This window comes from Triticum aestivum, chromosome 3D, assembly GCF_018294505.1.
Source record: "Triticum aestivum cultivar Chinese Spring chromosome 3D, IWGSC CS RefSeq v2.1, whole genome shotgun sequence".
Taxonomy (NCBI): Eukaryota; Viridiplantae; Streptophyta; class Magnoliopsida; order Poales; family Poaceae; genus Triticum; species Triticum aestivum.
The window spans coordinates 36,901,265-36,972,818 of record NC_057802.1 but is presented as its reverse complement, the minus strand read 5'-3'; the positions used below and the strand labels follow the sequence as shown (position 1 = coordinate 36,972,818).

The window sequence follows — 71,554 nt, the reverse complement described above, 5'->3', positions numbered from 1 at the left end:
TCTGCACCACTGTGGATAGTCTTACCACCAAAGCCACATGACACGATTATGATTTAAATCCCAATGACTCCCACACACAAAAAAACACGGCATGCTTGTCACACGAATGCAGGAATGTATAAAAGGTTATTTTCCTCTCGTTGAACATAACGGGAGGGTTGTGTAGCTGGTTAGCCTGTTCGCTCATCAAACTTGAGGTCTCGGGTTCGATAACTACACTTGAGCATAATTCGTGCCAGGAGGATTCTTTGACTGGTCAAAATGGATGGATACGGAGCTATACGATCTCGTAGTGACCGTATAATCACCTCATCACGTATAAGCTGCAGCCTCGGCGCTTGTTTTCTAGGGTTTGCACTCTTCACACTCTCTCCAGTATATATATACACGCTGGAGCCTCAGCGCTTGTAGTTGCTCTCTTCACACTCTCTCACCCTCTCCAGATCTAAACAAGACTTCGTTGGCCTCTCTCTCTCCCCTCACTGCTGGTCTGCTTGTAGTTGCTCTCTTCACACTCTCTCACCCTCTCCAGATCTAAACAAGACTTCGCTGGCCTCTCTCTCTCCCCTCACTGCTGGTCAAAGAGCCGCAGGATCCGTCCGGGAAGGGAAGGAGGCTTAACGCTGTCGCCGTCGGCGAGGGAGGGAATCCACTACCGGCGCAGCTGTTCACTTTCACCCAGCGGCGGCGCGGGAGGGCCTCCGACCCCTTCTTCTTCGCCGCCGTACATAGTGTGGGTCGAACGGCCTCCGGTCGCCCACCGAACCACACCCCAAGAACCTTAAGGTATAATTTACTTATTCCACATGCATTGCTCTAGCTGCATGTGGGCTTTTTCCGCTTCTGCACTCGAATCTAGGTGTTGGATCAAACAGGAAAGTAGTGGGGAAAGTTGTATACCATGAATCTAGGACGTGGTTCAAAGAGGAAAGGAATGGGGGAAAGTAGTGGGAAAAGTTGTATAGCATGAATCTAGGACGTGGTTCAAAAAGGAAAGGAAGGGGGAAAGTAGTGGGGAAAGTTGTATCGCATGAATCTAAGACGTGGTTCAAAGAGGACAGGAATGGGGGAAAGTAGTGGGGAAAGTTGTATAGCATAAATCTAGGACGTGGTTCACAGAGGAAAGGAAGTGGGGAAAGTACTAGTACAGACTGGCTATCCAGCACCTACGTTGGTCGAAAAGGGAAAACAATGACAAACGCAGTACGCACATCTGTAACGAACTGATCTTTTGTTTTGGGGGACAAGGCTGTAGAGTTTGAGCAGGACTAGATTTGCTGCGCTCACATAGGGAAAGGTGTCTAAAGATAACAAAACTGGGACCAACACAAATATGCTCCTTGGTTGTTTGTTCTTTGTTGCAACAGACTGTGCATCACCCCAGTACATCGGTAGATGCACATGGTGCTGGTGCGTCCACTGTCCCGTGCAACTCTTTAGCTGTTGTTAATCTAAGGCCCTGTTTGGTTAAAAACTCCCTAGTCCCTACCTGCTTGGTTCCAGGGACTAAACATGGACTAGAGGTTATTAAATGACATGCTAAAAGACCATGTTACCCCTAGTAGTGAACTAATAGAGACAAGGTGCGATGCGTGGCAGGGGCAACTGTTGGAAAAAGTCCCAAAAAGACTCTCCCTCGGGGTCTTCTTTCTTTAGTCCCAAATGCCCACTTTTAGTCCCTAAAAGTCCCTCCTGTTTGGTTTAGATGGGACTGACACGGAGTTTTTTTAGTCCCTCCACCAAAATGTCCCTGTAAACAAACACCCTCTAATAATGCCGCTGGAAAATTGATGCAATGCCACAGTTAAAAGCAAATTACATGTTTAACGAATTTTATTGTTAATATAATCTCTCTGTTAATATTAATCAATGCCACCGTTTGAGAAATGCTACTGTCTTGCTTTCTTTCCCATTTAGATAAGGTAGATGCTTCTTTTTGTTGGCTTCTGTGTCATCCACCGTTATTGACCACTAGTTGTTTCCTTTGCACCTCTGTGTAAACAGGGTTATCTACTTCACCTCGTTGCCATTGTGACCTTTTGTTGCACTGCACAAAACACTTTTGTTTTAAGAGTGTTTTGTGCAGTTCAACCAAAATGTCACACCGACAACGTTGCTTGATTGCTTGATCTTAGTGGAACTGCACAAGAGGAGATCTTACTTCCTATCCGTGTTGGCAAATTTGGTTCAGATCTTCTTCTTGTGAGTTGTTTGAATTCCGCGTCATGAGAGGTCAGTACTAGCCTTCTTTCACATGATTCTGCAGTGTGCTTTCATATGTTGTGCTACTTGTACGGTAATGTTGCTTGATTTTAGTGAACTGCACAAATGGAGACAAGACTTCCAATCTGTATGTGCACCGTAATATCCCATTGAGGTAAGATAAGGGTATTTCACAACTGTTGGCCTGTATTTTGCCACTTTCATCAGAAAATTAATGTCATTGTTTAGTGCTATACTTGTGCAACCTAATTGACATGCCAAATCTTACATTGAAGGCGAAGCTTGTCTGTTATTGAACCAAGTGATGAAGGGGAAGAACAAGCGGAAGAAAAACAAAAATCAACTCCTGGTGCTGTAATGAAGCACTGGAACTGTGATGACACAAGTAATGATATAGTTTTGCATCTTAATTTATTGCTATGGCTGGAACGAGCAATTGTTTTGCCACTGATTTGATGCCACTCTTAATGTAATACGTAATTATCTCTACTTGTGCAAACAGGGATCTTCTTTGAAGATACCATATATTTTAGTGGAACTGCACAAGAAGATGTTGGAAACATTAATCTAATCGAGGAGTATATAGTAAGCATGGCCACCACAGTAGATAGCAACAGATGGTTCCGGAGAAGTGCTTCATCTGTATGCTCTACACAATAAGCCTCCTGACAAAGGTTGGTACTCGCCCACTGATTTCATCCATATGATTGAGCTTTGTCATCTCTATTGGTGTTGTGCTACTGTTTAGATGCTGTCATCAAAAAGTGGTATTGTCCTTGAGAAGTGCTTCATCTGTGCTGTTTTAAATATTTCCTTTCCTTTTTTTCGAGCAAACAGGGATGCTAGCATTTAGTTATCCTCTTGTCTTTGCACAACAGGATCATCCTCCTCTGAAGAAGAATATGGAGTACGTGAAGTGACTAGTTCCGATTATGCCAGGATGAAGAAGCCCTGTCTATCTTCTCATCAGAAGGAGCAGTTGAAGGATGGTTACATTACCCCCCACAAGACCAAACTAACTTCAGCTCAGAAGGACTGACAAATCTCCATTTTCTTGCTGTGATGCGCGAGTACAATGTTGTTCTAGGATTCTTTCCGGTGAGTTCCATTTTTGTAAAAGTGTGCTCTACATGGACCATGTAGGTGCCTGTTTAAACTGTCAATTCATAGTACAGTTTGCTTTATACTAATCACTTTTTTGTATTTGTGCAAACAGGGGTGCTCAGCTTGATTTCAATGGGAACTGCACAAAATGTTCATGAATACATCGAATCATTCATTTCCACCACAAGAAAGGAGGTGCCGATAAGTTCAAGGCGTTGCAACATATAAGGGCGAAATCATACAAGCTACGCGCGAATTTGGTTGATTTTGGTGGAACTGCACAAAAAGAACAGCTGGTTTATTTAGCACGAGGTGCCATGTCAATGTCCGAACTGATGGCAAACCCTGCCCATTCCACAATCGTAGGCATTTGATATTTTGGAATGGGAAAACCTTGTCAAATTTTGCTCATTGATTTTAGCAAGAAGACATGCGTTTGATATTTTCGAATGGGACGCCCTTTGCTGTCAGCAGCGTCGATCCATTTTTTCTTTATTCTTTAGTTGTGAAGTAAATATTGGCTCTGACATGTGAATCGCTGAGATGCATAATCATCGATTGTTTTGAATGTTCTCTATGACATGTGAATCGCTGTGATTGCAATGTACAGGAACGCTAAAAAGCTGCTCAAACTCTTTGTACTCCTTCTGTTCCTTTTTACTTCGCACATTGTCCGGTAGCATACAACTGAAGTGCTCAAGTTCTCTAGCAAATGACTGTATCTCATGAGCTTGCTCAACCACGGAGCGCTCTTCAATCAGCCTGTAATCATAGAATTGCTCCATGATGTACAGCTCAGTGCCAGCAACCGGAGGGTAGCAGCGGTGGCCTTACTTGGACCCGAGCGGCGGCGACCTACCGTGTTCTACTCTTCCTCGTTTTCTGTGTGGCGCGGCCTCGTTGGCAGCGGGGCGGGGCCTCGGCGGAGCCGGCGATGTCCTCTGTCTCGTTGCCGGCGGGCGGCGCCTCGGCGGAGCGGGGGAAAATCCTCCCCCTCGTTGCCGGCAGGGTGGGGCCTCGGCGGAGCCGGCGGTGTCCTCTGCCTCGTTGTTGGCGCCGCGGGGCCTCGGCGGAGCAGGGCCTCGTCGACGCCAGCGGAGCGGGGACTCGTCGGAGCCGGCATTGTCCTCTGCCTCGTCCTCGGTCTCGCCAAACAGCGCCTCGGCCGCTTCATCGCCCTCTTTGTAGGCGGCCGCAGCCTCCGCCACCCGCATGCGGTACCGCCAGCGCTCGAGGCGGCCCTCGCGGGCGGAGCGGTACGAGTCGAGCAGCGCCTCCTGCTCCGCCCGCTCCGCGGCGATCTGCTCCTCCGCCTGCAGGTGCTCCTGGAGGAGATGGTGGTTGTAGGCGGCGTCGGCCTGCGCCTCCCGGAACTGCTCCTCACGCTTCTGCCTCACCGTGTCCATATATTGGGCACGGGCCTCGCCGATGGTCATGGTGCAATGCACCGGCGAGGATGGCGCGGAGGAGGGGGTTGGCGCCGGATCGTCGACTACCATGTTCTCCATTGGGACGTCGTCGTCCTCCGGCTGCCTGCCGGCCAGCCAGTCGGCAGCAATGGCTGCCATCTCCTTGTGGTCCGTCGTCCGCCCGTCCCGAAGAGCGCTGGAGCGCGAGGAAGCCATGGTGGGCAGTAGTGGTGTGGACAGGAGAATAGGAACGGATGCGGATGACTGCGGCTATGGCCGGCGCAGCAGTTTATATAGCAATGGTGGGCGGCGGAGGGACGGACGTGTGGCGCCGGAGTAGCCGCCTCGGCAACCGCGTATCATTAATGTGGGCGGCAGAAGGACGGACGGACGGCACTTGTGTCGTTTGAAGGCGGAGCAATCGCATGCACCGGGAAGCGGGGCGGGCGGCGCTGACCGTTTCGGGCGGAAAGCGCGCGCGGGCGAGGGAGGCGGTCTGGGTGGGCCAGGGCAGTCAGACTCGTGCTTGGCAGCGGGTCGGTCCAGCAGCCGGACATGCTGGCTCGCCAGCTACCTCGCCGAGCTGAGCGACGACAATCAGACGATGGACGTAGCTTCCGACCAGGAGCCGGCGCCACTGTCCAAGCCGGTTCATGCCGTGTTCACCATAGAGCAGGTGCGGCCGCACTTCGACGCCCTAATGGCGGAAGAGCTACCAGCGCAGGAGGACCTGTGCTGCAACCTCCGTCTCCTCAACGAGCACCGGTGAACAAGCGAACGACAATGCCGTCGCGGACATGTGGCCCTATGATCCTGGCTTCCCGAATGAGCAGCGGGCGCTGTATCAGACCATCCGTAGGGCCCGCGAGGCCCTCTCCGTCGTCCTTCGAGTTGTTGCGCTCGCCGTGGCGCCGCCGTCTCGCGTTGTCAACATGGTCAACGGACATGAGGATGAGGAGATGACTTTACTTGGAGAGGATGACAGCAAGTGCCTCCTTATTAGTATATAAAACTATAATTTTTTTGCTTCCTCCTGGTTTCCTGACATCACGGTCCCACACCATTGTGAACCTATGTAGTCAATAAACGAGAGAATTGCACAAGAAGCGGCCGACAGCTGGGACCAAGCAGCTCGAGCAGTATTTGTGTTTTTGAGGTGTGAGCACTGCAGAGTTTTTCTTGAGCGATGTTTAGCCCAGATATTAATTTTTCTCCTCTGAACAACAACGAAAACATCGCTGCAGCTATTAACTGGGCGGGCTGTGGCCCGTCTAGCCCAGGCCAGATATCCAGCCCAGATATTAATTTTTTTCAAGCTGAAAATGGCTAGCCCAGCTATACTTTTTTTAGGAATACCCAGGCAAGGTCAAGTTGTTATTCTCCGCCCCGCTGGGCTGCAAATCTTTCCTAGGAGGGATGCATTAGGCTTAACAAGAAAATGGGCTTTAAGAAATAATAAATGGGATGTAATTATAAAAACTGGGCAGTAACTATAAAAAATGCACCAAACACGTAATTACTTTATAAAATATTATTTTTGGATATTGAAAATTTTAATTTCATTAATTGTTGCGTGCGCAATGTTTCGTTGGATTTTTACGTAATATAAATTTATATTGAAATTGTATTTAATCTGACTAGAAATTTCGGGATAAAAATATTTCGGATCCCATCAAAATGTGGGAAATTTTATTGAATTCTGTTTTGAACGGTTGGTTGAAATGGGCTGTACTTTTAACAAACTGTAAATGGGCTGTAGTAAATTCCATTAGAATTCAAAAATTGGCTGCACATTCTTACAAATCACAAATGGGCTATAAGTTCTCTGCCACACACTTGTGGCCTTACTAAGTTGACGCGTCCCCTCAAAAAAAAGAGTTGACGCGTATGCAAGGCTTTGTCAACTTATAGTCAACACACGGTTCTAGCAGTAGTGGCCGTTGGATGTCCATCCAATGGATGTTGTGCTTCTTCTTCAATCTCGGATATTCTAGCTTCACCCGCCCAAAAATGATTCCTCCCCCTGACATCTGGGGTGCACCGTTTCGGAAGCTGGCCTGTGGGCCTACTTAGTTGACGCGTACCAAGGGCTTTGTCAACTTAGTCAATATAAACGATTCTAGCTGCAGTGACCGTACGATGTCCATCCAACGGGCGTAGTGCTTCTTCAACCTTTGGTCTTCTTGCTCCAGTCGCCCAAAGCGGCGCCGGTCGTGCCGCATGCTCCTGCCTCCCGTGGCCGGCTGTGCTGCCGCAGAGGCCTCACCGCTCCCTACTATTCCCACCGCTGGCCAGGCCCTGCAGCGATGGCAGCCTCACACCGCAGCCGAACCATGGAACCGTCGTACTCCTCTCCGCGCGGGCTTCCACTGCCGCGTCTTCCCCGGCTCAGCGTCGTCCCCTTCCTAGGCCTCGCCGTCGTCCACCGCCCTGGTGCTCTCGGCGCGGCGTGGTCAACGTGGTCAAGGAACGGCTTCCATCGGACGTGGACTATACGTGGAGAGGCTGACAGCTGGGTCCACGACGGCAGCAAGGAAGTGCCTCCTTATTACGTGGAAAATAATGATTCCTCCACCTGACAGCAGGGACCCACCGGACGGGCCACCGTATTTCGGGAAAAAATGTTTCCCCCCTGACTGCTGGGACCCACCGGACGGGCCACCGTATTGCGCGAAAAAAACGTTCCCCCCGCTGTCAGCTCGGACCCACCGAAAGTGCCTCCTTATTACGCACAAAAAAATGAATACTCCCCCTGCTGGTTGGGACCCACCTTGGTGGGCGGCTGACTTGTGGGCCTACTAAGTTGACGGGGACGGAGTGCTTTGTCAACTTAGTCAATATGAACGATTCTAGCTCCAGTGACCGTACGATTTCCATCCAACGGTCGTAGTGCTTCTTCAACCTCTGGTCTTGTTGCTCCAGCCGCCCAAAGCAGCACCGGTCGTGCCGCATGCTCCTGCCTCCCGTGGCCGGCTGTGCTGCCGCGGAGGCCTCACCGCCCCCTACTATTCCCACCGCTGGCCAGGCCATGCGGCGACGGCAGCCTCACACCGCAGCCGAACCAGTGAACCCTCGTACTCCTCTCCGCGCGGGCTTCCACTGCCGCGTCTTCCCCGGCTCAGCGTCGTCCCCTTCCTAGGCCTCGCCGTCATCCACCGCCCTGGTGCTCTCGGCGTGGCGTGGTCAACGTGGTCAAGGAACGACTTCCATCGAAAGAGTATTGTATGTGGAGAGGCTGACAGCTGGGTCCACGGCGGCCGCAAGGAAGTGCCTCCTTATTACGCGCAAAATAATTATTCCTCCACCTGACAGCAGGGACCCACCGGACGGGAAACTGTATTTCATGAAAAAAATGTTTCCCCCTGACTGCTGGGATCTACCAGCTACATCTTCGCACGCAAGGAAGTGCGTCCGGGCAAAAAAAACGATTCACCCCCCTGACTGCTGGGACCCACCAGCTACATCTTCGCAGGCAAGGAAGTGCCTGACAGTCGGGACCCACCTGGTCGAAGCGTACGTAGCGTTGTCATTCTGGTCGTGAACGTGTACGTACATACTGGTCGATGTAGAGGCGCGCATGTGTCGTAGTAGAGGCGCGCACATAGCATGTACATGTACGTACAGCGGAAAGTGTGCAAGAAAGAAAATACGGCCACGTACGTACATATGGGCATGGTCTCGAACGCCTACTCGCGCATACGTACGGCCAGGGCTCGTGTACATGGCTGGGTCGGAACGGAGAAATGGCGTCGTCGTCGTGTTCATGGGGAGCCAACCGGCTGGGTCGGAACGGAATGCGTCATCGTGTTTATCGGGAGGGCTTGGACGGAACAGCCGATGGAAACTAGGCCTGGCGTACCGCAGAACGGAGGAAACGGCCTTGACTTCGACCGGCCACATTCGAAACAGGATCATGTTCATCGGGAGGGGTCTGGCGTACCGCGAAACGGAGGAAACGGACCTCCTACGGTCGAAACGGGGGTCCTATTGATCGGGAGGGGTGTGGCGTACCGCAAAACGGAGGAAACGGACTTGTGTTGGAGCGCTACGGTCGAAACGGGGGTCCTGTTCATCGGGAGGGGTGTGGCGTACTGCAAAACGGGACTCCACGGGGTACTGTTCATCTCCACCGTCGACCCCCCTCCAGCCTCCACGGGCTACTGTTCATCCACCGTCGACCTCCTCCAGCCTCCACCTGCGACTGTTCATCCACGGGCTCCTGTTCATCCAGCCTCCACCGCGCGCTACTCCACCGGCTACTGTTCAACCAGCCCTCTCCACGGGCTCCTGTTCAACCACCCCTCCACGGGCTACTGTTCATCCAGCCCTCCACCGTCTACTGTTCATCCTGCCCTCCACGGGGTGGTCCTGTTCATCCTGCCCTCCACGGGGTCCTGTTCATCCAGCCCCAACCGGCTCGATCGATCGGGGTCCTGTTCATCCAGAGGCAACACCACGGGGTCCTGTTCATCCACCCCCACCGGGAACTGTTCATCCAAACCCCCCAGCAACGCTCACTGTTCATCCAGAGGCAGCATCGATCGGCTTCAGTTAGCAGCAGTAGCGAAGGAATCGCTCGATCAGGTTCAGTTAACAGCCATCGATTGATCACTCGGGTTCAGTAACGCGTAGCCTGCAGTGCAATCGCTCGGGTTCAGTTAGAGCCCAACGCCTCGCTCGGGTCCAGTTAGAGCCCAACGCCTCGCACCCACGCGCGTGCGTGTACGAGAGAAACGCGCATCGCTCGGCCCCGACCACCCACCGTAACCGGGAACACCCCGATATTTTCCTCGCCCTTGCTTCTACCATGGTTTTTTCTATCATGGACGGCCCAAAGAATGTCATGCAGCTGCATCTCCGGCCCACCCAGGACGAAAAGCCCATTTTCTATCATGATTTTTTGTCGTAGAAGTAGGACCCCACCACATCTATGATGATACCGGGTTTTGTCACAATTATCGTCATAGAAGTGTCATAAGTATGACAGAAAAAAATTCGCTTGGCCCAAAATGTCACGGATGTGTCTTTTTTTTGTAGTGATACAATAAACTGACAACCATATGGCTCCTGCCAGTTGTCGATAACTCGGTTACAAAACATGATCATCTCATACAATAAATATAGCATCATGTCTTGACCATATCACATCACAACATGCCCTGCAAAAACAAGTTAGACGTCCTCTACTTTGTTGTTCCAAGTTTTACGTGGCTGCTACGGGCTGAGCAAGAACCGTTCTTACCTACGCATCAAAACCACAACGATAGTTCGTCAAGTTAGTGATGTTTTAACCTTCTCAAGGACCGGGCGTAGCAACACTCGGTTCAACTAAAGTTGGAGAAACTGACACCAGCCAGACACCTGGGCCGCTTCATCCAATAATACCGCCGAACCAAAGTATGACATGCTGGTAAGCAGTATGACTTGTATCGCCCACAACTCACTTGTGTTCTACTCGTGCAAATAACATCTACGCATAAACCTGGCTCGGATGCCACTGTTGGGGAACGTAGTAATTTCAAAAAAAATCCTACGCACACGCAAGATCATGGTGATGCATAGCAACGAGAGGGGAGAGTGTTGTCCACGTACCCTCGTAGACCGAAAGCGGAAGCGTTAGCACAACGCGGTTGATGTAGTCGTACATCTTCACGATCCGACCGATCCAAGTACCGAACGTACGGCACCTCCGAGTTCAGCACACGTTCAGCTCGATGACGTCCCGCGAGCTCCGATCCAGCAAAGCTTCGCCGGAGAGTTTCGTCAGCACGATGGTGTGATGATGGTGATGATGATGCTACCGACGCAGGGCTTCGCCTAAGCACCGCTACGATATGATCGAGGTGGATTATGGTGGAGGGGGGCACCGCACACGGCTGGGAAAGATCAACAGATCAACTTGTGTGTCTAGAGGTGCCCCCTTGCCCCCGTATATAAAGGAGGAAGGGGGGAGGCCGGCTGTACCCTTGTGGGCGCGCCAGGAGGAGGAGTCCTCCTCCTAGTAGGAGTAGGACTCCCCTCTTTCCTACTCCTACTAGGAGGGGGAAAGGAAGGGAGAGAGGGAGAAGGAAAGGGGGGCGCCGCCCCCCTCTCCTAGTCCAATTCGGACCAGAGGGGGAGGGGCACGCGGCCTGCCCTAGGCCAGCCCTCTCTCTCTCCACTAAGGCCCATAAGGCCCATTATTTCTCCCGGGGGGGTTCCGGTAACCCTCCGGCACTCCGGTTTTCTCCGAAATCACCCGGAACACTTCCGGTGTCCGAATATAGTCGTCCAATATATCGATCTTTGCGTCTCGACCATTTAGAGACTCCTCGTCATGTCTGTGATCATATCCGGGACTCCGAACTATCTTTGGTACATCAAAACACAAAAACTCATAATACCGATCGTCACCGAACTTTAAGCGTGCGGACCCTACGGGTTCGAGAACTATGTAGACATGACCGAGACACGTCTCCGGTCAATAACCAATAGAGGAACTTGGATGCTCATATTGGCTCCCACATATTCTACGCAGATCTTTATCGGTCAAACCGCATAACAACATACGTTGTTCCCTTTGTCATCGGTATGTTACTTGCCCGAGATTCGATCGTCGGTATCTCAATACCTAGTTCAATCTCGTTACCGGCAAGTCTCTTTACTCATTCCGTAATACATCATCCCGCAACTAACTCATTAGTTACAATGCTTGCAAGGCTTATAGTGATGTGTATTACCGAGTGGCCCAGAGATACCTCTCCGACGATCGGAGTGACAAATCCTAATCTCGAAATACGCCAACTCAACAAGTACCTTCGGAGACACCTATAGAGCACCTTTATAATCACCCAGTTACATTGTGGCGTTTGGTAGCACACAAAGTGTTCCTCCGGTAAACGGGAGTTGCATAATCTCATAGTCATAGGAACATGTTTAAGTCATGAAGAAAGCAATAGCAACATACTAAATGATCAAGTGCTAAGCTAATGGAATGGGTCAGGTCAATCACATCATTCTCCTAATGATGTGATCCCGTTAATCAACTGACAACTCATGTAATTGGTTAGGAAACTTAACCATCTTTGATTAACGAGCTAGTCAAGTAGAGGCATACTAGTGACACAATGTTTGTCTATGTATTCACACATGTATTATGTTTCCGGTTAATACAATTCTAGCATGAATAATAAACATTTATCATGATATGAGGAAATAAATAATAACTTTATTATTGCCTCTAGGGCATATTTCCTTCATTCACAACATTCACAGAGGCTATTAAAACAAACATTTAATAGAGGATCTCACATCCCTATAAGCGTTCATCACTTATACATACTAGGGTTCATCCATATCCCCGGTAACTATGGTAATTACTCACACATGGAGATAGCAAGCATCATACGAATGGCGGTGATAAACATGAATGGTAGATCAGAGTAATAAATGTAGAACTCGTGTAGGGTTTGGTATTATAATGGGGTGAAGAAGGGCCGGCGGTGAAGATGATGGAGATGGTTGATACTGTCGTCTCCTTGTATGAGGTGCTGGCGATGGTGATGTCCTCTGTTAGGAACGCAGTAATTTCAAAAAAAATCCTACGATCACGCAAGATCTATCTAGGTGATGCATAGCAACAAGAGGGGAGAGTGTTGTCTACATACCCTCATAGACCGAAAGCGGAAGCGTTATGACAACGCGGTTGATGTAGTCATACGTCTTCACGATCCGACCGATCCTAGCACCGAAGATACGGCACCTCCGCGATCTGCACACGTTCAGCTCGGTGACGTCCCATGAACTCTAGATCCATCTGAGGTCGCGGGAGAGTTTCGTCAGCACGACGGCGTGATGACGGTGATGATGAAGTTACTGACGTAGGGCTTTGCCTAAGCACTACAACGATATGAGTGAGGTGGTAATTTGTGGAGGGGGCACCGCACACGGCTAAAACAATTGTCAACATGTGTGTCCTAGGGGTGCCCCCCTCCCCCGTATATAAAGGAGCAAGGGGAGGGGACCGGCGGCCTCATAGGGTGCGCCCCAAGGGGGGAATCCTACTCCTACTAGGAGTAGATTCCCCCTTTACTAGTCAAACTAGGAGGGGAAGGAAATAGGACGAGGGGAGAGGGAAAGAGGGGGCCGGCCCCCCAAGCCCTAAACCAATTCGGTTTGGGCCTGGGGGGCGCGCCCCACAGCTCCCTTGCTGCCCTCTATTTCCACTAAGGCCCATTGACCCCCCCCCCCCCGGGGTGTTCTGGTAACTCCCCGGTACTCCGGTATTTATCCGGTGACCCCCGGAACCTTTCCGGTGTCCGAATATAACCTTCCAATATATCAATCTTTATGTCTCGACCATTTCGAGACTCCTCGTCATGTCCGTGATCTTATCCGGGACTCCAAACAACCTTCGGTACATCAAAACACATAAACTCATAATACCGATCGTCATCGAACGTTAAGCATGCGGACCCTACGGGTTCAAGAACTATGTAGACATGACCGAGACGCATCTCTGGTCAATAACCAATAGCGGAACATGGATGCTCATATTGGCTCCTACATATTCTACGAAGATCTTTATCGGTCAAACCGCATAACAACATACGTTGTTCCCTTTGTCATCGGTATGTTACTTGCCTGAGATTCGATCGTCGGTATCTAAATACCTAGTTCAATATCGTTACCGGAAAGTCTCTTTACTTGTTCCGTAATGCATCATCCCGTGATTAACTCATTAGTCATATTGCTTGCAAGGCTTATAGTGATGTGCATTACCGAGAGGGCCTAGAGATACCTCTTCGAAACATGGAGTGACAAATCCTAATCTCGATCTATGCCAACCCAATAAACACCATTAGAGACACCTGTAGAGCATCTTTATAATCACCCAGTTATGTTGTGACGTTTGATAGCACACTAAGTGTTCCTCCGGTATTCGGGAGTTGCATAATCTCATAGTTAGAGGAACATGTATAAGTCATGAAGAAAGCAGTAGCAATGAAACTGTAACGATCATAATGCTAAGCTAACGAATGGGTCTTGTCCATCACATAATTCTCCTAATGATGTGATCTCGTTCATCAAATGACAACACATGTCTATGGTCAGGAAACATAACCGTCTTTGATAAACAAGCTAGTCAAGTAGAGGCATACTAGGGACACTCTGTTTGTCTATGTATTCACACATGTACTAAGTTTCCGGTTAATAAAATTCTAGCATGAATAATAGACATTTATCATGATATAAGGAAATAAATAATAACTTTATTATTTCCTCTAGGGCATATTTCCTTCAGTCTCCCACTAGCACTAGAGTCAATATCTAGTTCACATCATCATATGATTTAACACCAATAGTTCACATCTTTATGTGATTAACACCCATAGTTCACATCGCCATGTGACCAACACTCAAAAGGTTTAGTAGAGTCAATAATCTAGTTCACATCGCTATGTGATTAACACCCAAGAGTAATAAGGTATGATCATGTTTTGCCTGTGAGAGAAATTTTTAGTCTACAGGTCTGCAACATACAGATCCGTATGTATTTTGCAAATTTCTATGTCTACAATACTCTGCACGGAGCTACTCTAGCTAATTTCTCCCACTTTTAATATGTATCTAGATCGAGACTTAGAGTCATCCAGATCGGTGTCAAAGCTTGCATCGACGTAACTCTTTACGACGAACTCTTTGTCAACTCCATAACCAAGAAACATTTCCTTATTCCACTAAGGATAATTTTGACCGCTGTCATGTGATCCACTCCTGCATCACTATTGTACCCTCTTGCCAAACTCATGGTGAGGTACACAATAGGTCTGGTACACTGCATAGCATACTTTATAGAACCTATGACTGAGGCATAGGGAATGACTTTTCGTTCTCTTTCTATTTTCTGCCGTGGTCAGGTTTTGAGTCTTACTCAACTTCACACCTTGCAACACAGGCAAGAACTCCTTCTTTGACTGTTCCATTTTGAACTACTTCAAAATCTTGTCAAGGTATGTACTCATTGAAAAATCTTATCAAGCGTCTTGATCTATCTCTACAGATCTTGATGCTCAATGTGTAAGCAGTTTCACTGAGGTCTTTCTTTGAAAAACTCCTTCCAAACACTCCTTTATGCTTTCCAGAAAATTCTACATCATTTCTGATCAAAAATATGTCACTCACATATACTTATCAAAAAGGTTGTAGTGCTCCCACTCACTTTCTTGTAAATACAGGCTTCACCGCAAGTCTGTATAAAACTATATGCTTTGATCACACTATCAAAACGTATATTCCAACTCCAAGATGCTTGCACCAGTCCATAGATGGATCGCTGGAGCTTTGCACACTTTGTTAGCACCTTTAGGATCGACAAAACCTTCTGGTTGCATCACATACAACTCTTCTTTAAGAAATCCATTAAGGAATGCAGGTTTGACATCCATTTGCCAAATTTCATAAAATGCGGCAATTGCTAACATGATTCGGACAGACTTTTAAGCATCGATACAAGTGAGAAAATCTCATCGTAGTCAACACCTTGAACTTGTCGAAAACATTTTTGCGACAATTCGAGCTTTGTAGATAGTAACACTACTATCAGCGTCCGTCTTCCTCTTAAAGATCCATTTATTCTCTATTGCTTGCCGATCATCGGGCAAGTCAACCAAAGTCCATACTTTGTTCTCATACATGGATCCCATCTCAGATTTCATGGCCTCAAGCCATTCCGCAGAATCTGGGCTCATCATCGCTTCCTCATAGTTCGTAGGTTCATCATGGTCAAGTAACATGACCTCCAGAACAGGATTACCGTAACACTCTGGTGCGGATCTTACTCTGGTTGACCTACGAGGTACGATAGTAACTTGATCTGAAGTTTCATGATCATCATCATTAGCTTCCTCACTAATTGGTGTAGGAATCACTGGAACTGATTTCTGTGATGAACTACTTTCCAATTCGGGAGAAGGTACAATTACCTCATCAAGTTCTACTTTCCTCCCACTCACTTCTTTCGAGAGAAACTCCTTCTCTAGAAAGGATCCATTCTTAGCAACGAATATCTTGCCTTCGGATCTGTGATAGAAGGTGTACCCAACAGTCTCCTTTGGGTATCCTACGAAGACACGTTTCTCCGATTTGGGTTCGAGCTTATCAGGTTGCATCACGGCCCCAAACTTTAAGAAACGACAGGTTAGGTTTCTTGCCAAACCACAGTTCATACGGTGTCGTCTCAACGGATTTAGATGGTGCCCTATTTAATGTGAATGCAGCTGTCTCTAATGCATAACCCCAAAACGATAGTGGTAAATCGGTAAGAGACATCATAGATTGTACCATATCTTAATAAAGTACTGTTATGACGTTCGGACACACCATTACGCTATGGTGTTCCAGGTGGCATGAGTTTGTGAAACTATTCCACATTGTTTTAATTGAATGCCAAACTCATAACTCAAACATTCGCCGCCGCGATCAGTTCGTAGAAACTTTATTTTCTCGTTATGATTATTCTCCACTTCACTCTGAAATTCTTTGAACTTTTCAAATGTTTCAGACTTGTGTTTCATTAAGTAGATATACTCATATCTGCTCAAATCATCTGTGAAGGTCGGAAAATAATGATACCCGCCGCGAGCCTTAACACTCATCGGACCGCATACATCGGTATGTATTATTTCCAATAAGTCAGTAGCTCGCTCCATTGTTCCGGAGAACGGAGTTTTAGTCATCTTGCCCATGAGGCATGGTTTGCAAGCATCAAATGATTCATAATCAAGTGATTCCAAAAGCCCATCAGCATGGAGTTTCTTCATGCGCTTTACACCAATAGGACCTAAACGGCAGTGCCACAAATAAGTTACATTATCATTATTAACTTTGCATCTTTTGGCTTCAATATTATGAATATGTGTATCACTACGATCGAGATCCAACAAACTATTTTCATTGGGTGTATGACCATCGAAGGTTTTATTCATGTAAACAGAACAACAATTATTCTCTCACTATAAATGAATAAACGTATTGCAATAAACATGATCAAATCATATTCATGCTCAACGCAAACATCAAATAACATTTATTTAGGTTCAACACTAATCCCAAAAGTACAGGGAGTGTGCGATGATGATCATATCAATCTTGGAACCACTTCCAACACACATCGTCACTTCACCCTTAACTAGTCTCTGTTCATTCTGCAACTCCCGTTTCGAGTTACTACTCTTAGTAACTGAACTAGTATCAAATACCGAGGAGTTACTATAAACACTAGTAAAGTACACATCAATAACATGTATATCAAATATAGCTTTGTTCACTTTGCCATCCTTCTTATCCACCAAGTATCTAGGGTAGTTCCACTTCCAGCGACCATTTCCTTTGCAGTAGAAGCACTCAGTTTCAGGCTTGGGTCTAGCTTTGGGTTTCCTCATGGGAGTGGCAACTTGCTTGCCATTCTTCTTGAAGTTCCCTTTATTTTCCTTTACCCTTTTACTTGAAACTAGTGGTCTTGTCAACCATCAACACTTGATGCTTTTTCTTGATTTCTACCTTCGTTGATTTCAGCATCGCGAACAGCTCGGGAATTACTTTTGTCATCCCTTACATAGTATAGTTTATCACAAAGTTCTAGTAACTTGGAGATAGTGACTAGAGAATACTATCAATCACTATATTATCTGGAAGATTAACTCCCACTTGATTCAAGCGATTGTAGTACCCAGACAATCTGAGCACATGCTCACTGGTTGAGCTATTCTCCTCCATCTTGTAGGCAAAGTACTGTCAGAGGTCTCATACCTCTTGATACGGGCATGAGTATGAAATACCAATTTCAACTCTTGGAACATCTTATATGCTCCGTGGCGTTCAAAACATTTTTGAAGTCCCGGTTCTAAGTTGTAAAGCATGGTTCACTAAACTATCAAGTAGTCATCATACCGAGCTTTTGTCAAAACGTTCATAACGTCTGCATTTGCTCCTGCAATAGGTCTGTCACCTAGCGGTGCATCAAGGACATAATTCTTCTGTGCAGCAATGAGGAAAATCCTCAGATCACGGATCAAGTCCGCATCATTGCTACTATCATCTTTCAACTTATATTTCTCTAGGAACGTATAAAAAATAAACGGGGAGCTACATCGCGAGCTATTGATCCACAACATAGATATGCTAATACTACCAGGACTAAGTTCATGATAAATTAATGTTCAATTAATCATATTACTTAAGAACTCCCACTTAGATAGACATCCCTCTAATAATTTAAGTGATCACGTGATCCAAATCAACTAAACCATGTTCGATCATCATGTGAGATGGAGTAGTTTTCAATGGTGAACATCACTATGTTGATCATATCTACTATATGATTCACGTTCGATCTTTCGATCTCAGTGTTCCGAGGCCATATCTGCATATGCTAGGCTCGTCAAGTTTAACCCGAGTATTCTGGGTGTGCAAAACTGGCTTGCGCCCGTTGTATGTGAACGTAGAGCCTATCACACCCAATCATCATGTGGTGTCTCAGCACGAAGAACTTTCGCAACGGTGCATACTCAGGGAGAACACTTATACCTTGAAATTTAGTAAGGGATCATCTTATAATGCTACCGCCGTACTAAGCAAAATAAGATGCATAATGGATAAACATCACATGGAATCAATATAAGTGATATGATATGGCCATCATCATCTTGTGCCTTTGATCTCCATCTCCAAAGCACCGTCATGATCACCATCGTCACCGGCTAGACACCTTGATCTCCATCGAAGCATCATTGTCGTCTCACCAACTATTGCTTCTACGACTATCGCTACCGCTTAGTGATAAAGTAAAGCAATTACATGGCGATTGCATTTCATACAATAAAGCGACAACCATAAGGCTCCTGCCAGTTGCCGATAACTCTGTTACAAAACATGATCATCTCATACAATAAATATAGCATCATGTCTTGACCATATCACATCACAACATGCCCTGCAAAAACAAGTTAGACGTCCTCTACTTTGTTGTTGCAAGTTTTACATGGCTGCTACGGGCTTAGCAAGAACCGTTATTACCTACGCATCAAAAACCACAACGATTTTTCGTCAAGTGTGTTGTTTTAACCTTCAACAAGGACCAGGTGTAGCCACACTTGATTCAACTAAAATTGGAGAAACAGACACCCACTAGCCAGATGTGTGTGAAGCACGTCGGTAGAACCAGTCTCGCGTAAGCGTACGCGTAATGTCGGTCTGGGCCGCTTCATCCAACAATACCGCCGAATCAAAGTATGACATGCTGGTAAGCAGTATGACTATTATCGCCCACAACTCTTTGTGTTCTACTCGTGCATATAACATCTACGCATAGACCTAGCTCGGATGCCACTGTTAGGGAACGCAGTAATTTCAAAAAAATTCCTACGATCACGCAAGATCTATCTAGGTGATGCATAGCAACGAGAGGGGAGAGTGTTGTCTACGTACCCTCGTAGACCGAAAGCGGAAGCGTTATGACAACGTCGTTGATGTGGTCGTACGTCTTCACGATCCGACCGATCCTAGCACCGAAGATACGGCACCTCCGCGTTCTGCACACGTTCAGCTCGGTGACATCCCATGAACTCTAGATCCAGCAGAGGTTGAGGGAGAGTTTCGTCAGCACGACGGCGTGATGACGGTGATGATGAAGTTACCGACGCAGGGCCTCGCCTAAGCACTACAACGATATGACCGAGGTGGTAATCTGTGGAGGGGGGCACCGCACACGGCTAAAACAACTGTCAACTTGTGTGTCCTAGGGGTGCCCCCCTCCCCCGTATATAAAGGAGCAAGGGGAGGGGGCCGGCGGCCTCATAGGATGCGCCCCAAGGGGAGAATCCTACTCCTACACTAGGAGTAGGTTCCCCCTTTCCTAGTCCAACTAGGAGGGGAAGGAAAGAGGAGGAGGGGAGAAGGAAAGAGGGGGCCGGCCCCCCAAGCCCTAAACTAATTCGGTTTGGGCCTAGGGGGCGTGCCCCACAGCTCCCTTGCTGCCCTCTATTCCCACTAAGGCCCATGAAGGCCCATTGACCCCCCTGGGGTGTTCTTGTAACTCCCCGGTACTCCGGTATTTATCCGGTGACCCCCGGAACCTTTCCGGTGTCCGAATATAACCTTCCAATATATCAATCTTTATATCTCGACCATTTCAAGACTCCTCGTCATGTCCGTGATCTTATCCGGGACTCCGAACAACCTTCGGTACATCAAAACACATAAACTCATAATATCGATCGTCATCGAACGTTAAGCGTGCGGACCCTACGGGTTCGAGAACTATGTAGACATGACCGAGACACATCTCTGGTCAATAACCAATAGCGGAACCTGGATGCTCATATTGGCTCCTACATATTCTACGAAGATCTTTATCGGTCAAACCGCATAACAACATACGTTGTTCCCTTTGTCATCGGTATGTTACTTGCCCGAGATTCGATCGTCGGTATCTCAATACCTAGTTCAATCTCATTACCGGCAAGTCTCTTTACTCGTTCCGTAATGCATCATCCTGTGATTAACTCATTAGTCACATTGCTTGCAAGGCTTATAGTGATGTGCATTACCGAGAGGGCCCAGAGATACCTCTCCGAAACACGGAGTGACAAATCCTAATCTCGATCTATGCCAACCCAACAAACACCATCGGAGACACCTGTAGAGCATCTTTATAATCACCCAGTTACGTTGTGACGTTTGATAGCACACAAAGTGTTCCTCCGGTATTCGGGAGTTGCATAATCTCATAGTCAGAGGAACATGTATAAGTCATGAAGAAAGCAGTAGCAATGAAACTGTAACGATCATAATGCTAAGCTAACGAATGGGTCTTGTCCATCACATAATTCTCCTAATGATGTGATCTCGTTCATCAAATGACAACACATGTCTATGGCCAGGAAACATGACCATCTTTGATAAACAAGCTAGTCAAGTAGAGGCATACTAGGGACACTCTGTTTTGTCTATGTATTCACACATGTACTAAGTTTCCGGTTAATACAATTCTAGCATGAATAATAAACATTTATCATGATATAAGGAAATAAATAATAACTTTATTATTGCCTCTAGGGCATATTTCCTTCATCCTCTTTGTCGATTTACCCTCAGGATCCCTTCTGGAAGCTAGGATTTTTCGTCTGGAGTGGTTTCTGGTGGTTGTGGGCGTCTAATCCTCGGTCAAATCGCATGGGGTAGAAGTATTGGACCAGAGGGTTGCGGCGGCGGCTAGTATGACCGGCGGTACGAGCGCGCGTATTCGTACCGAACGTCGTCGATCACTCTGGAGCCTTCTATTGCGTTTCCCTCTTCTCTCTTTTCCTTCTTTCTTTTATTGTAGTATTTTGTCACATCACTTAATGTGATTTTAGACCAAATCCATTTCTTTCCTTGTGCCCCAAAATACCTTTGTGGGTGAAATCCTGGTGAAAACAAACAAACGAGGTGCACGAACGTGGTAAAGTCCGACAAACCCTACAACTAAGGTGCAAGACAAAAGGTAAAAATAACGTAAAATTTGGACTCAACAGTCACGACGGGCCTCCTTTCGGTGGTAGGATGCCTATGTTCCTTCTCGTGGCTCCGAGCAAAAGGTTTGTGCTTTCTTGCTGATGACGACGATAATTGTGGGTGGCATGTCCCTCTTGGGAGCTTCGTTATGGGTCTCTTGCCCGTGCAAGGTCTACCAGTGAAAACCATGATTCGTTCCTTTAGACTCAACGGCAGCAACGCGTTATGTCATTACCCTCTTGGGGGTGTTGTTATGGAGCTTAGGTACCCTCGGTGGTGGCACATTAATTCAGGCATGCTTGGATCTTAGCATGCCGCTTCTGAGGTTCCATCCTGGGACGGTCACAATTGGCTCCTATCTTTTACACATGACCATGCTATCAACGCTCTCGGCTCGTGTTGCTCGCTGGCAGGATCAATAGTCCTTGGACCAGAGCAAGAGGGCAGATGGACCTCTCTGGTGATAGTCTGGTGAGGGCTTCACAACGTAGCCCGATGGTTTCTTCTGGAGATGTGGGTTCGCGCTTTGTCGTCGGTCACAGAAGGCATATGGCTAGAGTGCGGCCACTCTTGTGCTAATGCTCGACATCAAGGTCATGGCGTATTGTATTGCATCTCTTGTGCATTGTGTGCGTTGCTTTCTCTGTTGTTTGGTTTTGCTTTGATCTGCTTTTTTGTAAGAAGGTTTTCTCATCACCTTGCATTGTTCGGTCGTGTGGCTTTATTTATTAGGGAAAATTTTATTTCTGCACTCTAGTTTTTGCCAATTTTCCTTATGCCACTATAAAATTTGACATTTCAGTTTTGCCACCTTTAGCTTTTGACAATATATTACAAATGTCATTTAATGGCAAAAGCAAAAAATATTTTTGACAATGTATATTTTTTGCTTTTGCCACGAAATGACAATTGTGATACATTGTCAAAAGGTAAGAGTGGCAAAATTGAATGTCAAATTTTAGAGTGGCATAAGAAAAATGTATATTTTTTGCTTTTGCCACGAAATGACAATTATGATACATTGTCAAAAGCGAAGAGTGGCAAAACTGAATGTCAAATTTTAAAGTGGCATAAGAAAAATTGGCAAAAACAAAAACTTCCCAATTTATAAAGCGGTGCGAAAGCTTGTTTCTAGAACTTGATGGGTTATGGGGTTATGGCAGTTTATCGGTGATATGCACTAGATTCCATTTCATACTTATCAGGCCTTGGGCGTTTTTATTTATCTGCAGTAAGGCGATTGCCTTCCATCTTTTGAATGTGAGCACTACTGGAAAAAGCGTTATAGATTTATTAGATTTATACCATCTAGCAGTTCGGATCTAACTTTGGTGATACGGTCAACATAAATGATTGTGGAATGTTTCTGATTTTTTATCCAATTTATTTATTAGATTTATTTTTGTTCCTGCCGAGTGATTATAAAAGCACTCGTCCATAGTTCGATCAGTCCGTACGTATCAATGTTTACAAAATGGGGCATCTTATTCAGATATCAATAATCACAAAACTCTATTAAATGGTCATGCAAACTCCGATCAATAATCACAAAAAAGCTATTAAATGGTCATCTGACCTTGGCGCACTCTTCACAAGGGAGGCGGCCTTTAGAACGGCACTTTGAGCAAGGGGCCAAATCTGCTGCCTTTGTTTCAGCTCCAAGCGACTCATAGATGTCCTCCAGCATACCGAATGTGAAGGTTCCACCTTTCCTGACAGAGCCTACTCCTTTGCATTGTGAACATGCCACCATCCGAAGATCACCACAACGCTTGCACATGTTTAAAGACCTGCAATGCAGTACCAATTTTTAAAGCAAAATGTGGGTACTTGGGTTCCATACTTTGGTTGCACTTGAATTTTGCGATAAGAAATTGTTGGCAGGTTTATTTATTCAAGTTTAATCCTTGGAGATTTCGCTTTACTTAAGTTTAAAGCACATCATAAAGTGCTGTGCTGTCAAAGCAAAATAATACGTACTAATTCTGAAGCACAGCACACAGGAAGAGAGAAGGACAGAGGCAGTAGTCTATTGGTGCCGAAAGGGATTCATCTATCTGAGATCTGAAGGAAATACAGTGCCATCTGATTAAAGATGGCACTGAAGCGGGCAAAGAAGCAAGGAAGCAAGAAGCGGGCAAGGAGGAGCAGGGACCTTCTCTGCGAAGCGGCGACGAAGCCGTCGACCCTCTGCGCGGCGATGCTGGCGCCGAGCAGAAAGGCGCCCACCGCAAAGCCGGCGACCTCGCTCTCCGTCAGCCCCTCCATGCTCGCTCGCTCGCGCCTCAAACGAATCCGCAGAAACAACTGGACGGTTCGGGGAAGGAGAGATTTGGATTAGAACTGAACAAACGGCCACAACAGAACAGATCATCGTTAATAATCCAAGCAAAAAAGCTATGATCAATTCGTCACCTGGAGCTGGAAGAATGAGAGATCGATCGGTCCCACGGTCGCGGAGAAGCTCTTTTGCAGGTGATGCGCTTGGGCGGGAGGGTGTTTGGAGGAGAGGCCGTCCGTCGCCAAGGGAAGAAGGAAGAGGATAAGGGAGCTGCGTGCCGGTGTGGATTTTTGGAACCTGGGTGCAGATGTACCCCATTTAGCAAAAACAAATAAATTAAAATAGTAAAAAAAGTCAAATATATTTGAAACTTTCTTGCAAAAGCATTGTCAAATAAATTAATAAAGTTTTTTGTTGGCAAAAAAGATAAAATTGCAGCTACAAAATATGTGAATACAAATAGATAAACTTGCGTGCTTTTTTTATCAAAACGGAGGCAAAAAGTTTGCCTTATTAATCAAGAAGAAGAGAATTGCCCAGTTAATTCATAAAAAACCGGTCAAAAACCGATACAAACGGAGCAAAGACTAACTACTCACACGGCATGAAACCCCACAACCGCATAGGCGGCCCGCCACACTCTTCGAATACACAACATCCACAAATCTCGAGGCATCTCCCAACCCACAACGACAACCCAATCAAGCAGCCAGAGACGTCTTGTCTTTTGGCGCCACTCTTGCCTTTGCCCACCTTCTTTTGTTTGCCCCTTAATGGCGTCCCCGTCAGGTGGCAAGCAATCGACCTACCGAAACCAGGTCTAGACACCTCCACGATGGCTAACAAGTCACAAAGTTCCTTCACGAAGAGAGCATCTGAATTTGGAGTAGGTGCCGACACAAGTGGTTCAATGGTCATGCCACTCACAGGCATCACCTGCCCGATGGTCACAGATGGGGGAATGGCGGCAACATCTAATACTTCGTGCTCCATGACGTAGAGAGGTAGGTTATTTGACGCCTGACAAGGTTCCGCGCGGGGTGGTGAGGACACCATGTCCACCTCTGAAGCCTGGAGAGAGTCCAACTTGAGTTGCTTATCGACAAAGGCGAAACAGGTTCCCCACACAACATCTGCAGCTCGGGCATGGCCTACAGCACCAGAGACACAACCTCGGCGGAGGCCTCACCCTCGAAGTTCGGCAACACATAGGGCGTCAAACTAGACCCAACACGGGGCAAGAAGCCCGAAGCACGAGCAGGGAAGCATCCATAGAGATCCACATCTTTGTCGCCCTCGAAGTCAACAACCATCTTAGGCAGAGTAGGCGACATAGGAGGGAGTGGTGCCTCAACCGTCGCAGGAGATAGCCTGCCCAGAGCAACCTCTGCACACTCCAAAAGGCTCCCAGCCCGCAACAGCCATCCATGCATTGGATTAACCACATCACGCAGAGGTTGAATCGCATTCACCATTTGTAAGGAAGGCATGCCTTGCAGCTAAGAGCATAGCAGCTCGGCTTGCGCGGCAAAGACATACTAAAGAGCCACCTCAGCCGAGGCTGCAGAACCAACAGAAGAAGAAACAACTAATGCCCAGGAGTCACGTCGGATCGCCTTGGAGGGAAGCATGGCAACAGACTAGGCCTGACATGAAGTTGAATGAAGATGATGGATGGTGTCGAGGCGGGACAATGACGAAGCAGTCTACACATGTAACTTTTCAAATGAGCGAGCTAGATGTAGTTTTATGTTCATTAAGCCGGATGGAGTAGTTTTCGGTGTAGCCTGTTAAACTATTTTTTTCAGTTCAGTCATACAATATTATTTGTCAAGTAGTAACATTTCCCCCTTACGCTCTATAGCACAATATGAAACACATATTTAGTTTTAGTTTCGAAATATCTTTCATTCTTTCTTTCTTTACGAAAATGATCAAATATTTTATAAAGATTCACCTGAAATACAAAGCATCTCAAACATTTCATTGTGTCCTGAAAATTCAATATGGTTTGTAGGTCCATATGCTTTCATTATTTTGGTTGCTCGTTCGAATCTCTCGGGATATGGGATGGAGACATATCGCTGATTGGAACTATTCGACTGACTTGTTTGATTTGGCGCTGCTATACACACGACGCCTGCACGATTCCACCGTGGCAGCGCCAACCGCGAGCGTGCTCACAAGGGCACTGTTGAGGAGGGAGCATCGTTCGTAGGTCGTGTGAAGACTGTTGTGTGTGAAGCAATTTCCTATTTGATTCTTCTTCTTCTTCCATTTCTCATGAAAACGTAATACAGCGTACGATAAGATTCAGAAAGATCCAAACCGCAAAAAACTATCAGGGGAAGCACAAATTGCCCCAGCCTGTTGATAATATGGAAATTGTCCCACCCCCAGCGCCAACATATTTTCTGAAACCAAACTCCACTCAACAAGTCTATTTCCTAGAAGCTCTGCTGCGTGGCATTCGTTCTCACAAAAGGAACCAGAAAATATAGTTGGTTTCGGCGTGTTCATATACAAAAATATACTCCCCCCGATCCAAAAGAAGTGTCATGGATTTAGTTCAAATTCGAATTAAAGTCACAACACTTATTTTGGATCGGAGGGAGTACATCATACTGGCTGAAGGAAACCACAGGCGGAACAGATGCATTCAAGTCCGTTAGCATCCACGCTTCAGGATAACAATCCCCAATCCCTGTATCTCTGATAAGATACGGTTGACCGACAACCACAGATGTAGCTCCAACGGAAAATACGAACGCGTAGCTACTCTAGCATCGATGAGTACAACGACCAAAAGGCGAGCACGTCTACAGAAATGACAGCGAGTAGGGACCTAAACAGAGAGTCGAAAAGTTTGAAACAACAGCAAGGAAGACTCTCAACATCAGGGCATTGATTTTCATTTTCTTCAGTCATCCTGGTGCTGCTTGAAACACAAGAAAGGAAATGCCAATGGTTAGTTCAAACACCAGTAGGAGTTTAATGATAGTTAGGGTGCAGGGAAGGCGTACCATCGGCGCGACATGTGGCAACTTTCTTGCTCAAGTTTATTCAGCTCGTACTTGTCTCCCCATATTCCTCTTCAATTTCACAACCTCCAATACTCCATTGGGTCTCCATACCTTCGATTGTACTGCTTCGATCAAGCACCAGAAGGAAAATGAATACAGGGCCCAGTGAACAAAGCATTGTATTAGTCAATAATACGGCGGTTGAAATGAAGTGATCGGTGGCAGAGAACTTACGGATTCAATGAACTTTTCAAAATGCAGACACGGCGATAATCCACCAGGTAGAAACGAGAGAGCGGGATGGTTGGGAAGCTTCTCGATGGCGGTTTCGAGGCGGCTCGCGACGCATTTCACGGTGATGTCTTCATACAGATCGTAGACACCATCGGTGTCGCCATAAATACTGATCTCAACCTTGTTGAGGGTGGAGAGGCGGTGGATGCCGAAATCAGAAGCGCCGTTCAGGCACTCCATCTTGTGCACGCGGAGTTCAAGCTTGAGGTGCTCAAGATTCGGCATGGACCCAGCTTCAAATTCCAGCAAGGTACCGCAGCAGAAGATTTCTAGGTCGAAATACTTCAAGCTTCTGAACCCGGCGAGCACGATCCTCCCGTTGGTGCCGAAGAAAGTCCTCAGCTCAAGAAAAAGCAAAGATGGAATTGCTCCAAGAATCGCAACATCTTCTGATCCCATACTGAACATATAAAGGTTTAGTTCCCTGAGGTTTTCAAGCAGGCTCATCCAACTTGGAACCTTGTCGATGTAACAGTATGTGATGTGGAGCTTCCTAAGGATGCACGTATCAGTAGGGCACGACGATTCTAGTGACACTGGATAGCGGTAAGCTGGAAGGCTGGCACCGCCATAACTGTCGAGGAAATAGAGATGACGAAGATTGCACGAAGACAGTAAAGTTCCCAGATAACCCTCGATAACCTCAAGACGGCTCCTTTTGGTTGTGTCAGGTGACCAACCATTTGCTACCTTCAGTGTCCTCAGCTTACTTAGCTGACTGAATTCTTGCAGACACTTGCCCTGTTCATAGGAGAAGACGCCGAAATCTTCCACCTCTTCTAAACTCTGCATCTGCCCAATCACACTGTCTGGAAACCTAATCATGTGATTAACATGTAGATGTGCCAATCGTTGAAGCCTAGCAATAGTTGGTGGCAGTTCCTGAATCCTGGTACCTCTGATGTCCAGTGTTTCTAAATATCGCAGTTCTCCAATTTTTCTGGGGAGCTCAGTAATTCTAGATTGTCCAAGACGCAGGTACTTGAGATGAAGCAACTTTCCAATATTTGCAAGATGATGGTTTTCTAACTCCCAACATTCTCCCAGGTCCAGCACACGAAGGGTGGGGAATGTCAACAAAGATTCTTTCATGCAGTGTCCAAATACAGTAAGTGATCGGACATGGGATAGTATCAGGCTTGTTGGTATGGTAACCTTATTGCTGTTGCGATTCTCGACACAAAGCCGGCGAACCCTGTAATCTGAAGCCTGTCCATGCTCCACGGAATCGAATAACGTGACGAAATTTTCTTCAGCAGCCTTGCACGTGATGAAATCAAGGATGATGTCGTGAACCCGGCACGCCTTGGGCTGGCCATACTCTACATCAACTGGCTGGATCAAGTTTTTGTTGATGAGGTCATTGAAATAGCCCTTGCCTACTTCATAGGCACTTCGCCCTTGTTCTTCATGGATGAATCCTTCCGCGACCCATCGACTTATCAACCGCTGTTTGTCAACCCTATGATCTTCTGGGAATACACTCAAATACAACAAACAGGTTCTCACATGGTGAGAAAGATCAAAATAGCTCAGAGACAATATCTTTGTCATGTTCCCAGCATTAGGATCATTTGCAAGTGCCGAGCCAATAGCTGTCAGCACCCTGTTCCATTCATCTTTTGCATGCTTGTCAGCTAACAAGCTGGATAAGGTTATAATCGCCAATGGAAGTCCACCACATTTTGCCAATATCTGGTTAGAAACTTCTTCCAGGTGAGGGTAGCACACTTCTTCGGAACCAAATGCTCTTTTAAAGAATAGCCTTCTGGAGTCAGCAGAATTAAGGGACTCCATTTGATAAACATAACTGCTGTCACCTGAGCAATATGACGCGACGGCAGCGTTACGCGTTGTGGTGATGATTCTGCTACCACACTTATTATTGAACAGAGCAAGCCTGATAGCTTTCCATGCTTCGACGTCCCATACATCATCAATTACAACCAAGTACCTGTTACATGTTTTAATGTCTATTATTGCTTAGAACTTTTCAACCTAAAAAAAGATGCTTCAAACTTATTTTGCACAGAATTGAAGACATATGACTATCTTTATTTCTTGAAGTGTAAGAATATTCATTACTATCTGCATTACCAAAATGTTAGAAAGAAATCAGGATATGAGCGGGTTACCGGGTTTACCTTTTATCTTTGAGGTGGTCTCTTATCCTGTCGATGAGTTGCCGTTCGTCATCCAGTGCACCACCGCTGATCCCAAATTCGGTGAGCATTTGCCGTAAAATCTTCTGTATGTTTGGATTCCGAGACACCGACACAAGAGCCATGCACTGAAATTGTCCTTTTAACTGGCAGTACACTTGGTTTGCAAGAGTGGTCTTGCCAAGGCCTCCTGAGCCGACAATCGGCAACACCTTGAGATCATCATGCTCCTTCTCCTTGCAGAACCAGCCAAGGATATGCTCCTTGGGGCCATCGATGCCCACAAGCCTAGCCGCATCCTCGTACAACGCCGGCAGCCGAGGGTCGATGGCACAAGAAGCGCCAGATCTCGGCGCCGGCTCAAGAAAATCATACCTCCTGCGCCGCTCGCTCGCCTCGACCGTGCGGATCTTGAGCTGCTGTATCTCGCCGGCGATCTCGCGGCGGGCCTTGAGATTCCTCAGCTTGCTGAAGAACCCCTTGAGGCCTGTCCGCAGCTCCTCGCCACGGTCATCGCCGACGCGGTCCGCGAAGTCGTCGATGCAATCCTCGATGTCGTAGGAGAGCTCGCGCACCTTGTCCCGCCATTCTGTCTTGAGAGGGTCGAGCTGCTCCGCGTCGGCGAGAGTTTCCAGTACGGCGTTCATGCTGCTCAGCTCGTCCCTGAGGAAAGTTATCTGACGGCGCACGCCTTTGAGCCTGGAGTACTCGTCCTCCAGCAGCTTGGAGAGCTTGCACAGCAGGGCGTTCATCACCCCCGTGGAGGCATCCACGACCACCATAGCTCTCTCTCTCGCTCGAGATTTGGTCAGCCTGACCTCCTGCTACAGAGAAGCTGAGGCATCTGCGAGCTGGACAACGAGGGCAGGAGGATGTTGCTGAGGAATTGAGAGTGTGTGGTGTGATTTGAGCAACTAGGTGGCATCCCATTTAACAAGAGATGGAAAGAGTATGTGGTGTCATTTTCTTTGGACGCATTCAAGAATTCTAGGTGCCCCGGCCTCAGTTTTCAAACGGATCTGGGGAAATGGGGAAACTTTTCCCTTCCAGAGTTCCAGTTAGCCATGCATTGACAGGAAGAGATGGGATGTGACAGTGATGGCCACATGGCGATGGGGCACCTTGTGGGTATCCTATGGAGCAATGCCATGTGAACGTGGTGGTTTCACGATTATTATCAGCACGGTGTCGACAGGAAGCACACACGGCGACACCCCGGAAGCTCTACATACATTAACAGGTGGAAGATAAGCGGGCAGGCTCACCGGGACCAACAGAAGGGGCCGGTGGTCGGCCGGAGTCGGAGAAGACGCTCGACCCTCCTCCGCAGGTTTCGAATTAACCTTCCCGTATGCATCAGCGGGAGGAGGGGAACTCAGAAGGGGGTTAGGTCGTCCTTGCGAACCGGGCCGCGGCCTACAAAGCAAGGCAGGGGATGCAGGTGAGGAGTTAGGTGGGGAGGAATGGTGGGTGCTGGAATCAGGACTAAAAACAGTGATTTGCCACGGGCGATGGCCGCCGACGAGCCTCCAAGGGGAGGAGGTCGCCGTCACCGGGGTGGGAGCCTCCATGGTGGAGTGCCAGGGGGTCCCGGGATTTTTGTGAAAGTATCGGGCCAGCCCAGCAGCCGGTGGCACGGTGCAGGCCACCTGCGAAAGTGACACCCACATGCAGAAAATTCTGAATTCCTTAATACATACCCTCAAAAAAAAGAATTCCTTAATACAAAAATGTAGACATTTTCTTTAAGATTTGCACCTTTTTTAGAATCAACGTGATTGTTATTCAATTTTTTGAAGAAAAAACGGACAGGAAAGAAGTTCGAAAATATATATATATATATATATATATATATATATATATATATATATAACCGGTGGATAAAACAATACAAAAGAAACAAAAGTGAAAAATCGAACATATTCGCAAAAAAAAACGAACAAGAACCTTCCTACAACCGACAAAACGAAGCCCAAACCAGGAAAAATAAGCATGGGTTGCACTTGGGCCGACCAACCAAAGCTCGCATTTGCACCCAAAGTACTATTGCGAGCTCGAGCTCCCTGGAGCTCGGGTGATCAGTAAATTCCAAAAAATAAAAAAATCCTGATATTTTTGGCAAGAAATATTGATGTTTCTTTCACACACGTGAAAAATTCGCAAATGAAGTCAGATTCATGGAGGTGTAAGAAAAAAAATGATGATCCAAAATGCTTCAAAAACACTCTTTTTGGAGCATTGATTTGTTTCTTTTTTTTGCCCAATCCTCCATGATTGAAATTTCATTGCGAATTTTTGCATGCATGTGTAAAAACATCAATATTTCTTGCCAAAATGTTCAGAATTTTTTACTATTTTTTTGAATTAAGTGTTCTTCCGGGCTCCGGTGAGTTCAAGCTCACATGCTCCATGTCCCATTTGCGCGACAATTTGTTGCAAAGAGCGTTAAATAGGGTCTCACACTACATGGACATAACTCGCTGAATAGCATATGAGTATATATAAGTGATCCTTATATAAACCTCATCCACAGCATCCGGATGGACCAAACTTACCGCGTGACGGGAGAGATGCGTCTCCCGCGAGCGCTTTTCTCTTACATTTTTTTCTATGTGTATTTTCACGCGGCTTAAAAAAAGTGAGCTTGTATTTTTTTTTTAGACGTCCATGGAATTTTTATAAATGTATCACACATTTGAAAAAAAAGGTGTTCATGAAAAAAGTAAATTATTCATGCATTTTAATAAAATGTTTATGAAATTTCAATAATGTTCCTACATTTACAAAAATATTCATGATATTTAAAATGTCTGTACCATTCAACAAAAATATTCATGCATTTAAAACATCGTTCATGAGATCTAAGAAAATGTTCATGAAATAAAAAATTTGTTCACACAATCTTTAAATAATGATCATGACATATAAAAATGTTTGTTCCATTTTTAAAATGGTTCACAAAATTATAAAATGACCACACATTCAAAACAATGTTCGTGTAAATGTATATGTTTGTTTGCACATTTTTTATTCTTTTAAGTACTTATTGGCTTACAAAAGAAATGCAATATAATTTGGCACGTTAATAAGAGGTGGGACTATTGAGGAAAGAAAAATAAATCAAAACAAGAAGAGAAGGAGAAACGTACATAAGGTTGGACAACATACGAGCGAACCCTAGAACCTTATATATGTTTTAGGTATAGGAGAGAAAGCCGGTGAAAAAATCAAAGATGAAAGTAAAAGAAAATGTGAAGAGTAAGAAAAAATGTACATAAGGTGGACGAAGGACGGGTGAACTTCAGAACCTTATGTGTTTTTTAAATAGGAAAGAAAACTGATGAAAATAATCAGAGATGAAAAAAATTGAAAAGAGGAAGGGAAAATGTACATGAGGCTGGATGAAGGACAGGCAAACCACTGAATCTTATGTCTTTTTTAAGCAGGAGAGAACACCGATGGAGAGATCAGAGACTGAAAAAAAAATCATAACAAGAAAAGGAAGGTGAAACGTACATAAGGTTTGACTAAGAATGAGTGAAGCGCATAACCATATGTCTGTTTTAAATAGGATAGAAAACGGTGGGAAAATCAGAAATGGGGAAAAAATCAAAACTAGAAGAGTTAGGGGATATGTGCAGCCGCCGGAATGGCGCGAGAGGTTTTGGGAGCTAAGAGACCTGAGTGATCTGCTTTCCTTTTTTCTATAAAGCTGATATTGTATCGGCTTCAAAAGAAAAAGACTTGTTCAGTGAAGTTTGGTTTTAGAATATATATCTCTACTACTATAGTATATAATTTTTTGAATTTTGAATCTACCTTCTTTTTGCATGTTTTGCCCACCAAATTACATAATGGATTCATCTTTAGCCGTCCACTTTATCAGATCGAACGGCCCATATTACCCGGATTTGCCACCCACCTATTCCCGCCAAAGCCTGAGAACTCAGTCGCCCCTTCTGGAAAACTCCACAACCCACGCTCGCCTCCAGCAAATCGATTCCCCACCAAGGCTCCAGCAAATCGATTCCCCGCCAAGGCGCCAGCCTCGCTGACTTCACCACCACATCCATATGCTCTGTATAAAATTTCTCTAGCGTGTACGTCACGCACCATGATCTCCGTCAGTTCATAACCGCCGTCCATGCCCCAGATCCTTCGAATCACCTCAACATCCAGATTGCAGCTCCACCATCGTCTCCTTGCAAGCTCTGACTTGGTTCAAATTTTCTTGCCGCCTGGTGAGTCCAGGTTCATGAGAGCTGGACATCCTACTACAACCAGCTCACCATAGTGCCATCGACGGACTGACCACAAGTGAGCTATTCCTTCTCTAGGTGTCCCATCCTAATCTGTTCCTTTGGAATTCTGTGATGATTCTTTTGCATGCGAATGTTGCACAAGTGATCCTTCTTGCTATAGATTTATATGAAATACATAGTCACTGGTCTGCTGTAGTTGTTGACATTTTCTGCTTTTCTTGCACGCAAGGTGTTTGTGCTTTTGTCCAAGTAGCTCTGTTGGTAGACTATAAAAGGCAGTGCTATCTGAATATAAAGCACATGTTCATTCTGTTCATGTCTCATAGCTGTTTGCAAATTTGAGTATGCTTTAATTATTTTTCTCGGATTTGGCAACCTAAAAAATGGTCTAATGCTTATATACTGTAGGTTGTGGCCGAAAACACCTGACTTATAACAATCAAGAATCAAAGTCATAACCGCGAGCCGTCCAGTAAAACCCAAGAGATGGAAGGCCGAGCTCCTTTCAGAGATATTACAAATGTTCACTCCACGACTTCACCAAAAGGGAACCAACGTACGTTGTTTTTATTAAACCGATATCTTCTACTTATTATCCTTATTGATCGCTTGCCTTGACCGTTTTTGGGGAATAGTAGCTGTGATTGCAGAGCAGAATGATCCTTTTGCAGAAACCAAAAACACTATGCAAATGAATTCTTCCCAGCATCAGAGGATGATGTTCTCCCCTTCAAGTTTAAAAGAAACAATTTCCAATTCGGCTTAGTTTTGCCATGACAATCAACAAAGCCCAGGGTCAAACCATCCCAAATGTTGGCGTATATCTTCCTGAGCCGGTGTTTTCTCATGGACAACTCTATGTTGCTTTGTCTAGAGGGACATCAAGACAAACAACTAGAATACTTGCAAGGCCAAATACGGATAATGACCCATCAGGGAAAAGCACAAAAAATATTGTCTACAGGGATGTTTTGGTATAATCCATGTACATGCTGTGTACTGTAGTGTGATGTTTCTAATATGTTTCTATTCATGTAAATAGTACCAGGAAAAATAATATTAGATAGGGTTTCAGTCATTAGCTTGCCCTTATGAAAATTGTAGACCAAAAGATATGTTTACAGGGGTAATAATCTAGCATGTACAGTACTTAAATCTATAGATTTACTATTCTTCTCTCAGTTATAGCATATAATAGAAATCCAGCAACATAAGTGAGAAGATATCATTTTTTATGATAGCCATTGGGCTTCACAAGTATAAGAAACATACATTTTTCAGTTTTAACATACAGTACAACAGAAACATTAAGTCAACAGAAATGGGCATAGGTCAGTTTCCTTCCTTTTCTGAATACTCATAGGGAATCAGAGTTACAGAGTCATTACAAGCCAACTCAACACTGGAGGGACATGCCCCATCCATAGATTACTAATAGTGATCTGATGCGCCTGGGCAGTAAGACCATGAGTTAGCACACTGCGCCCTCTACCAATTTGCAGGAACTTACACAGGAGATAAACCAAGAAGGAAATTTACAAACATCAGCATAGATAGTGTAGCTTCTACTCCCTCCGTCCGGGATTTCTTTTGTAAGCAAGGAATGGGTGCACACATGTTTCAATCACCAGACTTGTTCTTTATTTTTGGAACCTACAAATCAACAAATTTTCAGACTTCAAAAAAAATAAAAATCAACATATGGACCGGTCGCCCCTCCACCGACCGCCCCACCCGCGCCGCGCCACCAGCGCCTCCGGGGTACTTCCCCCTCCTGCCCGCGCCTCCCGCCCCTTCCGCTGCCCCCCAGCAGCAGGGTGGCGGGCGGCCGCAAGCAGCAACAGGCGCCCGTGGGGGGGGGGGGGGGGGGGGGGGGGGGGGGGCTCGTCAGCAGCAGCAGCAGGTGACTCCCCCATGGACGTACGGCACCAACCCGTGGACCGGCGTCGTCCACGCGTACTCCATGGCGGTCCCTCGGGCTCCGGCTCCGGGCATCCTTGGGCCCCGCCCGGCGGGTCACCGGGCCCTCTTCGCCGCGCAGAACGCCGCTCCCTACAGCGGCTATGGTGCCCCCCCCCCGCCTGCGCCGCCTACGGGTCCGCGCCGGCCTATGGCGCCGCGCCCGCCTACGGCGCCGCCGCTCCGGCCTTTGGGGCTGCTCCCGCGCCGGCCTACGGAGGGTGCTACCCTCCTCAGGTGCCGCCGCCATGGGACCCGGCCTTGCTCGCTGCACTGCACTCCGCCCCGTCACCGAGCTCCTATGGTGGCGGTGGTGACTGGTACATGGACTCGGGCGCCACTGCTCACATGACTGCTCATCCCGGTAACCTCACATCTGCCACTCCCGTTCATACTCCCACCCGTATCACCGTTGGTAACGGTTCCTCCCTACCCATTACTCACGTCGGTCATATGTCTTTTCCTTTTACTTCCACTCCTGTGCATATGTCTAATGTTCTTGTGTCTCCTGACTTAGTCACTAATCTTGTTTCCGTCGTCGCCTTGCTCGTGAGAATCCTATAACTGTTGAATTTGACAATATCGGTTTTTCTGTGAAGGATGCCCGTACACGAATGGTGCTCCACCGATGTGATAGCCCGGACGAGCTTTATCCAGTGCATCCCTCCGGCGCCACCACCACCCGTCGCCCCGCCGCCTTCGCCGCCAGTGTCGATCTTTGGCATGCCCGTCTCGGTCATCCCAACTCCACCATTATGCGTCAGATTCTTCAGAGTTTTTCCTTCTCATGTAATAAGGTCGACGATCACACTCGTGAGGCTTGCCGTCTTGGCAAGCACGTTCGTCTTCCCTTTAGCGAGTCTACAAACATTTCCACCTTTCCGTTTCAGTTATTGCATAGTGATGTTTGGACATCCCCGGTTGCTAGCAACACGGGCTACTTATACTATTTGGTGATATTGGATGATTTTACTCATTATGTGTGGACCTTCCCTCTCCGTCGCAAGTCCGACGCTCTTGCCACACTCACCGCTTTTTATTCGTATGTCACCACACAGTTCGGTCGTCCCATTCTCGCCTTGCAAACTGACAACGGCAAGGAGTTTGACAACGTTGTCGTCCGCAATTTACTTGCGTCCCACGGCACCATCTTTCGCCTCACCTGCCCCTACACGTCTCAGCAGAATGGTCGCGCCGAGCGCGTCCTTCGCACGCTTAATGACTGTGTCCGTACGTTGCTCTTCCACTCCTACGTGCCTGCTTGGTTCTGGCCGGACGCGCTCGCGACCGCCAGCCTCCTCATTAACATTCGCCCCAGTCGTTCCCGCTGGAACTACACCCCTCACCAGCTCCTCTTCGGTGCGGTTCCATCTTATGATGGTCTTCGCATTTTCGAGTGTCTCTGTTATCCTAGCACCGCATCCACTGCTCCTCACAAACTCGTGCCCCGGTCACTCCCTTGCATCTTCCTTGGCTATCCTCCCAACACCAAAGGTTACCGGTGCTATGATCCAGTCTCCTACCGCGTTTTCACTTCGCGGCATGTGTACTTTGATGAGCTCGTGTTCCCGTTTCAGCAGGTACCATCACCTTCGGAGTCTTCTGGTGGACCGCCCAGCCGCGCCCCGGGTTCGGCCCTGCCCGCGCTCCCCGCGCCGGCGGCCCCTGGCCCCGCGGCCTCTGCAGCGGCCCCCGACGCAGCGGCCTCCTCGGCCGGCCCGCCACGGCCCCCGTCGCGGCCCCGACGCCGTAGCCCCCGTCGCGGCCCCCGTCGCCGTGGCCCCTCGGCCGGCCCCGCCGCGGCCCCACGTCGCACTTGGTCGTGTTCGTGTTCTCCATGTGCCCACCGATCAGTAGTTCGCCGATGTGATGACGAAGGGACTACCCACCTCGATTTTTAGGGCTTTCGGTCCAGTCTTTGCGTCACCGGCGACGCTTCGACTGCGGGGGGGGGGGGGGGGGGGGGGGGGTTGAACATGTGTACATGTACGTAGGTCCTGGTTCTGTATGCAGTACCTGTAGTATCTGTCTCCCCTCTGTATGTACGTGTATCTTAGGAGACAAGATACCGGTCGCACCCCTTGTACCTATATATATGTGCCTAGTGCACGATCAATCAATTATCGATGCACCAAATCATTCTCTACACTACTCGCTGGTGCAATAGCGGAGGAGCCGTGTAAGCGTGAAGTGTGCCGCCTGTCGGGGTGTGCTGTTTGAGGCCGTGGCTGCCGGATTCAGGCGCCGCCATGGCTGCTAATGACGATTGGGCTGGGCGAGGCGAGCAGCCGAGCACGATTGCAGGATGTCCGGGTCGTGCGCTTCCCCGACGCCCTCGCGGTCCTCGGGTCGGCGTTCGGCGGGTCGCGGGGCCAGAGACGGGAGGAGGGGCGGCGGTGCAGTGCTGCTCAGCTCGACAGTTTATTTTTTGAGAAGATTCTTTTCTTTTTCCGCTCGACAGTTTATTTTTTGAGAAGATTCTTTTCTTTTTCCGCTCGACATAGAGGCAGGGAACTGACCTGTGCTGGCGTTTCTGAGTGGGCCTCCATACAGCTGGCCCAGTGGCAAGTTTTCAGGCCCGTATAGCCGAGTGTTACGCTGTTGGCCCAAAACCACATTTTAGCCTAAGGCACGACGCAAAAAGGTCGAGGGGTCTCCCTTAAAAAAATGGTCGAGCAGTATGTTAAAAAAACAGAAGGTCGATGAGCTGAACGGCCATCCTCACAAATTTTACGATGACACATACCCATTTTTTTGTGAAGTCCTAAACATTGGAATTTCTTTTGCGGGAGATCCTAAATATTGGATATGCATGGTAGAATGCATTATATTCCATCCACGTCCATGTTATGTAGTACAATGCATGCAGATGATTACTTTTTGAAAAAAAATTGGTCCCCCGATGTGACTTACTGTTTTGAGAATATTACTCTAAGTTTGTCAAGTGTTAACCAAAATTACTCTTGACATGTTTTGGAAATATAATAATCAAATTTGTTCATCAACATTGTAACTCGGCAAGAGGTTGCGAAGCTAAAACTCCATATAAAAAGTGCTTCATTTTTATTTAAAGTTTTCATGTTTGCCTAGAATTTTAGTTAACAACGCACACGTGCAAAGCACGTGCCTTCGACTAGTATACTATATAGTATACGAATAGCAAGACATATGGACCGTTGGATCTTTCTAATCAGACGGCTCAAATTTAATGGCTTGTGCTAGAGGACTACGTGGCTGCACATAGATCATTGGATATGTCCATCTAACGGCCCACATCGCAGGGATTCGTGCTGCGCCACTTCACTGTGTTGGCCTGCCATTCTCGCATGGGCACGTGATTCTGCCAGTATAGAAATTTCTAGCAAACTCATGTGATACAATGAATGCAGCGGTAGGGTAGAGTAGTAATTTCCAGAGACTAGTAGAGCTACCAAGTAGGTATGGTGATGACTGATGAGAGATGAGAGAGAGTAAAAGCATGACGCTGGTTCAGCCTGGGCATAGGCGCAGATGCCTGAAACGATTTTCTGCTGGCGGGAGCAATTTAACTGATTAAAGAAAGACAACAAAAGAAAATTGTAATATGTGTTATAGCTAAAATAGCTTTTACTTTCTGTTAAAATTTTGTTTTACCAGTATATTGCCCTTGTTTTCAGCAATAAATTTGTGAAGATATCTGATAAACAAAACAGAAATAATTAATGTTTAAATAATCATTTTATTTGTAATAATGAATAACTTGCAATGTATACTCTATGCATTGCTCAAGCTAGGACTTATTAAATTTCATTAAATTGAGGATGAAGCGGGTATCCTATTTCTCTTGGTATTCGAAATTGTGCAGATCTAATATTACACACCTACACTATTAAATTATTTATATCTCGATAATTACTGATTAATTAATTGATGAGCTGTGCGAGTCCACCCATGATATTTCAAAACTACAAATCGTGATACTTAAAATGACACAAGATATGTGTGTTTATAACTATATTTACATGATTTAAAAAAAAAATCTACACGTGCACGGGCGCGTGCCATTTACTAGTATTGGTGGTGGAGATGTGATGGTTTCCTTCTGTCAGTTTGTTAGGTTTGTTTGTCTTCCCTTTGATGCTTTACGGTTTGCTTGTGCTCCCTTTTATGCTTTGCGGTTTGGATCTTCGTGAATGGGTATTGCTCCCAACTGGTACTTCATTTGGATCTCCCAAGTCCCTTCCTGATCCCCTGCTATACCTGATGCACAGTGTCCGGCTTTGAGATCTCCCTCTTTCATGAATATATTTAGGTGTTCTTTGAGGCCTCTTTTATTAACATATATTCAGGTGGGGAAATTACAGGGGACGTTCTGCCAAAAAAATTAACTAAATTTTGAAATAATTTAAAACCCAAGATATGCATGTTTACAGCTGCCTAATTTTACATTTAGCAACCGAAAAAAATATTATTGTTTATTTCGTAATGTGAATAATTCTGGTCGCAAGTTGCACCGAGGGTAAAATCGTCTTTTTAGGTGTCATTTAAACCGTTAATAATTAAATGGACGGAGTATCACAAAAGAAAGAGGTTTGCTGTGTCAAATTGGTAAAAAAATCAATGTTAAATAAGGAATTCTCTCTTTCAAAAAAGGCCAGATTTACGCGGGGAAAAATGGCCAGAATTGTCAAGTTTCACGGGTAGAGAAGACAGCGCAGGAGGGAAAGAATATGGACACGGGCGAAACCGCGAGACGGTTGCAACCAACCTCCACCACGCCACCTCGTGCGTCACGAGCTCGCTCGCTGTTTCTTCCCCGCGGCCGCGTCCACGAATATTCTGGGCTTCTCCAGCGCTTGAAACCGCCATGCCCAAAACTTAAACTTCCTCCATGACCATGCTCCGCCGTATATAAGCCGGGTCGCGTCCCCGCTCTCCCTTCACCAACCAAGCAAGCAAAACCAATTGATTGACTGAAGCAAAGTCACAGAGCGAGCGAGCGAGCGTGCAAGAAAGCATCGGCCACCGGAGCTGCTGCAGGAAGCCAGGAATCACCCCCGTCTCCAGTCGAGCATGGACAAGGTGCTGGCCTTCTCCATCCTGAGCGCGTCGCCGGCCGACGTCGTCCCCGGCGCTCGGTTCTCCTGGCAGCGGCAGGGGAGGAAGCTGCGGGACGACGGCCAGGCTAGAGCAGGGCAAGACGGGAAGCAGGGCGGTCTGCCGGCGGAGGCGGAGCAGCAGCCGGACAAGGGGAAATCGCCGATGTTGCGGCCGCGGTTCGCGCCGGAGTTCGACGGGATCGACTGCTTCGGGACCATCGTGTGCCACTGAGCAGTGAATCACTGGCTGCTCGTGGTCTGCCCGCGCGCGTGTGAGACTCATTCTTTCATCGTTCGATCACCGTACGATCGGCGTGTTCATTTGCTGTTAACTTGGGCTTCTAACTGAAGCCGCGTGTTGTACAGAATACAGAGGTATAAAGAAACCAATTTCGCCATGATTATTTGGAGATGAGCTTTGGTTTTTTAGGATTGTCGTCATGACGGCGCAGAGATGTTCAGTGACGGCAACGCCTGCATGGCCAACAGTGACGTTTCAGGCGATCAAAGCCATCGAACTGAGTTTATGTCTGAAGATACCGACACTTTCGTCAGCTAACTGAAATAGACTCACCACCCCCGCAAGTTCAGATTACATTCATAGTCCAACAGAGAAACATCTCTGCCTAGTTCCTTGTTCTGTTTCTGATCACTCCCCCTTCATGATCCCCTGCTACACCTGATGTCCCTAGTGTCCGGCTTTGAGATCTCCCTCTTTCATGAATATATTTAGATGTTCTTTGAGGCCTCTTTTATTGAATATATTCAGGTGCGGAAATCCGGTGTTGTCCCAAATTCATTTTGCTCCCGCACGTTTATTATATGACCTTCCAACGCGCATTAATTTCGCATGGAACATCAGCACAATTTGACACCAAGATGTTGACACCAGACCAAAGCAAGGCAATAAAACCATTAGCTTCGTCTCAGGCACCATCAGAGAATAATCGAGAAAAGTTCAGCTTGCACCAATGCTGGCCGCCCGTTCTATTTCTTTACACTTCTGATGACGAGACGAAACGTTCGCGGCTGTTCAGTAAAACTAATTCGTACGATTTGCATCCCAAGAACAATGTCATTACATTATTACAGAAAGTGGCGAAAGAAAATACACATGGTAAAAAATATGCATTTCAGCACAAGAAAAGTTTATGTGCATCTTCTCTAAATAAACATCCTCTCCTCGGCTAGAACAAGCTTGCCTGATCCATTAACCTCACGATCCTACCGTAACGTGCTGCGCTGACTGAACCCAACTATTTTCATCTTATGTTCAAGCAATGATACAACAGATAAACATCACGAGAGAAAAACGGACAAACAAATTGTGTCGATGGTAACAGCAACATCTGCATGAGCAACTGTACGTTTTGGGGGATCATGGCCATTCAGCGAGCATGACGAAAGGTCGGGAGCTGAAACTGAAACCGAGTTTGTCTGAAGATATCGGCACTCCATCAGTTAACTGAAACAGGGCGCTAAACAGTTAGCTGAAACTGAAATTAAGAATTGAAACAGAGGAACATATCTGCAAGTTCAGATTCGTTGCCGCAGAGATTTACATAGAAAAGGCGAGCTCGCACCACAGATCGAACCAAGACAAAGTAGCGGATCATATCAAGAACTGAAATTACTATTTCTCCGGATCATGAAATGTGATCCAAAACAACCAGCACAAGCTACAACACGACAGAGCACGAACAGCTAACTACTACAGAGCAACACCGATACATCCATCAAAGAAGACAAACGGAGACGGCCAGATCAGGCGGAGGTGAACTTGGTGACGGCCTTGGTGCCCTCAGAGACGGCGTGCTTGGCGAGCTCGCCGGGGAGGACGAGGCGGACGGAGGTCTGGATCTCGCGGGACGTGATGGTGGGCTTCTTGTTGTAGCGCGCCAGCTTGGCGGACTCGCCGGCCAGCTTCTCGAAGATGTCGTTGATGAAGGAGTTCATGATGGACATGGCCTTGGAGGAGATGCCGATGTCCGGGTGCACCTGCTTCAGCACCTTGAAGATGTAGATCTTGTACGTCTCCACGCTCTTCTTGGCCTTCTTCTTGCCCTTCTTGTCGCCGCCGCCCTCCTTGGACGCCGGCACCTTCTTCTCCGCCTTGGGCTTCTTCCCCGCCGGGGTCTTCTCCACCGGCTTCTTCTCGGCTGCCTTGGGGGCCATGGATGAGGATGCGGATGCTTCGACCGGGAGAGCCGAGAGGTGCTTGTGTGGATGAGCTTGAAGGTGGGAGGAATGGTGGAGGATTGAGGGCGGGGGCGCGGTGGATTTATAGGAGGGGGAGGCCGGCTCTGATTGGTGGAGGGGTGGGTGCCGCGGATCGATAGGATATCTGCCGTTCGTCGCGGTGCGCGATGGAGGACCCAGATGCGCCCCGGCACGGATCGCTGACGTGGCGGGAAGTAGGTGGGCGGGGAGCGGACGGGTTTCGGCCCCCGCGCGCGCGCATGACTTTCTCCGTGGCGGGATTTGAGTTCAATTGTTTTTCGATCTTTTCTCAGAAAAAATGCACTCTCGTGTCTCCTGCCTCCATTTTACAGTACTTTTGAGTTAACCCCTCTACACACATGTAGTTTTCTCTTTTGAGTTAACCCCTATACACACATGTTTACGTCTGCCTTTGGGTGGTTCTCTCTTTGCTACAAATATGCAGTTTTATGGATTTCCAAGCTCTTTTTTTACATGACTGAGTGTGTGGTTATATTATGTATCTCTTTGGTTAGGACAAATACAGCAAGGAAGTAGGCCAAAGATAAAATGCGGGTGGTTTGAAAGGCCTTACCAGGTCCACACATGAGGTCTCTCAAAAGCTTTGTAAGTCGGCTACCTTGGTTCCTCTGGTTCTGCACTGCACATATTTCTGTCTAGATTTTACACATAAGAAAAATCTTGTGTACTTGACTCAATATTTTTTGCAGTTTCTTTCTTTGTCTTGCTTCATGTAACATGGAGATGTCTTCTGATTTTGTTTTGTTCATGAAGATGTAGAATCGAGAGGAACCACGAGGAGACCTAAAAAGCTTCTTCTCAATTGAGAAAGAACTCATTTCTGGCACAAGCTGGAAATCCCATTCAAGGAGCAGCAACATCAATGTGTTCATATTACCCCTAGACGAATTATCATCCTTGCCCCCACCCCCTTGAAGGATTCTGATCAAGGCTTGCTGTTGTTGGAAAAAACGGTCTTAACTTGGCCTTGACACATTGATAACTAAGCAAGATGTTGCCAATACTAGCGAGATGCTGGTTTACTTGGCCTTGACTTCCTTTTGGTCCTAACCAATTTGAGAGAAGAGTGTAATGTTTTCATTGCTTTATTATCCTCGGTGTGGACAAAAACTCACTCGGGTCTTGGGTAGTCAGGTTGCATTATCAACATCTTATAAATGTTTCTTGTGCAGGTCTGAGTAGTGTGCAAGAAAGCTAAAGACATATTGATGGAAGAAATTAAGCAGTGTTCTGGTTTGCCAGTATACCCTTGAACATAAAAGTAGCAACACGGTCTTCTGTACTCCAATGCATGACTTTTTTTCTTGGTTACACCGAGTAATTAAGCAGGTGTTGCGGTAGTTCATGTTGTCATCTAAATCTCATAGCTTCTTGTGGTGTCTGCTTTCATAATAATGTATAGTGGAGGTTTTATTTTCATGTGGTTATTCTATATTTTGTTGTAGTTTGTATCTGTAAGTTTGTCATGTTGTCCCTAATTGACACTTTCAACTTCATATGGTAGTACTTTTTTTTAAATGGAAATATTGTAGTAGTACTTTGTTTACCAAGTTGAATGTACATTCTATTTTGGTCTTATACATTTGCAGTATGACATGTTGTGTGAGAATGGGGAATGTACAAGCTCTTGTACCCTCCAGCCAGCACTTACTCCAAAATGATGCCCCCAGAAGGGAGAACGACACCAAAGGCGTCGTCATCATCCGATCCGGTAGATCAAGATCTAGGATTTTCCCCATAATATCCCAATCGAGTTGACGTGACCTAGAACGACGATGCCTCGAGAAGGAAACAATGTCAAAGACGCCGCCATCGTCCGCCAAGACAACAGTCAGTCGTAATTTTCACCGGAAGTCACGTCGTCCCGATCTCGCGGCTGGGTGGAACCGCGCGAAGCCTCGCCATGAAGACATATGCCGTCGCCGGTATTCTGGTGGAGATCCTCCATCCCCTCATCGGAGCCCTCATCGCGCCGCCGAGCATCCACGTGAAGGATCGATGACGGATCTGGCTGGGATGCCAGATCCACGGCCGTCGTCGCCGCCCATCGCAGAGCCAAGGAGCCCACCGGAGTACCCCCGCCGGCCATGGGGCCGTCGATTACCGCCGCAAAGCCAGGAAGCCGCCATGACCGCCGTGCGAAGCACCACTAGTAGAAAAAGGGCCTAATGTGAAGCACATTAGTCTCGGTTTGTAACTGATCCGACACTAATGTGCTCATTAGTGTCGGTTCCAACGGCTAGGCGGGCGGCGATCATTAGTACCGGTTCGTGGCGAACCTTTAGTACCGGTTCATGCCACGAACCGGTCCTAAAGACGTGGTGGCAGGCTTGTGTTAGGCTGGGGCCCCACCAGCACCTTTAGTACCGGTTGGTTATATGAACCGGGACTAGAGATGCACCTTTAGTCCCGGTTCGTATAACCAGCCGGTACTAAAGGTCATCCTATATAAACCCCTTCGTCGAGCCCGAGCGCACTGTTCTTCCCCCTTCCCCTCTCCTCTGTTTTCTTCCTCTTCCTCTCGAGCTCACACTCCATTTTTGCCAAAATTTGTGAAGATTTGAAGGCCATCCAAGTGATCACAAAGGTTAGCAACTTTGTCCTTTCATCTCTCATTGCTATATTAGCTCTTGCAATGCTCTATAAGTATAGTGATTTGTGGGTTTTATTTTGGGAGGAATTATATGTGGTGGTATTTGATTTATATGCAATTTGAGGTTAAAATAACTCCTAGTTTGCATATGTAGGTGTGGTTTACTTAGTGCCTCCCGTCTCCGTCCTAACCACCATCGATCACCCGCACCGTCCCGTCGCCAGCACCACCTTGTGGTGAGCCTCTTGTTCTTATCTTTTTTATATAAAAAATCATGTTTGTGTGATTTAGATATATAGTTACTCATAATTATCTTACCCGTACGTTGTTTGTTATACATAGTGCCATGGTTTTGATATTCGTCCCCGTCGGCACTCGTCCGGGTTATGATTCGGATGTGGTATATTCTCTTTTATAACTATTTATTGCATTTTGTGTTTATGACAAATTATGCCCATCAAGTTGACATAGATATTTTTATCTAGGAGGTATGTGAACCGGAAATTCCAACCGACCCTATTGTCGAGAGGATAAATTTAGTTGAAAGAGAAAACGAGTATTTGAAATAAAAATTGAAAAGAATTGAGGGGGAGAAGATGGAATTGGAGTTGCATGTTGCCGATGTCGTCGATGATCACAAGATCAAGATGGAGAAAATGCGCTTGAAGATTAGAAAGATTAGAAAATATGCCATTGATAGTGAGGCTTGGTATCATCATGTTGTTGGATCAATTGTTACCTTAGTTGCGATCTTGATCGCATTTGTTGTTGCATTTAAATGCTTTAGCTAAAAAGTTATTTGTATGTTGCATTTAAGTGTTGTATGAACTTTATGTATGAACTTGTATTAATTTGGTCTATTCGGTGCTGTGTAATGAAGATGAGCCGGCAATGGATGTACGATGACCGATGCTCTCCCCAGTTCGTTAATGGCGTGCAAACTTTTCTGCTTGCGGCAGAGGCAAACAAGAGGACGGATGGTTTTATGCCTTGTCCATGTGCTGGCTGTAAGAATGATCAGAATTACTCTAAGTCAAGAACCATTCACGTCCACCTGTTTGAGTCCGGTTTCATGCCCCACTATAATGTTTGGACCAAGCACGGAGAAAGAGGGGTTATGATGGAAGACAATGAAGAAGAAGAGGACGACGACAGCTATCCTGGCCATGGGTTCCCTGAATACGATGGTACAACAATGGGGGAAGAAGCTGAGCCGGCAATGTGGGAAGAAGCTGAAGAAGAGGCATTAGATGAGCCCGCTGATGACCTAGGTCGGGCCATTGCCGACGCAAAGAGAAACTGCGCAAGTGAAAAGGAGAAGAAGAAGTTGCAGCGCATGTTAGAGGATCACAAGAAATTGTTGTACCCGAATTGCGAAGCTGACAAGAAAAAGCTGGGCACCACACTGGAATTGCTGCAATGGAAGGCAGAGAATGGTGTATCTGACAAGGGATTTGGAAAGTTGCTGATAATGTTAAAGAAGATGCTTCCAAAGGACAATGAATTGCCCGAGAGTACGTACGAAGCAAAGAAGGTTGTCTGCCCTCTAGGGTTAGAGGTGAATAAGATACATGCATGCCCTAATTACTGCATCCTCTACCGCGGTGAGTAGGAGGATTTAAACGCGTGCCCGATATGCGGTGCATTGCGCTATAAGATCAGCCGCGATGACCCTGGTGATGTCGAGGGCGGGCGCCCCAGGAAGAAGATTCCTGCTAAGGTGATGTGGTATGCTCCTATAATACCACGGTTGAAACGTTTGTTCCAAAACAAAGAGCATGTCAAGTCGATGCGATGGCACGGAGAAGACCATAAGAAAGACGGGAAGTTGAGAGTACCCGCTGACGGGTCGCAGTGGAGAAAAATAGAGAGAAAGTACTGGGAGGACTTTGCAGGTGACACAAGGAACGTATGGTTTGGTCTAAGTGCAGATGGCATTAATCCTTTTGGGGAGCAGAGCAGCAACCATAGCACCTGGCATGTGACTCTATGTATGTATAACCTTCCTCCTTGGTTGTGCATGAAGCGGAAGTTCATTATGATGCCAGTGCTCATCCAAGGCCCTAAGCAACCCGGCAACGACATTGATGTCTGATAACCCACAAGTATAGGGGATCGCAACAGTTTTCGAGGGTAGATAATTTTTTAATATGTTATTCAATAATTCTTCAGCTTGAGCAATAGTTCGTTCCCTGAAAACACAACCAGCACAACTATCTAGGAAGTCCCTAGAAGTATCGGTTAGTCCATTATAGAAGATATCAAGTATTTCATTTTTCTTAAGAGGATGATTAGGCAAAGCATTAAGTAACTGGCAAAGCCTCCCCCAAGCTTGTGGAAGACTCTCTTCTTTAGTTTGCACAAAGTTAAATATTTCTTGTAAGGCAGCTTGTTTCTTATGAGCAGGAAAATATTTTCCAGAGAAGTAATAAATCATATCCTGGGGACTACGCACTTAACCAGGAGTAAGAGTATGGCACCAAGCTTTAGCATCACCCTTTAATGAGAAAGGAAATAATTTCAGAATAAAGTAATAGCGAGTTTTCTTATCATGAGTAAAAAGGGTGGCTATGCCATTCAACTTAGTAAGATGTGCCACAACAGTTTCAGTTTCATAACCATGGAAAGGATCAGATTCAACCAAAGTAATTAACTCTGGGTCGACAGAGAATTCATAATCCTTATCATCAATAAAGATAGGTGAACTAGCAAACTTAGGATCACATTTCATTCTAGCATTCAGAGACTTTTCTTTATACTTGTATAGTAATTTCTCTAGATCATCTCTATCCTTACAAGCAAGAATATCTCTAGTTGTCTCCTCATTCATAACATAACCTTCCGGTACCTTAGGCAATTCATATCTAGGAAGGCTAGTTCTAGCAGGTGTTTTAGGAGTTTCAGTTTCAAGCTCATCATCAGATTCAACAACATCATGTTGTATTACTCTAGCAATTTGTTCATCAAGAAATTCACCAAGTGGCACATCATCATTATCAAGCATGGTACTAGCATCATCATAAGCATCATTCATAGTAGAAGTAGCATCATCAATAACTTGCGACATATTAGAATTGATAGCATGTTTTGGTGTTCCGAGTTTACTCATAACAGAAGGTGAATCTAAAGCAGAACTGGATGGCAGTTCCTTACCTCCCCTCGTCTTTGAGGGAAATATCTTAGTCTTTGGATCCTTCAGATTCTTCATAGTGACAAATTGATAATAATCCCAAGTGACTCAACAAATATAGCTATGCTCCCCGGCAAAGGCGCTAGAAAAAGGTCTTGATAACCCACAAGTATAGGGGATCGCAACAGTTTTCGAGGGTAGAGTATTCAACCCAAATTTATAGATTCGACACAAGGGGAGCCAAAGAATATTTGAAGATATTACCAGCTGAGTTGTCAATTCAACCACGCCTGGAGATTAATTATCTGCAGCAAAGTGATCAGTAGCAAAGTAGTTTGATAGTTTTGATAGTAGTGGCAGGAGCAACGGTAACAGTAACAGTGATAGCAGTATTTTTGTAGCAAGTGTAACAGTGATGATAGTAGTAGTAACTCATCAAGATCAATATAAATAAATTCGTAGGCATTGGATCGGTGACTTGTTGGATGATATTCATCATGTGACAGTTATAACCTAGGGCGATACGGTGCTAGCTCCAGTTCATCGATATAATGTAGGCATGTATTCCGTAAATAGTCAGACGTGCTTTATTAAAAGAACTTGCATGACATCTTTTGTCCTACCCTCCCGTGGCAGCAGGGTCCATATTGGAAACTAAGGGATATTAAGGCCTCCTTTTAATAGAGAACCAGAACAAAGCATTAACACATAGTGGATACATGAACTCCTCAAACTACGGTCATCACCGGGAGTGGGCCCGGTTGTTGTCACTCCGGGGTTGCCGGATCATAACACGTAGTAGGTGACTATAACTTGCAAGATCGGATCTAAAACATGGATATAATGATGAATTCATAAACGGTTCAGATCTGAGTTCATGGCACCCGGGCCCAAAGTGACAAGCATTAACCATAGCAAAGTCATAGCAACATCAATCTAAGAACATAGTGGATACTAGGGATCAGGCCCTAACAAAACTAACTCGATTACATGATGAATCTCATCCAACTCCTCACCGACCAGCGAGCCTACGAAGGAATTACTCACTCCCGGTGGGGAGCATCATGGAATTGGCGATGGAGATTGGTTGGTGATGACGAAGAACGAAGATCCCCCCTCTCCGGAGCCCCAAACGGACTCTAGATCTACCCTCCCGAGGAAGAACAGGGCTTGGCGGCGGCTCCGTCTTGTGGAACGCGATAATTCTTTCTCCCTGATTTTTTTCCAGGAAATATGTGATTTTATAGCGTTAGGAGGGTCGTCTGCAGGGCCACTAGGTGGGTACAACCCACCTGGGCGCGCCAGGAGAGGGGGGCGCACCCTGGTAGGTTGTGCCCACCCAGGGGCCCTCTCCGGTGGGTCTTGGCTCTAGAAATTCTCTTTTATTCCATAAAAAATCCTTGCAAAGTTTCATTTCATTCTGAGAACTTTTATTTCTGCACAAAAACAACACCATGGTAGTTTTGCTGAAAACAGCGTCAGCCTGGGGTTAGTTTCATTCAAATCATGCAAATTAGAGTCCAAAACAAGAGGAAAAGCGTGAGAAAAAGTAGATACGTTGGAGACATATCAATGTGTACCTAAGGCCATTAGTTGAAGAACTCTTACAGTTGTGGAATGGAAAAGGTGTACGTGCGTGGGATGAGCACAAACAGGAAGAATTTGACCTACAGGCGTTGTTGTTCGTGACCATCAATGTGGCCTGCTCTCAGTAACCTTTCAAGACAGACAAACAAGGGATACCGCGGATGCACGCACTGTTTGGATTATACCGACAGTATATATTTGGATAATTGTAGGAAGAATGTGTACCTGGGACATCGTCGATTTCTTCCGAGCAGGCATCCCGTAAGAAAGAAAGGCAAGCATTTCAAAGGTGAGGCAGATCACCAGACGAAGCCTCGCCACCGTACTGGTGATGATGTACATGATATGGTCAAGGATTTGAAGGTAATCTTTGGAAAGGGTCCTGGCGGACAATCTGTTCCGAATGACGCTGACGAGCGCGTACCCATGTAGAAGAAGAAATCTATATTTTGGGACATGCCCTATTGGAAAGACCTAGAGGTCCGCTCCGCAATCGACGTGATGCACGTGACGAAGAATCTTTGCGTGACCCTGCTTGGCTTCTTGGGCGTGTATGGGAAGACAAAAGATACACCGGAGGCACGGGAGGACCAACAACGTATGCATGGCAAAGACGACATACACCAGGGTCATGCCAGCTACGCTCTTACCAAAGAAGAGAAGGAAATCTTCTTTGAATGCCTGCTCAGTATGATGGTCCCGTCTGGCTTCTCATCGAATATAAAGGGAATAATAAATATGGCAGAGAAAAAGTTCCAAAACCTAAGGTTAGAGAATGGTTTGGTGCAATGTCTTGTCAGTTTCGAGTTGGTGTTCACACCATCCTTCTTCAACATCATGACGCACGTCCTAGTTCACATGCAAAGAGATTAACATTCTGGGTCCTGTATTTTTACACAATATGTTCCCCTTTGAGAGGTTCATGGGAGTCTTAAAGAAATATGTTCATAACCATGCTAGGCCAGAAGGAAGCATCTCCAAGGGCCATGAAAATGAGGTCATTGAGTTTTGTATTGACTTTATTACTGACCTTAAGCCGATTGGTGTTCCTGAATCGCGGCACAAGGGCAGACTGGGTGGAAATGGCACGCTAGGACCGGAACAAATAATATGTATGGATGGGCATTCTCTCACTCAAGCACACTACACAGTTCTACAAAATTCCGCCTTGGTGGCTCCGTATATGGAGGAACACAAGAATTTTCTATGCTCCAAACACCCGGAGCAGTCTGACGACTGGATTACACGTGAACAAACGGGGACTTTCGCCAGTTGGTTGCAGACACGTGCCATGCATGACGCCGCTGTTGAAGATGACCTGTACTTGCTGTCCAAGTTACCATCTTCGAATATAATGACTTTCAAAGGGTACGAGATAAATGGGAATACATTTTACACGATCGCCCAAGATAAGAAGAGCACCAACCAAGAGGGGAAAGGACACATATTATGGTTACATAGAGGACATATGGGAACTTGAATATTGGACGTGGTTTGAAGGTCCCTTTGTTTCGGTGCAAATGGGTCAATATGAAACGAGGCGTGGTAATGGAAGACCTGCAGTACGGAATGACAACAGTGCATCTCAACAATCTTGCGTACGCAGACGAACCATTCGTCCTAGCCAATGATGTGGCGCAGGTTTTCTATGTGAAGGACATGTCTACCAAGCCGAGAAAAAGAAAAGATAAGGAAGCAAATACATCATACGATGAGCCAAAGCGCCACATAGTTCTTTTAGGGAAAAGAAACATCGTGGGAGTGGATGACAAGACAAACATGTCAGAAGATTATGAAAAGTTTGATGAAATTGCTCCATTCACAGTGAATATTGACCCGAGCATCCAGTTAAATGATGAAGATTATCCATGGTTACGGCGCAAAGGGACACACGCAAAGAAAAAGTTTCACACCTGAAGATCCCACTCTGGGATGTGATCGGCTTCACTGTCATCACTTTCTTCTCTAGTGAGTTTCCGGACTTGTATATCTGGAAAGTCCCACTTTGGACAAACCGTAGGGAATCTTTGTAATAGTTAGGGTGCTTATGTGTTTTGGCATTTGAAACGTGTACTTTTGTGCTTCGGACAAACGTGTACCTTTCTGACTTCATTTGCTATTTTCAGCTCATTTACTGATTTTTTAGAGCTAAATGACCCTGAAATTGAAAAACAGTACAAATGAAGTCTGAAAAGGTTGAAAGTTGGCATGGTATCATCATTTCACCCACATAGAATGTGCAAAAAATTAGAGAGGGTTACGACAAAAACTGGATGCACTTCGTGTACAAAATGGACAATCTCTTTCGAAGTATCAGGGTTTCGGACGAAAACTCATCTGTTACAAAGGCATTTCATTTTTTAAACCTATTACAACTCCAGATTTTTTGTGCGTTCAGTATGCACCATTCAAAGCAACATCAACTTTCAACCATTTCTCACATCATTTGCTATTTTTCATGCATTTACTGATTTTTTGAGCTAAATGACCCTGAAATTGGAAAGCAGTACAAATGAACTCTGAAAAGGTTGAAAGTTGGCATGGTATCATCATTTCACCCACACAGCATGTGCAAAAAAGTTGAGAGGGTTACGGCAAAAACTGGATGCACTTCGTGTACAAAATGGACAATCTCTTTCGAAGTATCAGGGTTTCGGACGAAAACTCATCTGTTACAAAGGCATTTCATTTTTTAAATAACCTAAGTATTAACAAATTGAATATAATGATAAAACACACTAATATTAAACATAAGAAAAAAGAATCACTGGAAAATCTATTTTTAAAGTTAAGTTATTCACAAACTAGTGATTCACACAAATTTCAAATTATTCAAATTTGAAAACTACTGGCACTAACAGAAAGTTTGTAATTTTTTGTACCTAAAGCAAAAATATTCACAAAGAAACTCTAAATACAGCAAAAGACAACTCAGAAATAAATAAAATAAAATAAATAAAGCAGAAAAGAAAAAAAACTCAATAAAAAAGCCCGCCTACTCGGCCACAGCGGCCTGCATACGACTAGAAACCCAACTTGTAGTTGGGTCAGGATGCAGGCCCGCAAGGCCCAGTAGGCCCACAGGGCAGCGCGGCAGAGATAGGCCTAGAAGCCTACTATAGAGAGGAGTTCGAGACAACAGCCGCGCAGGGGCTTTTAAACTGGTGCGGGCGCCCCTCGGCTAGCGAGGTGGGACTAAACTTGCCCGCACTGCACCTGCGCCAGCGCACCCCTTTAGTACCGGGTCGTGGCTCCAACCGATACTAAAGGGGGGGGTATTTAGTACCGGTTGGAGCCACCACTCGGTACTAAAGGGGTGCGCTTCCCGCTGCTTGGCCTGGCCAAAACAGACCTTTAGTACCGGTTGGTGGCTCCAACCGGTACTAAAGGTCCATCCTATATATACAACACTTGAAAAAAAATTCAGTTTCTCCCTGTTCTTCCTCTGTTTCTTCCTCTCTGTCGACGACGCACCGCCTGCCCCGATCGACGCCGTCGCCGCCCCCGACGCGCTGCCCACGCCGTCCCCCGTCGCGCCGCCCGCCGCCCCCGACGTGCCGCCCACCGCCCCCGTCGCGTGCCGCCCCTCCCTCGAGCTCGCACGCCGTCGCCGCCCCCGACGCCCCGCTGTGAGCCCCTGCTGCCATGGCCGCCCTCCCGTTGCTAGATCAAGCCCGCACGCACACACATGCATTTTAGTTTTTTATAGTTTTAGTTATAGAAATGTTAGATGAATTTTAGATATAGAAATGTTAGTTAGTTATAGAAAATTTAGATGAATTTTCTGTTTTTTTTATAGTTTTTTATAGTTTTAGTTATAGAAATGTTAGATGAATTTTCTGTTTTTTAGTTTTTTAGAGTTTTGGTTATAGAAATGTTAGATGAATTTTAGATATAGAAATGTTAGTTAGATGAATTTTGACATTTTCTTTCACTAGATGATTAGATGTATATAGAAAAAAGTTAAGGAATTTGATACTTTTAGTTATATATATATATAAATGTTAGATGAATTAGATATAAAAATGTTAGATGCATGTTTTTTTAAAGTTTTTTTATACTTTTAGTTATAGAAATGTTAGATGATTTTTAGATATATAAATGTTAATTAGATATATAAATATTTTTTAGAAATCTTATATTTTTAGTTTTTTATATGTGAACGATGCCCGGCCCGCATCCTCGTCGTCGACCCGTTTGCGACGATGTCCTGCTTCACAGGAGCCATGTCCGGGACTGGGCTCCGCCGGGCTGGCACTGGGAGGTGCTACCTTCAGGTGCGCGCCGCTTGGTGAGGAACTCGGCCCCGGGTCCCGTCGTCGACCCGGAGCTCCTTTGGTGGCATTCGCGTGGACCACTTTTGGTGCGGAGGGAGCCGGCCCCGCCGGAGGTGGTACGTCGCCGTGTTAGGGAGGAGGACGAGCACGTCCGTCGCTACATGGCTGCTATGGACGTCAGGTTCTCCAATACCTAGCAGGTTCTTCGGGGATCTCACCCGAGCTATGATCCTGCGATGGTTCCTTCTCTTTGGGTGTCCACCGCCCGCGCCTCAAGAACCGCGACTGAACTAGATTATTCGATAGTATTCGATCTATATTAGCTAGCTAGCTAGTGATGTATTCGATATATAATATTCGAGATGATGTATTCGAGATTATATATATTATTCGATAATATTCAAGACAATGTATTCGAGATTATATATATTATTTGATAATATTCGAGACGATGTATTCGAGATTATATATATTATTCGATTACATTCGAGACGATGTATTCGAGATTATATTCGATGATGCATATTATGTACCGTGATTCAGTTTTTCCTTATTGAATGCATGCATGCATTGTAATTTAAATACAATTTTTTTATATTTCTTCTGGATTAGTTAAATAAAAGCTATGGACAATACCGAAAAAGAAGGAGAGGAGGCCCTGTTCAACATCATACGCTCATCCCCTCGCCCAGATGAGTTTGAAGAAGATGACAGCTCGCAATATCTGAACCCTACCGGTGAGGGTATGATATTTGATGAAGACGAACGAATAGATGAAGTCCAGAACTATGATTATGATGACGAAGAAAATGTTGATCTTGAAATAACAGAGACCGGCGAGGTATAATTATATAAGCAGGCATCTGGTGATCATCACATGTTTTAAATGATTTGAAGATATATTAATGAATCGATCTTTCTTCTTTCAGCCCTCCGGATCGAGCAAATCTTCTACAGGTAGCAGGACAGTGAGGCCTGGCCAAAAAGTTGAAGGATGGCGTAAAGTACAACATCAATGCCATCAAACCTACACTACAAAAAAATACACTTCCGTGATGATACGTGTTTGTCACAGTAGGTCACGTTTTCTGTCATGCATGTACATCCATGACAATTTTATGACAGAATCAAGATAGTCATACCTGTGCTGTCGTAGAAGTGTTCCATGACATTACCAAAATTATCATCACGGAAGTGTCCACTTCCATGACGATAAATCGCGCGTCATAGAAGTGCTTTCGTCAAGGGTGACCGACACGTGGCATCCACCATAACAGGTCGCCGTTAAGCTATCGGGTCCGGTTTTGGATCCGATAACCCGTTAACAGCCCGGACCAATGGGGATTTTCCATGTGTAAAATTCTCATTGGCCAGAGGAAACACATGTTGGCTCACCGTTGGGACAGATGTCATCCACTCATTGGACAGGAGGCGCCTATGATTCGTCGACACGTGGCACGACCCAACAGAGGCCCATTCTGGTGAAAAGGCCGGCCCGTTTGACTTGGTCAAAAGGTAATGGGCCGGCCCACGGAAAGCCTGTTAACGGCCTGTTCATATATAGCCCATTTACGGCCCACTAACTCCTGGCCCATTACGGCCTATCGGAATTAAGCCTAGTAGCTTCATCTGGGCCGTCCAATATGATTCCGGCCCGTTGTAACTTCCGGCCCATGTATGGCCCATGATGTCTTTCGGCCCATATGAGGCCCTTTGTAACTCTAGGCCCATTAAAGGCCCGAGATGAAACTGGCCCATAATGAACAGTGTATTGCTTTATATCCATTAACGACCCATTATTCCGTCGGCCGTTTCCAGCCCGTGTTAACTTTCGGCCTTCTAAGGGCCCATTTATTCTTGGGCTCATTTCTAGAATTCGGTTAGTTACGGTCCGTTACTGGCCTGTTCTGTTTGTGGGCCAAATTCAGCCTGTGGTTACATTCGACCCGTTTGTGGCCTGTTAACCCGTTGGGCTGTTTTCATAGCATTATCAAATACAGCCTATTAACGACCCGTTATGGTCCATGAATAGTACGGCCCTGTCGGGGAAACGACACCTATGGGATCACAAGAATCCCTACTACGGTTGCCGGGGCGCAGGGTTGCGAGAAGAGCAGGATTAGTAACCAGCACAAGGATCGTTTACCCAGGTTCGGGCCGCTAGGATGCGTAAAACCCTAGTCCTGCTTTGGTGGGTGTATTTCAGAGAGTTCTTGAGCTCTCAAACTAGCTGTGGTGAGTGCGTGGTTCGAAAGAGCCTAATCCTTCTCCAGTATGCCATGGGCCTCCTTTTATAGCTGGAAGGGGCTGCCACGGTGGCACACAGGAGGTGGAAAGGCGCACAGTGCTATGAGCTTCTCGCTCGTATTACAGGACAAGATGCATTTAATGCGTAGCTTAGGTGTCCCCTTGCTTTATCGGGGACGGGGGCGAGGCCCGTCCCGTCCGTCGCCGCTCCTCCTCGCTTCGACACGCGCCCTGGCCAGTGAGGCATGCGGTGCCATGTAGGCAGGCAGGCAGCTGAGGTGGAGCGGTGGTGGAGCCTTCACGAAGATCTGCATGCCGCCACGCAGGCGCTTGACGAGTTGGCCCGGGAGCTGCATGTTGCCACGCAGGTGCCTGCTCAGCTGGTTGAGCTGGCAGCTGCATGGGAACGACGGTGGGAACTTGGTTGGCGCAGTCCTGGCGGTGGCCCTGCCGGCGTCCTTGGTGAGGGCCTTGCCGGGTGGCTCGGCAAGGGTCTTGCCGGGTGGCCCGGCAAGGGTCTTGCCGTGGCGCGCTGTCGTCCCCGGCAAGGACCTTGCCGGGGGTCTCGTGGCTTTCCTCGGCAAGGATCTTGCCGAGGATCGTCGTCTTCTAATCCTCATCTGATCTTGAATATGTCTTCACAAAGATCTGCATGCCACCATAGAGGTGCCTCCCGAGCCCTGGCCCCACGTGGATGATGGTGTTGGGGACCGTGGGCTCAAGGGTGGCTCACTCTGTTGGTGTGAGGCGAGCTGCCCCGACAAGGGTCTTGCCGGGGCTGCTGAGGCTGCCCCGGCAAGGGTCTTGCCGGGGGAACCTGCTTCATCCCTCTGCTCTTTGTGGTCTTGGCCTTGGCGTTGCTCTAGTTATCTTGGGCTTCGGTCTTACCTTGGCTCACCTACCCTGTTCTGCTTGGTGTGACCGTGGGCGCGGCTCCGACTGCCCACGCACAGGTAAAGGGGTACAAAGGTGCGCCCCTTCTTTTGTACACTGACAGGAGCCCCCGGGCCTGGGCCACACATAAGCGCGACACGTTGTTGGGCCAGGCCCAAAACGGTGCGCGGGCAGGCGGGGCGGTTTTTACCGCGGTAAACTTTTCACGCGCTGCGCTTCCCACGACCCGCGTGCGGCGTGGCGTGGTGTGGAGGGGTGCGCGTGACGTGGGCGGCATGCGTGGGGTGGTTTCTGCACGCATGCGTCACATTGCAGTAAAGAGGCGACTCGCGCCTTCCCCGTAAAAAGAGGGAGGCGTGGAGGCGCGACTCATTTACTGAATGGGGCCGGGTCGCGGTCTTCAAGGCGTCCACACCCCACGATCACGGGGTGGGGAGAGGTCGCTTCACCCGTCCCCTCGGTTCTGCACGCCCGCCATGCTTCCTTCATGCACTTGGGGTGGCAAGCAGTGGAGGCGGGAAACCGGGCCGTCGCTGGTTGGGGCAGCGGGTCGGTCCCGATTCCCTGCGCCTCTAGTGGCTGGATTGGTCGAGCGGGGCGGCCGAGCCCCAACCCCGCCCCTTTATAAGGAGGGGGAAGGGGGATGGCGTCCCGCACTCTCCTGTCATCCATCTTCTCTCGCTTCTGCTTCTTCCTTCCACTCGTCATGGAGAAAGGGAATCCTGGTCCCTCGATGGTGGCGGCGAGGGTCGCCGCTCGACAGCGCGTCCCCCCCTCCTGAGCCCTCGGTGGTAGAGCCGGCCGCGAGGGGACGGGGAAGGGGGCGAGGCCGTGGGCGAGGCCGGGGCAGAGGTCGTAGTGCTCGGGGAAGAGGAGGACGGGGCGGCGCGCCGGCTTCGCCCCCGCCAATGATGCCTTTTCCGATAGAAGGCCATGTTGGAGACCAGCCCCGTGAATTCTTCATCAGGCTGCGCCGGCCTCCGCGTCACCGTCTTTGTCTCCCCGCTCCGTTCGCTCGGGAGATGGAGCGTGACCCGCCCCAATCCCTCAGATTGCACATGAGGGGCTGTGGGAATGGGGGCACGCGGGTCGACGTCGACTTCCCGGCTCCTCGGGTGATGTACCTCCACCGCGGATGGAAGACGTTCGCCCGCATCCACAGCCTGACGGCCGGGCTTGTCCTCTACTTCAAATTAATGGAGGACGACCTGCTCTCCGTCAAGGTCTTCGGAGACTTCGGGACTCGCCTGAAGTGCTGCGTGGAGAGCTCCTCCGACGGAGATTCCGACGATGGAAGCTCTTCCTCGAGCAAAAGTGATGAGGAGGACAGCGGGGCAGACGACGGGGACGAGTCCGACTAGGCGTCGGACGCCCCGCGTCTGGGCGGGTGCGGCAGCAGCAGCATCTGCACCTGGCCACTCCTTCGGCAGAGTTTTTCCGGGGGTGGGGCCAGCTCCTTGAACTTCTCGGGGCCGTCTCCTTGGGCGGCTGGCGTCGGGAGACTGCAGAAGAGGAAGAGGGCGGGCGGCAAGGCCGTCAACTCGGAGTACGCGGGCACCGACGCCTTCATCGCGTATTGCCGGTCCTGCCGCCTCGTCTTCCAGCTCCTTTCCCGGCACCGTCATCACCGGCCCGCCCGTGGGCGGCCACCGAGGTGTTCTCTTGGTGCTTTCTGCTGCTCGTAGCTCGCCTAGGCGCCCCTTTTGCCCTCTCTCCTCCTTGACCTGCCTCCTGAGGAGAGGGACAAGAAAGGGATTACGGACATCTTATCTCTTTTTTAGTTCGTAAGCCTGCGGGCCTTTGTTAAATTTAGAACTTGTAATCCCCTTGCTCATGTTTTTCATTCCATATGAACTGTACCTGCATGGGATGTTTTTAATGAAAAAGGGATGTTTGTCGGGTTTTTCGTTCGTGGGTAGACCCCGCGACAAGGAGCGAATCCTTGTTATTATTTAAGATAAACATTTTTCGCCCGGCAACAGGCCTTGCCGTCCCCCTTACTTCACTCGACCGTTCTCGCGCTCTTGGCGGAGGCAGGGATGAAGTAGGCTCAGGCTCCTCGTTCTGCCTCCTTGCCGCCACGGCTACAACCGAATCCAGACCTAGGATATAATCCTTAGGTATAGGAAAAAGGGGAGCACGGTTGCCCGAAGATAAAACGAGGTTTCACATGCCCCAGTTCTGTTCTGAAATGCATGACAGAGGATGAAAGACTTATCTGGATCTGCAGCCCCCGGCAACCTCATCTTGCCACGGTTGGATCCTTGTACTCGCAGCCCCCGGCAACTTTGGTTTGCCGGGGTTAGGACGTCGGTCCATGCCCTTCCTTCCAAGTAGCTCAGCAGAAATGCTCATGTGCCCTGCGAACCAAAAGATGACAGAAAAGGACAGAAAGACGCGCACCCGACCTCTAAGCTAGGGGTTAGTCGCCGCCAAGCACTATCAACCCTAACCAAGGAAGAGACTCGACCTAGCATGCATGCTATAACTTAGGGCGCCAACGCTTCATTTATTTATGCTCAGGGTCTGCGCCTGGCTTTGTACGAAGGGTTACATGCCTCGCCGGCAAAGCTTGTACAAAAGGTGGCTTGCCGGGAGGCCCAGCAAGCCGCGCCTTATGGGTAAAACTTGCGAAGATGCTCGATGTTCCAGGAGTTGCTCACTGGGACAGCATCTTCGGTCTCCAGGCGGACTGCGCCGGCCCTGGTGACTCGTATTACCCGATAAGGGCCTTCCCACATTGGCGTCAACTTGTTGGAATTCTTGACCGACTGAACGCGCCGAAGAACAAGGTCGCCTTCCTCAAAGCTTCGGGCATGAACCTTGCGGCTATGGTAGTGTCGCAAGGCTTGTTGGTAGCATGTTGCTCTCACAGCCGCCCGAAGACGATCTTCCTCAGGGAGCGTCGCGTCATCTTGGCGCAACTGCTCTTGCTGAAGCTCATCATAAGCGAGCACTCGAGGTGACCCGTATATGAGTTCCATGGGGAGAACTGCTTCTGCCCCGTAGACTAGGGCAAAAGGTGTCTGGCTGGTGGCTCGATTTGGCGTCGTCCTGATCAACCAAAGAACCGTTGGCAATTGATTAATCCAGCGCCTTCCGCTCTTGCGCAGCTTGTCAAAAGTCTTTGCTCTTAGGCCTCACAACACTTCAGCAGTTGCCCTCTCTGCTTGGCCGTTGCTCCGTGGGTGTGCCACGGAAGCAAAACAGACCTTGCTGCCGAGGTCTTGGATGTATTGCATGAAGGTGTGGCTTGTGAACTGCGTGCCGTTGTCGGTGATGACTCTGTTTGGCACACCAAAACGGCAGACCAGTCCCTTGAAGAATTTGACAGCTGATTGAGCAGTCACCTTTCTCACTGCTTCCACGTCCGGCCACTTTGTGAACTTGTCGATTGCAACGTACAAGTACTCAAAGCCCCCGACAGCGCGGGGGAAAGGGCCCAGTATATCGAGCCCCCAGACCGAGAATGGCCAGGAGAGAGGGATTGTTTGAAGGGCTTGAGCTGGTTGATGAAGCTTCTTTGAATGGAACTGACACGCTTCACACTTGGTTACTAGTGCCGTCGCATCCTGGAGGGCGGTGGGCCAAAAGAAACCCTGCCGGAACGCCTTTCCGGCAAGGGCCCTCGACCCTATGTGGGAGCCACATATGCCTCCATGTATCTCCACCAACAGCTCCAGTCCTTCCTCCCGGGGGATGCACTTCAATTTCACGCCGTTCGGCCTTCTCCTGTACAGGATGTCGATGACGAACTGGTACAGGGCGGACCGACGGGCTACTTTCTCCGCTTCTTCCTGCTCCTCAGGAAGTTCCCTTGTTTGGAGGAATCGGACAGTATGTTGTGCCCACGCCGGAGCCTGGGGCTCGACGGCAAGGACCAAAGGCATTTCCTCAGCCATGGGCGCGGCTGTCTCCATGGCCAGGGCTTGGCGCCCTGCCGGAGCCAGTTGCCCTTTGGCGGGCTCAGCGTCCGCGGCAGCACCCTTGCCGACAGTCCTAGGGGGCTCGATAGGAAAGTACTTGCCGGGACCTGACTTCCTCTGCTTGTTCTGCCCCGTTGATGGTTCGACGGATGGTTCAAGCGTCTTCGTGAGCTCGTTCCCGAAGGACCTGGCGCTGGTCGCGGAGGGTCCGTGGGTCGGACGACGCTATGGAGATGTTATCACAAGCATCGTCACGATGGGCCGACGCCCGCGGCGGCTGGCGAGGAGGAGGAGAGTGCACCGTGGCCGCAGCTCCCCCGGTCCTCCCAGCGCCAGCATGTGGTGGCTCGGTGGAGCGCCGACCCGAGGGCCCTGCCAGTCGCGGATCATCTTTGTTGGCGACGGCGACGAGGCTCCGGATGGTGGCCCTCCACTCGTCGAGCTTGTCCGCAGCGGGAGGGAAGTCGAGGAGCAGCCACGCGCGCGCCAAAGCTTTTGCTGGCATGGGCGGCGGCGACATCTGCGTGGATCGCGGCGCGCTTTGACTTCTAACTATGTTAGAAGGAGCTCCGTTACGACCCAACGGCCGCGTGCCATCTTCGCCAGCACTTCGGCGGGCGTGCTGAACCCCTTCATCTTGCGGATGACGCACATGGCTCTTCCCACAGCGGTGCCCAGGGTCACCAGCGTGGTGACGCTGCTCGGCGCGCACACCATGGGAAGAGCATGCAGTGGTCGCCGATGTGGGCGTCTTGGAGGTCGCTGCGCCGCCCGGAGGTGGCACAACAACACCCCTGGAGGGCCCCGCGCCGCCTGCGGGGGGCCCAGCTCCGTCTTTAGATCTGGCGACGTGCGGCCGGTCGTCTGGCGCGCGAACAAGGCCGCTCGCCAGTCTCTGACTGCCAGGGCGATGCTGGTGCTCGCGGACCACGGCCCGGGTCCTGTCCGCGACCGGTCCACTTCTCGTCCGCACCGGCACGGGCCGTTCGGCCCCCAACGAGCCGATCGCCGTGGCTGTCTTCTTCTTAGGAGCCATGGCAACGAAGAACTGCTGGGCTAACTACTAGACTAGATTCTCACAATTGCGCCCCTACCCGGCGCGCCAAAGATGTCGGGGAAACGACACCTATGGGATCACAAGAATCCCTATTATGGTTGCCAGGGTGTAGGGTTGCGAGAAGAGCAGGATTAGTAACCAGCACAAGGATCGTTTACCCAGGTTCGGGCCGCGAGGATGCGTAAAACCCTAGTCCTGCTTTGGTGGTTGTATTTCAGAGAGTTCTTGAGCTCTCGAACTAGTTGTGGTGAGTGCGTGGTTCGAAAGAGCCGAATCCTTCTCCAGTATGCCATGGGCCTCCTTTTATAGTCGGAAGGGGCTGCCACGGTGGCACACAGGAGGTGGAAAGGCGCACAGTGCTATGAGCTTATCGCTCGTATTACAGGACAAGACACATTTAATGCGTAGCTTAGGTGTCCCCTTGCTTTATCGGGGACGGGGGCGAGGTCCGTCCCGTCCGTCGTTGCTCCTCCTCACTTCGACACGCGCCCTGGCCAGTGAGGCATCCGGTGCCATGTAGGCAGGCAGGCAGCTGAGGTGGCGCGGTGGTGGAGCCTTCACGAAGATCTGCATGCCGCCACGCAGGCGCTTGACGAGTTGGCCCGGGAGCTGCATGTTGCCACGCAGGTGCCTGCTCAGCTGGTTGAGTTGGCAGGTGCATGCGAACAACGGTGGGAACTTGGTTGGCGCAGTCCTGGTGGTGGCCCTGCTGGCATCCTTGGTGAGGGCCTTGCCGGGCGACCCGGCAAGACCCTTGCCGGGTGGCCCAGCAAGGGTCTTGCCGTGGCGCGCTGTCGTCCCCGGCAAGGACCTTGCCGGGGGTCTCGTGGCTTTCCTCGGCAAGGATCTTGCCGAGGATCCTCGTCTTCTAATCCTCATCTGATCTTGAATATGTCTTCACAAAGATCTGCATGCCACCACAGAGGTGCCTCCCGAGCCCTGGCCCCACGTGGATGATGGTGTTGGGGACCGTGGGCTCAAGGGTGGCTCGCTCTGTTGGTGTGGGGCGAGCTGCCTCGGCAAGGGTCTTGCCGGGGCTGCCCCAGCAAGGGTCTTGCCAGGGGAAACTGCTTCGTCCCTCTGCTCTTTGTGGTCTTGGCCTTGGCGTTGCTCTGGTTATCTTGGGCTTCGGTCTTACCTTGGCTCACCTACCCTGTTCTGCTTGGTGTGACCGTGGGCGCGGCTCCGACTGCCCGTGCACAGGTAAAGGGGTACAAAGGTGCGCCCCTTCTTTTGTACACCGACAGGCCCATGTTTGGCGAAATGATTATACGCCCCGTAGAAGGCCCATGGATCCTACGGCCCGTAGAAGACCAATGGATCCTACGGCCCGTAGAAGGCCCATGGATCATACGGCCCGTAGAAAGTCCATGGATCCTATGGCCCGTAGAAGGCCCATGGATCCTACGGCCCGTAGAAGGCCCATGGATCCTACGGCCCGTAGGAGGCCCATGGTTACAACAGTCCGTGTGTTGCCATGATTATTGTGGCCCAGTTACCAAAAATAGGTTATTGTGGCCACTAGAAAAACACGGAAAAAGAACTGCAATGACTACAAACAAACAACTAAATAAGACAATAAGGAAATAAATAAGCAAGCTACTAACTCTAGCCTATTACAGATATTACACATATTACATCCACTGGGCATCAAAGTTCGCCACCAGTGTGTTGGGGATCGTAGTAATAATTTAAAATTTTCCTACGTGTCACCAAGATCAATCTAGGAGATGCTAGCAACGAGAGAGAGGGAGTGCATCTTCATACCCTTGAAGATCGCTAAGTGGAAGCGTTACAAGAACGCGATTGATGGAGTCGTACTCATGGCGATTCAAATCGCCGAAGATCCGATCTAGCACCGAACGGACGGCGCCTCCACGTTCAACACACGTACAGCCCGGGGACGTCTCCTCCTTCTTGATCCAGCAAGGGGGAGGAGAAGTTGAGGGAGAACTCCAACATCATGACGGCGTGGTGACGATGGAGCTCGTGGTTCTCCGGCAGAGCTTCGCTAAGCACTACGGAGGAGGAAGAGGTGTAGGAAGGAGTAGGGCTGCGCCAGGGGAAGGGTGCCACTGCCCTCTCTCTCCCTCACTATATATAGGGGGAAGGGGGAGGAGGAGGCGCCCTAGGGTTTCCCTAGGGGAGGGGCGGCGGCCACAGGGGAAACCCTAGATGGGTTTGGGCGCCCCCACCCCTAGGAAACTTGCCTCCCATGCCGGGAGGGGTGGCTGCCCTAGGGGAGGCGCCCCCACCTCTCCAGGTTACGTGAGATGGGGTGGGAGGGGCGCTCAGCCCCTTAGTGGGCTGTTGTGCCCCCTCCCCTTGGCCCATAAGGCCCCCAACGCTTGTCGGGGCCTCCGAAACCCCTTTCGGACACGTTGGTCGTCACCCGGTACCCCCGGAACAATTCCGGACTCGAATACCCTTTCTCCAATATATCGATCTTCACCTCCGGACCATTCCGGAGTTCCTCGTCATGTCCAGGATCTCTTTTGGGACTCCGAACAACCTTCGGTAACCACATAATATTTCCCATGACAACTCTAGCGTCACCAAACCTTAAATGTGTAGACCCTACGGGTTCGGGAACCATGCAGACATGACCGAGACACCTCTCTGGCCAATAACCAATAGCGGGATCTGGATACCCATATTGGCTCCCACATGTTCCACGATGATCTCATCGGATGAACCACAATGTCGGGGATTCAATCAATCCCGTATACAATTCCCTTTGTCTATCGACATGTTACTTGCCCGAGATTCGATCGTCGGTATCCCTATACCTTGTTTAATCTCGTTACCGGCAAGTCTCTTTACTCGTTCAGTAATGCATGATCCCGTGACTAACTCCTTAGTCACACTGAGCTCATTATGATGATGCATTACCGAGTGGGCCCAAAGATACCTCTCCGTCATACAGAGTGACAAATCCCAGTCTCGATTCGTGCCAACTCAACAGATACTTTCGGAGCTACCTATAGTGCACCTTTATAGTCACCTAGTTACGTTGTGACGTTTGGTAGACCCAAAGCATTCCTACAGTATCCGGGAGTTGCACAATCTCATGGTCTAAGGAAATCATACTTGACATTAGAAAAGCTCTTAGCAAACGAACTACACGATCTTGTGCTATGCTTAGGACTAGGTCTTGTCCATCACATCATTCTCCTAATGATGTGATCCCGTTATCAACGACATCCAATGTCCATGGTCAGGAAACCACAACCATCTATTGATCAACGAGCTAGTCAACTAGAGGCTTACTAGGGACATATTACGGTTTATGTATTCACACATGTATTACGGTTTCCAGTTAATACAATTATAGCATGAACAACAGAAAATTATCATGAACAAGGAAATATAATAATAACCACTTTATTATTGCCTCTAGGGCATATTTCCAACAGTCTCCCACTTGCAGTAGAGTCAGTAATCTAGTTACATTGTGATGAATCGAACACCCATAGAGTTCTGGTGTTGATCATGTTTTGCTCATGGAAGAGGTTTAGTCAACGGATCTGCGACATTCAGATCCGTATGTACTTTACAAATATTTATGTCTCCATCTTGAATATATTCACGAATGGAGTTGAAGCGACGCTTGATATGTCTGGTCTTCTTGTGAAACCTGGGCTCCTTGGCAAGAGCAATAGCTCCAGTGTTGTCACAGAAGAGAGTCATCGGGCCCGACGCATTGGGAATAACTCCTAGGTCGGTGATGAACTCCTTCATCCAGACTGCTTCCTGTGCTGCCTCCGAGACTGCTATGTACTCGGCTTCACATGTAGATCCCGCCACGACGCTTTGCTTGCAACTGCACCAGCTGACTGCCCCACCATTCAAAATATACACGTATCCGGTTTGTGACTTGGAGTCATCTGGATCTGTGTCGAAACTAGCATCGACGTAACCCTTTACGACGAGCTCTTCTTCACCTCCATAAACGAGAAACATATCCTTAGTCCTTTTCAGGTACTTCAGGATATTCTTGACCGTTGTCCAGTGTTCCATACCGGGATTACTTTGGTACCTCCCTACCAAACTTATGGCAAGGTTCACATCAGGTCTGGTACACAACATGGCATACATAATAGACCCTATGGCTGAGGCATAGGGGATGACACCCAGCTTTTCTCTATCTTCTGCCGAGGTCGGGCATTGAGCCGTGCTCAATCTCACACCTTGCAATATAGGCAAGAACCCCTTCTTGGACTGATCCATATTGAACTTCTTCAATATCTTGTCAAGGTATGTGCTTTGTGAAAGACCAATGAGGCATCTCGATCTATCTCTATAGATCTTGACGCCTAATATGTAAGCAGCTTCTCCAAGGTCCTTCATTGAAAAACATTTATTCAAGTAGGCGTTTATGCTTTCCAAAAGTTTTATATCATTTCCCATCAATAGTATGACATCCACATATAATATGAGAAATGCTACAGAGCTCCCACTCACTTTCTTGTAAACACAGGCTTCTCCATAAGTCTGCATAAACCCAAACGCTTTGATCATTTCATTAAAGTGAATGTTCCAACTCCGAGATGCTTGCACCAGCCCATAGATGGAGTGCTGGAGCTTGCATACCTGTCAGCATTCTTAGGATCGACAAAACCTTCCAGCTACATCATATACAATTCTTCCTTAAGGAAACCCTTAAGGAATGCCATTTTGACGTCCATTTGCCAGATCTCATAATCATAGAATGCGGCAATTGCTAACATGATTCGGACGGACTTCAGCTTCGCTACGGGTGAGAAGGTCTCATCGTAGTCAACCCCTTGAACTTATCGATAACCCTTAGCGACAAGCCGAGCCTTATAGACGGTCACATTACCATCCGCGCCAGTCTTCTTCTTAAAGATCCACTTACTTTCTATGGCTTGCCGATCATCGGGCAAGCCTGTCAAAGTCCATACTTTGTTTTCATACATGGATCCTATCTCAGATTTCATGGCTTCAAGCCATTTGTTGGAATTCGGGCCCGCCATCGCTTCTTCATAGTTCGAAGGTTCACTGTTGTCTAACAACATGATTTCTAGGACAGGGTTGCCGTACCACTCTAGTGCGGAACGTGTCCTTACGAAGTTCAGTAACAACTTGATCCGAAGTTTCATGATCATCATCATTAACTTCCTCTCTAATCGGTGAAGGCACCACAGAAACATTTTCCTGAGCTGCGCTACTTTCCGGTTCAAGAGGGGGTATCTCATCAAGTTCTACTTTCCTCCCACTTACTTCTTTCGAGAGAAACTCTTTCTCTAGAAAGGATCCATTCTTGGCAACAAAGATCTTGCCTTCAGATCTGAGGTAGAAGGTATACCCAATAGTTTCCTTAGGGTATCCTATGAAGACGCATTTTTCCGACTTGGGTTCGAGCTTTTCAGGTTGAAGTTTCTTGACATAAGCATCGCATCCCCAAACTTTTAGAAATGACAGCTTAGGTTTCTTCCCAAACCATAATTCATATGGTGTCGTCTCAACGGATTTAGATGGTGCCCTATTTAAAGTGAATGCGTCTGTCTCTAAAGCATAACCCCAAAATGATAGCGGTAGATCGGTAAGAGACATCATAGATCGCACCATATCCAATAGAGTGCGATTACGACGTTCGGACACACCATTACGCTGAGGTGTTCCAGGCAGCGTCAGTTGTAAAACAATTCCATATTTCCTTAGGTGCGTACCAAAATCGTGACTCAAATATTCTCCTCCACGATCTGATCGTAAGAACTTTATTTTCCTGTCACGTTGATTCTCTACCTCACTCTGAAATTCCTTGAACTTTTCAAAGGTCTCAGACTTGTGTTTCATTAAGTAGACATACCCATATCTACTTAAGTCATCAGTGAGGGTGAGAACATAACGATAGCCACCGCGAGCCTCAACGCTCATTGGACCGCACACATCGGTATGTATGATTTCCAACAAGTTGGTTGCTCGCTCCGTTATTCCGGAGAACGGAGTCTTGGTCATTTTGCCCATAAGGCATGGTTCTCACGTGTCAAATGATTCATAATCAAGAGACTCCAAAAGTCCATCTGCATGGAGTTTCTTCATGCGTTTGACACCAATGTGACCAAGGCGGCAGTGCCACAAGTATGTGGGACTATCATTATCAACCTTACATCTTTTGGTATTCACACTATGAATATGTGTAACATCACGTTCGAGATTTAATAAAAATAAACCATTGACCAGCGGAGCATGACCATAAAACATATCTCTCATATAAATAGAACAACCATTATTTTCGGATTTAAATGAATAGCCATCTCGCATTAAACGAGATCCAGATACAATGTTCATGCTCAAAGCTAGCACTAAATAACAATTATTGAGGTTTAAAACTAATCCTGAAGGTAGATGTTGAGGTAGCGTGCCGACGGCGATCACATCGACCTCGGAACCATTCCCGACGCGCATCGTCACCTCGTCCTTCGCCAGTCTCCGCTTATTCCGCAGCTCCTGTTTTGAGTTACAAATATGAGCAACCGCACCGGTATCACATACCAAGGAGCTACTACGAGTGCTGGTAAGGTACACATCAATAACATGTATATCATATATACCTTTGGCATTGCCGGCCTTCTTATCCGCTAAGTACTTGGGGCAGTTCCGTTTCCAGTGACCATTTCCCTTGCAATAAAAGCACTGAGTCTTAGGCTTGGGTCCATTCTTTGGCTTCTTCCCGGCAACTGATTTACCGGGCGCGGCAACTTCCTTGCCGCCCTTCTTGAAGTTCTTCTTACCCTTGCCTTTCTTGAAACTAGTGCTCTTATTCACCATCAACACTTGATGTTCCTTTTTGATTTCCACCTCCGCTGATTTCAGCATTGAATATAACTCAGGAATGGACTTCTCCATCCCTTGCATATTGTAGTTCATCACAAAGCTCTTGTAGCTAGGTGGAAGCGATTGGAGGATCTTGTCAATGACTGAGTCATCTGGAAGATTAACTCCCAGCTGAGACAAGCGGTTGTGCAACCCAGACATCTTGAGTATATGCTCGCTGACATAACTGTTTTCCTCCATCTTACAACTGTAGAACTTGTCGGAGACTTCATATCTCTCGACCCGGGCATGAGCTTGGAAAACCATTTTCAGCTCTTGGAACATCTCATATGCTCTGTGCTGCTCGAAACGCTTTTGGAGCTCCGGTTCTAAGCCGTAAAGCATGCCGCACTGAACCAGGGAGTAATCATCACTACGCGACTGCCAGGCGTTCATAACGTCTTGAGTTGCTAGGAAAATGGGTGCGTCAGCTAGCGGTGCTTCAAGGACATATGCTTTCTTGGCAGCTATAAGGATGATCCTCAAGTTACAGACCCAGTCCGTGCAGTTGCTACCATCATCTTTCAGCTTGGTTTTCTCTATGAACACGTTGAAGTTGAGGGCAACATTAGCGTGGGCCATTTGATCTACAAGACATATTGTAAAGATATTTTATACTAAGTTCATGATAATTAAGTTCACCTAATCAAATTATTTAATGAACTCCCACTCGGATAGACATCCCTCTAGTCATCTAAGTGTTACATGATCCGAATCGACTAGGCCGTGTCCGATCATCACGTGAGACGGACTAGTCATCAACGGTGAACATCCCCATGTTGATTGTATCTACTATACTACTCATGTTCAACCTTTCGGTCTCTTGTGTTCCAAGGCCATGTCGGTACATGCTAGGCTCGTCAAGTCAACCTAAGTGTTTCACATGTGTAAATCTGGCTTACACCCATTGTATGCGAACGTTAGAATCTATCACACTCGATCATCACGTGGTGCTTCAAAACAACAAACCTTCGCAATGGTGCACAGTTAGGGGGAGCACATTTCTTGAAATTTTAGTGAGGGATCATCTTATTTTTGCTACCGTCGTTCTAAGCAAATAAGATGTAAACATGACAAACATCACATGCAAATCATAAAGTGACATGATATGGCCAATATCATCTTGCGCCTTTGATCTCCATCTTCGAGGCGCGGCATGTTCACCTTCGTCACCGGCATGACACCATGATCTCCATCATCGTGTCTTCATGAAGTTGTCTCGCCAACTATTACTTCTACTACTATGGCTAACAGTTAGCAATAAACTAAAGTAATTTCATGGCGTTTTCAATTACACGCAGGTCATACAATAAATTAAGACAACTCCTATGGCTCCTGCCGGTTGTCATCCTCATCGACATGCAAGTCGTGATTCCTAGTACAAGAACATGATCAATCTCATACATCACATATATCATTCATCACATCCTTTTGGCCATACCACATCACATAGCATACCCTGCAAAAACAAGTTAGACGTCCTCTAATAGTTGTTGCATGTTTTACGTGGCTGCTACGGGTTTCTAGCAAGAACGTTTGTTACATACACAAAATCCACAACGGTGATATGCCAATTGCTATTTACCCTTCATAAGGACCCTTTTCATCGAATCCGATCCGACTAAAGTGGGAGAGACAGACACCCGCTAGCCACCTTATGCATCAAGTGCATGTCGGTCGGTGGAACCAGTCTCACGTAAGCGTACATGTAAGGTCGGTCCGGGCCGCTTCATCCCACAATGCCGCCGAATCAAGATAAGAGTAGTAACGGTAAGCAAATTGACCAAATCATCGCCCACAACTACTTTGTGTTCCACTCGTGCATGGAATCTACGCATAAACCTAGCTCATGATGCCACTGTTGGGAATGTAGTAATAATTTAAAATTTTCCTACGTGTCACCAAGATCAATCTAGGAGATGCTAGCAACGAGAGAGAGGGAGTGCATCTTCATACCCTTGAAGATCGCTAAGCGGAAGCGTTAGAAGAACGCGGTTGATGGAGTCGTACTCGCGGTGATTCAAATCGTGGAAGATCCGATCTAGCGCCGAACGGACGGCGCCTCCGCGTTCAACACATGTACAGCCCGGGGACGTCTCCTCCTTCTTGATCCAGCAAGGGGGGAGGAGAAGTTGAGGGAGAACTCCAGCAGCATGACGGCGCGGTGGCGATGGAGCTCGTGGTTCTCCGGCAGAGCTTCGCTAAGCACTACAGAGGAGGAGGAGGTGTAGGAAGGAGCAGGGCTGCACCAGGGGAAGGGTGCCGCTGCCCTCTCTCTCCCTCACTATATATAGGGGGAAGGGGGGAGGAGGAGGCGCCCTAGGGTTTCCCTAGGGGAGGGGCGGCGACCACAGGGGAAACCCTAGATGGGTTTGGGCGCCCCCACCCCTAGGAAACTTGCCCCCAAGCCGGGAGGGGTGGCTGCCCTAGGGGA

The 71,554-nt window shown here is 47.7% G+C and overlaps 4 protein-coding genes and 1 long non-coding RNA gene across 5 annotated transcripts; 2 read left to right on the top strand and 3 right to left on the bottom strand.

The window, feature by feature from the left end:
* Positions 1 to 22,723: 22,723 nt before the first annotated feature.
* On the bottom strand, positions 22,724 to 23,825 carry LOC123073975 (uncharacterized). The gene is made up of 3 exons (XM_044496949.1): positions 23,685 to 23,825; positions 23,425 to 23,576; positions 22,724 to 23,059 (listed from the first exon to the last, which is right to left on the bottom strand). The coding sequence occupies exons 2-3, from the start codon at positions 23,535 to 23,537 to the stop codon at positions 22,837 to 22,839; spliced, it is 336 nt and encodes a 111-aa protein (XP_044352884.1). The 5' UTR covers positions 23,538 to 23,576; positions 23,685 to 23,825; the 3' UTR covers positions 22,724 to 22,836.
* Positions 23,826 to 26,175: 2,350 nt separating this feature from the next.
* LOC123077167 (disease resistance protein RGA5) lies at positions 26,176 to 30,571 on the bottom strand. The gene is made up of 4 exons (XM_044499383.1): positions 29,012 to 30,571; positions 26,808 to 28,821; positions 26,574 to 26,695; positions 26,176 to 26,485 (listed from the first exon to the last, which is right to left on the bottom strand). Exons 1-3 carry the CDS (start codon positions 29,809 to 29,811, stop codon positions 26,651 to 26,653), a joined length of 2,859 nt encoding a protein of 952 aa, XP_044355318.1. The 5' UTR covers positions 29,812 to 30,571; the 3' UTR covers positions 26,176 to 26,485; positions 26,574 to 26,650.
* A 2,449-nt stretch (positions 30,572 to 33,020) lies between these two features.
* LOC123073974 (uncharacterized) lies at positions 33,021 to 34,584 on the top strand. The gene is made up of 3 exons (XR_006435817.1): positions 33,021 to 33,346; positions 33,700 to 33,847; positions 33,927 to 34,584. It is a non-coding gene; the product is annotated as an uncharacterized lncRNA (long non-coding RNA).
* A 5,528-nt stretch (positions 34,585 to 40,112) lies between these two features.
* LOC123073972 (uncharacterized) lies at positions 40,113 to 41,024 on the top strand. The gene has a single exon (XM_044496948.1). It carries the CDS (start codon positions 40,303 to 40,305, stop codon positions 40,558 to 40,560), a length of 258 nt encoding a protein of 85 aa, XP_044352883.1. The 5' UTR covers positions 40,113 to 40,302; the 3' UTR covers positions 40,561 to 41,024.
* A 919-nt stretch (positions 41,025 to 41,943) lies between these two features.
* On the bottom strand, positions 41,944 to 42,586 carry LOC123077165 (histone H2B.4-like). The gene has a single exon (XM_044499382.1). The coding sequence runs from the start codon at positions 42,501 to 42,503 to the stop codon at positions 42,093 to 42,095; it is 411 nt and encodes a 136-aa protein (XP_044355317.1). The 5' UTR covers positions 42,504 to 42,586; the 3' UTR covers positions 41,944 to 42,092.
* Positions 42,587 to 71,554: the final 28,968 nt, after the last annotated feature.

Coding starts and splice junctions, on each gene's coding strand:
- LOC123073975 (XM_044496949.1), bottom strand. CDS start 23,537: ATGGAGGGGCTGACGGAGAGCGAGGTCGCCGGCTTTGCGGTGGGCGCC. Junction 23,060..23,424: donor GTCGCCGCTTCGCAGAGAAG/GTCCCTGCTCCT, acceptor ACTGCATTGCAG/GTCTTTAAACATGTGCAAGC.
- LOC123077167 (XM_044499383.1), bottom strand. CDS start 29,811: ATGGTGGTCGTGGATGCCTCCACGGGGGTGATGAACGCCCTGCTGTGC. Junction 28,822..29,011: donor GACCACCTCAAAGATAAAAG/GTAAACCCGGTA, acceptor AACATGTAACAG/GTACTTGGTTGTAATTGATG. Junction 26,696..26,807: donor TTGAAAAGTTCATTGAATCC/GTAAGTTCTCTG, acceptor TGATCGAAGCAG/TACAATCGAAGGTATGGAGA.
- LOC123073972 (XM_044496948.1), top strand. CDS start 40,303: ATGGACAAGGTGCTGGCCTTCTCCATCCTGAGCGCGTCGCCGGCCGAC.
- LOC123077165 (XM_044499382.1), bottom strand. CDS start 42,503: ATGGCCCCCAAGGCAGCCGAGAAGAAGCCGGTGGAGAAGACCCCGGCG.